Source organism: Scyliorhinus torazame, chromosome 5 (assembly GCF_047496885.1).
Source record: "Scyliorhinus torazame isolate Kashiwa2021f chromosome 5, sScyTor2.1, whole genome shotgun sequence".
Taxonomy (NCBI): domain Eukaryota; kingdom Metazoa; phylum Chordata; class Chondrichthyes; order Carcharhiniformes; family Scyliorhinidae; genus Scyliorhinus; species Scyliorhinus torazame.
In genome coordinates this window covers 138,385,831-138,457,433 of record NC_092711.1, presented here as the reverse complement: position 1 = coordinate 138,457,433, position 71,603 = coordinate 138,385,831, and the positions used below count along the sequence as shown (strand labels likewise).

The window sequence follows — 71,603 nt, the reverse complement described above, 5'->3', positions numbered from 1 at the left end:
AAAGCAGACTAAGGCAGGCCAGCAGCACGGTTCAATTCCCGTACCAGCCTCCCCGAACAGGCGCCGGAATCTGGCGACTAGAGGCTTTTCACAGTAGCTTCATTGAAGCCTACTCGTGACAATAAGCAATTTTCATTTCATTTCATTTTTTCATATAGACCACACACAATCGCTGTATTCCATCCGGTTTGGAGAGATTTCTGGTCATGAGTTGTTTCCACAGAAAATGTGTGCCAAATTTGAACAGTGGGTGTAGTTCCACTGACTAAAACTGTTTAAAAAGTACCGGAAATGTTACTGAACGTCAGAATGCCAGTAGGCATTTGGCAATCTTTTACTTTATTTTTCCAATTAAGGGGCAATTTAGAGTGCCCAATCCACCCATCCTGCATATCTTTGGGTTGTGGGGGTGAAACCCAGACACAGGGAGAGTATGCAAACTCCCACACGGGCAGTGACCCGGGGCTGCGATCGAACCTGGGTCCTCGGCGCCGTCAGGCAGCAGTGCTAACCACTGTGCCACCCTGGCATTTATAGAATTCATAGAATCTACAGTGCAGAAGGAGGCCATTCGGCCCATCGAGTCTGCACCTGCTCTTGGAAAGAGCACCCTACACAAGGTCAACACCTCCAGCCTATCCCCATAACCCAGTAACCCCACCCAACACTAAGGGCAATTTTTGACACTAAGGGCAATTTATCATGGCCAATCCACCTAACCTGCACATCTTTGGACTGTGGGAGGAAACCGGAACACCCGGAGGAAACCCACGCACACACGGGGAGGATGTGCAGACTCCGCACAACTAGTGACCCAAGCCGGAATCGAACCTGGGACCCTGGAGCTGTGAAGCAATTGTGCTATCCACAATGCTACCGTACTACTGTGTTAACCACCGCACTAGTTTTGGCGGCATCAAATTATGACAAGCAGTTTAAGGAGGCCATTGAAATGAGTGATGTAACCATTGGTGCTGTGCTGTTACGGGGAGGCAAAGACGGGGTAGAAAGGGCTGCTGGTTACTTTTTCAGAAAACGAAACATTCATCAAAAGAAGTGTTCGACCACCAAGAAGGAGACATTGCGTTGGGTATTGGCAACATTTTCACATTCATGTTGCTAACAATTCATCGGAGACAACTTCAATAATCCATTGAAGTTTCTGGAGAAGTTTAAAGATCGTAATGCAAGACTGTTTAGATGGAATTTATTGCTACAACCATTTTATTTGAAAAACATACACGCAGCAGGAAGAGAAAGCAAGATTGCAGATGCTTTATCGTGATTTTGAGAAGCAAGGAGAATGGAACTTTCAAAGTTGGGAGAGAAAGACTGAAATGGAATGTACTCATGTTAAATTTGTGCACATAAATATGACAAGTAATGTAGGCTGCAGAACAATGGTAATGTTTAGTAATGGGTCGTATTTAAAGTTTCAAAGGCTTTGGACAATGCAGACATCTTTTATTTTGCGGACTCATTTTCTTTTCGAGGGGAGGTGTGAAAATGTAAGAAATGATAGATTATATTTTATATCGGTAGCAGTTATGTTATTTTTTTAAAAACAGGTTTAAAATACGGACAAACAATGCATTTGATAAAGCTGTGATTAAGGGTCCATAAAAGGTGAGATAATCATTGATTCTAACCACTTCTGTTTAAAAATAGACGGCTGATGGAATATTGTTTGTAGAAAAGAGACTCCCTGGAGTGTAGATATTTTATGAGGGAGTGGTGTTTAGTCCCAGCTCAGCAGGTCATGGGACATCCTAGTTGGATACAGATGATGTAATTAATGGGAGGAGCCAGGCCTGTCTGTAGTTTTTGACAGTTTTGCCGTAGCATTTGAGTCTGACAAGATAGAGGGATTTTCAGATTGTTCCTGAAAGTGTCTCTCTCCAAAGGTCTGTACAGAGAACAGCTAGTTACCCTGATTTGCTAGTTTTATTTATGAGTGGATTTTGAACTGTATTAGTTTGCTTAGTTGGAAGTTTTCCTTCTTTCAATTAAGAACTGTTTAACTGTCAATTGTAAAGCTATTTCTTTGGTATGAATGCGGTCAATTCTGTGTTTAAATTAAAGTTTGTTTTAACATAAAAGATACCCACTGGTCAGAGTCATCATTCCTGGGGTGAAGTATCCTTTACTCACAGTTTTACAGATTCAAATTGTTTGGGGGTCTTATCCGGTATCCTCTCAAAAACTGGGGTCTGGTCCGGTATCCAAACAAAACACACACACAAACACATTGATCTCACACGCAGATCACAATCAGATATACACACTGATTTCACACACTGATCTCACATAGATCACAATCACATGTACACGGTCATGTGAGAGTCCCTTTAAGAAATGGGTGTTTTCATAGAATTTTTCATAGAATTTACAGTGCAGAAGGAGGCCATTCGGCCCATCGAGTCTGCACCGGCTCTTGGAAAGAGCACCCTACCCAAGGTCCACACCTCCACCCTATCCCCATAACCCAGTAACCCCACCCTACACTAAGGGCAATTTTGGACACTATGATGTGGAGATGCCAGCGTTGGACTGGGGTGAGCACAGTACGAAGTCTTACAACACCAGGTTAAAGTCCAACAGGTTTGTTTCGATGTCACTAGCTTTCGGAGCGCTGCTCCTTCCTCAGGTGAATGCAGAGGTCTGTTCCAGAAACACATATATAGACAAATTCAAAGATGCCAAACAATGCTAGGAATGCGAGCATTAGCAGGTGATTAAATCTTTACAGATCCAGAGATGGGGTAACTCCAGGTTAAAGAGGTGTGAATTGTATCAAGCCAGGACAGTTGGTAGGATTTTGCAGGCCAGATGGTGGGGGATGAATGTAATGCGACATGAATCCCAGGTCCCGGTTGAGGCCGCACTCATGTGTGCGGAACTTGGCTATAAGTTTCTGCTCGGCGATTCTGCGTTTTCGCGGGTCCTGAAGGCCGCCTTGGAGAACGCTTACCCGGAGATCAGAGGCTGAATGCCCTTGACTGCTGAAGTGTTCCCCGACTGGAAGGGAACATTCCTGCCTGGTGATTGTTGCGCAATGTCCGTTCATTCGTATTGGACACGATGGGCAATTTAGCATGGCCAATCCACCTAACCCGCACATCTTTGGACTGTGGGAGGAAACCGGAGCACCCGGAGGAAACCCACGCACACACGGGGAGGATGTGCAGACTCCGCACAGACAGTGACCCAAGCCGGAATCGAACCTGGGACCCTGGAGCTGTGAAGCATTTGTGCTATCCACAATGCTACCGTGCTGCCCTTGAACAGCTATGGTCTCTAGCTCAGGTACACCCTCAAGTTAGGGTAACCACAACAGGGATATGCAAAATTCCCTTGCACCAGCCAATTATCAGCTCCGTTCTACTGCCCTGTGCTGGATGCTTGTCTTCACATGAACAGCCAGGGTCTCTAGCTCAGGTACACCTTCAAGTTACGGTGACCACAACAGAGGTATGCAAATAAATGGGTGTATCTATAAGTATCAGTAGTGAGAGTACCTTTAAGAAATGGGTGTTTATTACTGCAGTGATGTCAGCGAGCGGGTGGAGCTGGGCTGTCTGTCAGCTTTTTACTTTTGTTTTAGGCTGTTTGCTACAAGGTGTGTTTTAGTTTCGTTTTCAGAGCTGGATAGCTGCAGTCACAGCCAGAAGGTGTATGAATCTCTCTCTGTAATCTAAAGACTGTAAATCGATCCTGGTGATTTAAAACTAATAACAGTAGTGACTTTAACCTGATGTGCTTCTGGTAAAAGGTGTTTTAAGTCTCATGGATGTTAAAAGGAAAGCTTAAAGGATTACTTAGTATTGTATTCTTTGGGGGTTGTATTTGAATTAATGGTTGCTAAGATGTTCACTGTATGTTTTAAAAAGGTTAACTTGAGTTCATAGAATAAACATTGTTTTGTTTAAAAAAAATACTTTTCCATTTCTGCTATACTACACCTGTAGAATGGGCCGTGTGCTCCCCATACCACAGTCTATTAAAAGTTGTGGGTCAGGTGAACTCCATGATACACTTTGGGGTTCTCTAAACCCGGGCCCATAACAAATTTGGGGCTCGTCCAGGATAAAAGTCTATCTATTGGATTGGCTTTGTGAACTTAAAGACAGTGAGGGGTGAGCATATCGTGGGTGCTTTTCAGATGTGGCATTTTAATTTAAGTAGGGAGTGTGTTGTGGACAATGGCTCTTTCAGAGGCTCTGAAGTTTTTATGGCTGGAAACTGTCACACGCAGTACCTTACGGACAGGGACTAAAAGCAGACTGTTAGATTTGGCAAAAATATTGCAGTTAACATTACCTGACAAAATGCGAAAAGATGAGGTCATTATGGCGGTGGTTAAGCATTTAAAGTTGCCTGGGATAGAGTTTAACTCATTGGAAATGGCAAAAATTCAGTTGCAAATTAAACAACTGGAACATGAGAAAGAATTAAAGCAGCTTGAATACGAAAGAGAGGGGGGAAAGAAAGAGAAAGAGAAAGAGAAAGAGAGAGAGAGAGGAAAAAGAAAGAGAAAGAGAAAGGAAAAAGAGGGAGAAGAAAGGAAAACAGAACAAATAGCCCTAGCAGAACAAAAAGAAAGAGAAAGGGAGATACAGATCAGGGAAAAAGATAAAGGGAGAGAGTTTGAACTTCAGAAAATGGACATGAAACATGACAAGTCAGTTAAAATTGGTAGGCGTAAAGGGAAAAGTACAGTTGGTGGATAGTGATGAGGACAGCAAGAAAGAGCGTCAAAGTCAAAGGCTTGGTGGGATCTATTTAAATATGTCCAAGCATCGCCAAGGTTTGATGAGAAGGAGGTAGAAGCCTTTTTCATTTCATTTGAGAAGGTGGCTGAACAATTGAAATGGCCACAGGACATATGGGTATTACTGAGTCAAACAAAGCTGCTGCTAGGGCTGGTGAAGTGTTTGCATCACTACCGGAGGAGGTTTCTGGGAGGAGGTGAAAAAATCCATCTTAGGGGCATATGAACTAGTGCCTCAAGCCTACAGACAAAGGTTTAGAAATTTAAGGAAAGAATTTGGTCAAACATACATGGAGTTTGAAAGGCTCAAACAGAGTAATTTTGATAGGTGATAGGGCTTTGAAAATAGACCAAACGTATGAAGCTCTCAGAGAAATTATACTTTTGAAGGAGTTTAAAAATTCAATTCCTGATGTAGTGAGAACTCATGTGGAAGAACAGAGGGTTAAAACTGCGAGGTTAGCAGCAGAAATGGCAGATGATTATGAATTAGTTCATAAATCAAACCTTGGTTTCCGACATCAGTTTCAGCCTGTGAGGGATAGAAACTGGGGACATGAGAAATACTCAAGTGGTAAAGGTAAGGGTGATCTGATGGGAGACAATAAAGAGAGTGTACCTCAGATTAAAAAAGAAATCCAGGAGGGTGGAAAATAAATGAAAAGTTTCAAATGTCTTCACTGTAATAAACTAGGCCATGTAAAGTCACAGTGTTGGTGGTTGAAGAAATGCACTGGGAAGGCTGATGTGATAAAACAGGATAAGACAGTGGGGTTTGTTAAAGTGGTAAAGGAAAGCCCAAGTGAAGCGAAGGAGGTGCAAAAGATTGTACAGCCTAATCAAGAGGTGATTGATAAGAAGGTGCCAGATGTCGTTAAAGAATTTACTTGTGTGGGTAAAGTTTACTCATGTGTATCAGGAGGAGCAGGTAAAGAAGTCACAATTTTCCGAGATACAGGGGCTAGTCAATCTTTAATGGTAAGAGACGAGGAGTTATGTAGTTTGGGAAGAATGTTGCCAGATAAGGTAGTAATATGTGGAATTCAGGGTGAGAGGAGTTGTGTTCAATTATATAAGGTAAGGTTGGAAAGTCCAGTGAAGAGTGGTGAAGTGGTAGTAGGAGTAATAGAGAAACTATCTTGTCCAGGAATATAGTTTATCTAGGGTAATGATATAGCTGGATCGCAGGTGGGAGTGATGCCTATTGTGGTTGATAAGCCAGTGGAAAATCAGACAACTGAAGTGTTGAAGGATGAGTATCCTGGGATTTTTCCGGATTGTGTAGTAACAAGGTCGCAAAGTCACAGTTAAGACAAGAGGAGAAATCAAAGAGTGAAGATGAAGTTGAAGTTCAATTATCAGAAACGATTTTTGATCAGATGGTTGAAAAAGAACCAGAACAGGTGGAGGATGAGGCAGATATTTTTAGTTCAGGAAAATTGGCGGAGTTATAACAAAAAGATATAGAAATAAAACGGATGTATCAGAAAGCATATACGGAAGAGGAATCTGAGTGTCTACCAGAATGTTATTAACATAAAAGTGATGTCTTGATGAGAAAATGGAGACCTTTACATATGCAGGCGGATGAAAAGTGGGCAGAAGTTCATCAAGTAGTATTGCCGGTCGGGTATAGAAAGAAGGTGTTGCGAGTTGCATATGAGGTACCAGTGGAAAAGGTTGCATATGAGGTACCAGAGGAAAATTCAAGTTAAAATCCAGAAACATTTTTATTTGCCTGGACTACATAACGATGTAGTTAAATTTTGTCAATCATGTCACACATGTCAAGTGATAGGGAAACCTCAAGCAGTGATAAAACCAGCGCCCTTAATACCCATTCCAGCATTTGAGGAACCTTTTACAAGGGTCCTAATTGATTACGTAGAACCGTTTCCTAAAACGAAAAGTGGGAATCAATATCTTTTGACGATAATGGATGTGTCTACTAGGTTTCCAGAGGGCATTCTAGTATGTAATATTACAGCTAAAAAGATTGTGGAGGAGTTACTTAAATTATTTACTAGATATGGACTACCCACAGAAATATAATCGGATCAAGGATCAAATTTTACCTCAAGGTTATTCAAAGTAGTTATGTATATCTTAGGAATAAAACAATTTAAATCAACTGCGTACCATCCAGAATCGCAGGGTGCGTTATAAAGGTGGCATCAGACATGAAAGACAATGTTGAGGGCTTATTGTCAAGATTATCCAGAGGATTGGGATAAAGGAATTCCATTCGTACTGTTTGCAATTAGGGATGCACCTAATGAGTCAACCAAATTTAGTCCTTTTGAACTAATATTTGGTCATGAGGTAAGAGGACCACTTAAATTGATTAAGGAAAAATTGGTGAGTGAGAAATCGGAAATTATATTATTGGATTACGTGTCAAATTTTAGGGAACGATTAAATAGAGCAGGTGAATTTGCTGGACAAAATTAAAAGTTGCCCAAAATGTGATGAAACGGGTGACGGACAAGAAATCCAAAGTTCGTAGTTTTGCCAGTGGAGATAACGTTTTAGTATTGTTACCAGTGGAAAGGTGGACCTTTAAAAGCTAGGTTTTGTGGACCTTATCAGATTGAAGGGAAATTAAGTGAGGTGAATTAGGTGGTAAAAACACCAGATAGAAGGAAAACTCACCAAGTGTGTCATGTGAATATGCTTAAAAGGTACTTTGAAAGGGAAGGAGAGAAAAAGGAGGTTTTAATGATTCTAACTCAAAGTGACGAACCAAATCCCGATGACTGTGAATTGGACATACCTCAAATTAAATTGGAAAACGAGGATGTTCTTAAAAATTGGGATAAATTGATGAGTTACCTTCCAGAGGAAAAACGGACTGACCTGAAAGAGTTATTGATATCACATGGGCAAGTTTGTGGAGATAAATTGGGAAGTACTAAAATGGCTATACATGATGTAGATGTGGGAAATGCTGTTCCAATCAAACAACATCCATAGAGACTTAACCCTTTAAAATTGGCACAGGTTAACAAAGAGATTGAGAATATGCTTCAAAATGGCATAATTGAAGTGGGTTGCAGCCAATGGAGCTCACCCATAGTGATGGTACCTGAACCAGACGGTACCCAACGGTGGTGTGTGGACTATAGAAAGGTTAATGCAGTTACAAGAACGGACTCTTATCCTATCCCACGTTTGGAGGATTGCATTGAGAAAGTGCGACAATCAGCTTTTATTTCTAAACTGGATTTACTTAAACGTTACTGGCAGGTACTTTTATCCGAAAGGGCGAAGGAGATTTCAGCTTTTGTGACTCCAGATGGTATATACCAATTCAAAGTTATGCCATTTGTCATGAAAAACGCCCCAGCACATTTCAATGGTTAATTAACAAAGTCATTTCAGGATTACCCAATTGTGAGGTATACATCGACGATCTGGTAATTTTCAGCCAGACATGGAAAGAACATTAAAAACATCTAATGGAGTTATTCGATCGACTTCAGGAGGCGCGTTTGGTGATAAACTTAGCCAAAAGTGAATTTGGAAATGCCCAAGTCACTTTCCTTGGCCATACAATTGGACAGGGTCGAATGGTCACACGGGATGTGAAACCAACAGTGATTGAGGAGTTTTCAATACCCTCAAGACGAAGGGAAATAATGCGATTTCTTGGCATGAGTGGATTTGATCGAACATTTGTGCAAATGTTTTGACACGTGGTTACTCCACTGATGGACTTGCTGAAGAAACTTCGAAAATTTCAATGGACAGCAGACTTTCAACAGGCATTTGGCTGCCTGAAAGCTGTGATCACCAATGCTCATGTATTGGAGAATTACAAGGGACTCTGTGATGAGATTGAACTAAAGTATCTGACTTTAAAGAGAAATGCCAAGGCGGAGAGAAATGGACGGATCATGCAGAGACCTTCTTGTTCAAAGAGACTGTCAATCAAGAAGGATTTCAGTTGGAGGAAGAAGAACGAAAAAAAAAGGACTATATTATTATACCCGTTTGCGTGTGTTGTTTTTTGAAACGAAAAAGTATATTTACTGTGTGCATTTATTAAACGATAGCGAAAAGGTGAAAAATGAAACCATCTTGAAGTTGATGGTTTATTTTTTTGGGGGTGGGGGGAGGTGTCATGTGAGAGTACCTTTACGAAATGGGTGTTTATAAATGGGTGTGTATATAAGTATCTGTAGTGAGAGTACCTTTAATAAATGGGTGTTTATTACTGCAGTGATGTCAGAGAGTGGGTGGAGCTGGGCTGTCTGTCAGCTTTTTACTTTCGTTTTGGGCTGTTTGCTGCAGGGCGTGTTTTAGTTTAGTTTTCAGAACTAGATAGCTACAGTCACAGCCAGAAGGTGTATGAATCTCTCTCTGTAATCTAAAGACTGTGAATCGATCCTGGTGATTTAAAACTAATAACAGTAGTGACTTTAACCTGATGTGCTTCTGGTAAAAGGTGGTTTACGTCTTATGGATGTTAAAAGGAAAGCTTAAAGGATTACTTAGTGTTGTATTCTTTGGGGTTGTATTTGAATTAATGGTTGCTAAGATGTTCACTGTATGTTTTAAAAAGGTTAGCTTGAGTTCATAGAATAAACATTGTTTTGTTTAAAAAAATATGTTTCCATTTCTGCTGTACCACACCTGTAGAGTGGGCCGTGTGCTCCCCGTACCACAATCTAGTAAAAGTTGTGGGTCAGGTGAACTCCATGATACACTTTGGGGTTCTCTAAACCCTGGCCCATCTCACACAGATCACAATCACATGTACACACTGATCTCACACAGATCACAATCGCATATACACACTGATTTCACACACTAATCCCACAGATCACAATTACATATACACACTGATTTCACACACTGATCTCACAGATCACAATCACATGTACACACTGATCTCACACAGATCACAATCACATGTACACTGATCTCACACAGTTCACAATCACATGTACACTGATCTCGCACAGATCACAATCACATATACACATTGATCTCACACAGATCACAATCACATATACATACTGATCTCACACACAGATCACAATCACATATACACACTCACAGATCACACATACTGATCACATATGCTGATCACTGATATAAGGTTTTAAAAAGGTTAGCTTGAGTTCATAGAATAAACATTGTTTTGTTTAAAAAAATATGTTTCCATTTCTGCTGTACCACACCTGTAGAGTGGGCCGTGTGCTCCCCATACCACAATCTAGTAAAAGTTGTGGGTCAGGTGAACTCCATGATACACTTTGGGGTTCTCTAAACCCTGGCCCATCTCACACAGATCACAATCACATGTACACACTGATCTCACACAGATCACAATCGCATATACACACTGATTTCACACACTAATCCCACAGAGATCACAATTACATATACACACTGATTTCACACACTGATCTCACAGATCACAATCACATGTACACACTGATCTCACACAGATCACAATCACATGTACACTGATCTCACACAGTTCACAATCACATGTACACTGATCTCGCACAGATCACAATCACATATACACATTGATCTCACACAGATCACAATCACATATACATACTGATCTCACACACAGATCACAATCACATATACACATTGATCTCACACAGATCACAATCACATATACATACTGATCTCACACACAGATCACAATCACATATACACACTCACAGATCACACATACTGATCACATATGCTGATCACTGATATAAGGGGTGGTGGATTTTACCTTCCCTGCGACGCCTCTTTCCTGGGGTTTTCCGCTCCGGGTGGCTTGGTTCTTCGGGGAATCTGAAATCCTCAGCCAGGAAATCCTCCAGTTCCCGGATGGTGGGCTCTGGGAGGTCCCTTTCCACCTCGAGAGGGAAGGGTTACTGGAATCGGTCGTAACGTGCGCCACCCATCGACAGCCCCACACTCCGCTCCCCAAAAACAACCGTGCCGCCGACCTGGATTCTCAGAGGAACCCCGCCTCATCACTCCAGAACTACCATTACCTTCCCCCCCCCCCCCCCCCCCCCACAATACCTGGGTAACCCCATCCTTCACCATCCCCCCCCAACCCCCACTCTCATACCCCACTCCCCGCCCAAGGGTGTGAACACGATGGTGGTGGTCAAGCTGTCATGACCCTCGGGACACACCAGCTCGGAGGAATCCCAGTTGATTTGCCCCAATCTCTTGAGATCACAGTTACCATCGGCTTCGCTTCCGTGGGCCTGATATTAAAATGTCACCCTTTGTCATAGAGGCACAGTGTTTTATAGCACAAGAGGCTCTTCGGCCCATCATGTCTGCGTGGGTCATCAAGCACCTCTCCTAATCTCATTGCCCAACACTTTCCCCGTAGCTCTTGTGGCAGTTCAAGTGCTTATCTAAATGCTTCTCAAATGTGTGAGGGTTCCCGCCTCCACCCCCCTTTCAGGCAGCGAGTTCCAGATTCCCACCACCCTCTGGGTGAAAAGGTTTTCCTCAAATCCCCTCGAAATCTTCAGCCACTTCCTGACCTTAAATCTAAATCTTCCTTACCTTAAAACTGGGGAAATTAGTGAATTTTTGATGGGAGCTTTGGGCAATGAGCTGTGGGTGGTAGGGGAGGGTGGGGGGGGGGGGGGGGGGGGGGGGCGGTGTGAGTGGTGGTCAGACAGACTGAGATCTTCAACAAACCTCCACTTCTGGCATCAGAATGGGCTCAACCTCACGGAGCGTAATCAGTTCTGGGGAGGTTGTGAGTACAGGAGCTGGCCCTGTGGAAAGATAAGCGTCATGTGGCATGTTTGTGTAAGAGGGAGGGAGAGGGAAAGAGAGAGGGAGTACGCAGACACACAGAGAATGGGTTTTCATCAGATCATAAGCGATAGGAGCGACAGCGGGTCACTCAGCCCCTTGCGCCTGCTACCAATCCCCCTACCCACCCCCCACCACCCTCATTCGATATGACCTTTCTTCCATCATAAGTTCAGAAGTGGGGATGTTCGCTGATGACTGCACAATATTCAGCACCATTCGCCACTCCTCAGAGACTGAAGCAGTATGGGTTCAAATCCCACCAATGGTAGCTGGTGGAATTTAAATTCAATTAATAGGATCTGGAATATGCGGCACTAATCCCGGCAATGATGACCATGACGGCTATCGTCGATTGTTGTAAAAAAAAAACATCTGGTTCACTAAGGTCCTCCTTTAGGGAAGGGGAAATGTGCCGTCCTTACCCGGTCCGGCGTACAGGTGACTCCAGACCTTTCCCCACACAGAGCAACGTGGTTGACTTTTAACTGCCCCCCCCCCTTCTCGGAAATGGTCGAGGGAGCCCACTCTCAGTTCGAGGGGGCAATTAGGGATGGGGGCATAACATTGAAAAAGAAAAATCTAATTACAACTTATCAATAAACTAGGTCGAGAAGTAACTAAACCCGAGGGCAGAGATCAGTATTTAGCATCTAATTTTACAGTAAAATTCTAGTGTCAGGGCCATATAGTTAATTGTAACTCTATCTAACAATAATTCAAGTTTAAATGTCATTCAGCGGGGTGCAGTGCTCCAACTGGGACATGTGGCAGATCTGTAACACTTCCAACGTTCCGGTCAACTACATCTGCAGCAAGTGTAACCAATGGCAGCTCTTCACAGACTCCGTGGTTCGGTTGGAGCAGCTGTTGGATGCACTTAGGAGCCTGCAGGTGGCGGAAAGCGTCATAGATAGGAGTTATAGAGACGTGGTCACACCCAAGGTGCGGGCAGACAGACTGGTGACCGCTAGAAAGGGCAGGCAGTCAGTACAGGAATCCCCTGTGGCTGTCCCCCTCTCTAACAGGTATACCGTTTTGGATACTGTTGAGGGCATAGCCGATCAGAGGAAAACAACAGCAGCCAGAACAGTGGCACCACGACTGGCTCTATTGCTCAGCATGGGAGGGCAAAGTGCAGGAGAGCGATAATTATAGGGGACTCTCTAGTAAGGGGAACAGATAGGCGCTTCTATGGACGTGAAAGAGACTCCAGGATGGTGTGTTGCCTCCCTGGTGCCAGGGTCAAGGATGTCTCTGAACGAACACAGGACATCCTGAAGTGGGAGGGTGAACAGCGATATAGGATCAGAAGGCATAGAATCTCTGTGGGTAGAATTAAGGAATCGCAAAGGTAAAAAGACCCTGATGGGAGTTATGTACAGGCCCCCTAACAGTAGTCAGGAGGTGGGGCAGAAAATAAGGGGGCGATTCACCGAGCCCTGTGCCAGGCTGGAGAATCGGAGCAACCGCACCACGACGCTCCGACGCCGGCGCGGGATTCTCCGAAGCGCGGAGAATCGGCACTATTTGCCCCGGCGCGGCGCCGGCCGCATGGAATCGGCAGGGCCGCTGATTCTCCGGCCCGGATGGGCCGAGCGGCCGCTCCAGCACGTCAGAGTCCCGCCGGCGCCGTTCACCCCTGGTCGCTGCTGGCAGGAACTCTGCGGGAACGCTCGGGGGGGCAGCCTGTGGGTGGGGGAGGGGGGATCCCTCACCGGGGGTGGGGGGGGGGCCCTTCCGATGGTGTCTGGCCCGCGATCGGGGCCCACCAATCGGCGGGCCAGCCTCTCTGTCGGCTGGCCTCCTTTCCTCCGCCGGCAATGTTATATCCCTGCGCCATTTATGTGCGGGGCGGCCTGGGGGAGGACGGCCACTGCGCATGCGCGGGACCCAAGGCGGTGCGTCTTTTACTCGGCGCCGGGTTTCCGACGCCGCGCCGAGGCCCCGATGCCGTGCCGAGGCCTGCCCCCGCAAATCGTGCCGCGCCCCTGCCAGCCCCACGGAGGCCCCAGAATGGGGTCTGGGAGCCGACGCCGGAGTAAAACACTCCGGTTTTTAACCGCCGTCGGCACTTAGACTCCCGTTGGGAGAATCCCGCCCTTCGTCAGGATATAGAAAAGGCATGTAAAAAAGGCAATGTCACAATAATCATGGGGGACTTCAATATGCAGGTGGACTGGGAAGATCAGGTTGGTAGTGGATCCCAAGTAATGGAATTTGTGGAATGTCTAAGAGATGGTTTTTTGGAGCAGCTTGTGACATAGCCTACTAGGGAACAGGCAATTCTGGATTTAATGATGTGTAATGAGGCAGGTTTGATTAGGGATCTTAAGGTGAAGGAACCCTTAGGGAGCAGTGACCACAACATGATAGAATTTACCCTGCAGTTTGAGAGGGAGAAGCTGGAATCAGGTGTAACAGTATTACAATTAAATAAGGGTAACTACAAAGACATGAGGGAGGAGCTGGCCAGTGTTGATTGGAAAAGGAGCCTCGCAGGGAAGACGGTGGAACAGCAATGGCAGGAGTTTATGGGGGTTATTCGGGAGGCACAACAGAAATTCATCCCAAGGAGCAGGAAACATGCTAAGGGGGGGGGGGGGGGGGGGGCAAGGCACCATGGCTGACAAGGGAAGTCAAGGAGAGCATAAAAGCTATTTTTTAAAAGCATACAAAGTGGCGAGGGTTAGTGGGAAGCCAGAGGATTGGGAAGCCTTTAAAAGCGAGCAGAGGACAACTAAAAAAAACAATAAGGAGGGAGAAGGTGAAATACGAGTGCAAGCTAGCTACTAATATAAGATAGGAAGAGTTTTTTTCAATATATAAAAGGTAAGAGAGAGGCAAAAATAGACATTGGGCCATTGGAAAATGTGGCTGGAGAAGTAATAATAGGAAACAAAGAAATAGCAAATGAACTGAATAGTTACTTTGCATCAGTCTTCACGGTGGAAGACACCAGTGGGATGCCTGAGCTCCAGGAGAACCAGGGGGCAGAGGTGAGTGCAGTGGCCATTATTAAGGAGAAGGTTCTGGGGAAACTGAAAGGTCTGAAGGTGGATAAATCACCTGGACCGGATGGACTACACCCCAGGGTTCTAAAAGAGATAGCTGAGGAGATTGTGGAGGCATTGGTCGTGATCTTTCAGGAATCACTGGAGGCAGGAAAGGTCCCAGAGGACTGGAAAGTGGCTAATGTAACACCACTGTTTAAGAAGGGGGGAGGCAGAAGATGGGAACTTATAGGCCGGTTAGCCTGACTTTGGTCATTGGCAAAAGTTTAGAGTCCATTATTAAAGATGAGATCGTGGAGTAAAATCCTGGCATGGATAGAGTATTGGCTGACTGGCAGAAGGCAGAGAGTGGGGATTAAGGGGTCTTTTTCAGGATGGCAGCCGGTGACTAGTGGTGTGCCTCAGGGGTCTGTGCTGGGACCACAACTTTTCACAATTTACATTAATGATCTGGAAGAAGGTACTGAAGGCATTGTTGCTAAGTTTGCAGATGATACAAAGATCTGTAGAGGGACAGGTAGTATTGAGGAAGCAAGGGGGCTGCAGGAGCACTTGGACAGGCTAGGAGAGTGGGCAAAGAAATGGCAAATTAAATACAATGTGGAAAAGTGTGAGGTTATGCACTTTAGAAGGAGAAATGGAGGCATCGACTATTTTCTAAATGGGGAGATGTTTAGGAAATCAGAAGCACAAAGGGACTTGGGAGTCCTTGTTCACGGTTCTCTTCAGGTTAACGTGCAGGTTCAGCCGGCAGTTAGGAAGGCAAATGCAATGTATTCATGTCGAGAGGGCTAGAATAAAAGACCAGGGATGTACTTCCGAGGTTGTATTAGGCTCTGGTCGGACCCCATTTGGAGTATTGAGAGCAGTTTTGGGCCCCATATCGACGGAAGGATGTGCTGGCCTTGGAAAGGGCCAGAGGAGGTTCACAAAACTGATCCCTGGAATGAAGAACTGTATAAGGAACGGTGAGGACTCTGGGTCTGTACTCATTGGAGTTTAGATGGATGAGTGGGGGATCTTTTGAAACTTCTGGGATACTGCGAGGCCTGGATAGAGTGGACGTGGAGAGGATGTTTCCACAAGTAGGAAAAACTAGAACTAGAGGACACCATCTCAGATTCAAGGGACGATCCTTTAAAACAGAGATGAAAAGGAATTTCTTCAGCCAGAGGGTGGTGAATCTGTGGAACTCTTTGCCGCAGAAGGCTGTGGAGGCCAATTAACTGAGTGTCTTTAAGGCAGAGATAGATAGGTTCTTGATTAATAAGGGGATCAGGGGTTATGGGGAGAAGGCAGGAGAATGGGGATGAGAAAAATATCAGCCATGATAGAATGGCGGAGCAGACTCGATGGGCCGAGTGGCCTAATTCTGCTCCTGTGTCTTATGGAAAACAAATGCCGGGGGCCTTGGCCAGTGACTCCCACATCCCGTGGAAGCATAAAGAAAAATGATCAGGATAGATCATCCAGGCTGGTACTCCCCTATATCACACCTGCCTCCCAACGCATTCCCAATTCACACAGAACATCCAGGTGAGATATGGCCACGTACTGACCCTTGATTTTAGACGAGACTTTGGGTAGGCCCTCCAGCTCTGGAGGCATCTCGAGAAGCTCCATCTGCAACCAGACGCAAAACACAATGTGCTTTAGTTCATATTTGTCCCTGCACTCCCTGTATCTAACCCCATGCTACGCGTGTTTGATGGGGACAGTGTAGAGGGAGCTTTACTCTGTATCTAACGCCGTGCTGTACCTGTCCTGGGAGTGTTTGATGGGGACAGTGTAGAGGGAGCTTTACTCTCTATCTAACCACGTGCTGTACCTGTCCTGGGAGTGTTTGATGGGGACAGTGTAGAGGGAGCTTTACTCTGTATCTAACCCCGTGCTGTACCTGTCCTGGGAGTGTTTGATGGGGACAGTCTAGAGGGAGCTTTACTCTGTATCTAACCCCGTGCTGTACCTGTCCTGGGAGTGTTTGATGGGGACAGTGTAGAGGGAGCTTTACTCTGTATCTAACCCCGTGCTGTACCTGTCCTGGGAGTGTTTGATGGGGACAGTGTGGAGGGAGCTTTACTCTGTATCTAACCCCGTGCTGTACCTGTACTGCGAGTGTGTGATGGGGACAGTGTAGAGGGAGCTTTACTCTGCATCTAACCCCGTGCTGTACCTGTCCTGGGAGTGTTTGAGGGGGACAGTGTCGAGGGAGCTTTACTCTGTATCTAACCCCGTGCTGTACCTGTACTGCGAGTGTGTGATGGGGACAGTGTAGAGGGAGCTTTACTCTGCATCTAACCCCGTGCTGTAACTGTCCTGGGAGCGTTTGAGGGGGACAGTGTCGAGGGAGCTTTACTCTGTATCTAACCCCGTGCTGTACCAACCCTGGGAGTGTTTGATGGGGACAGTGTAGAGGGAGCTTTACTCTGTGTCTAACCCCATGCTGTACCTGTCCTGGGAGTGTTTGATGGGGTCAGTGTAGAGGGAGCTTTACTCTGTATCTAACCCCGTGCTGTACCAACCCTGGGAGTGTTTGCTGGGGACAGTGTAGAGGGGGCTTTACTCTGTATGTAACCCTGTGCTGTACCTGTCCTGGGAGTGTTTGATGGGGACAGTGTCGAGGGGGCTTTACTCTGTATCTAACCCCGTGCTGTACCTGTCCTGGGAGTGTGTGATGGGGACAGTGTAGAGGGAGCTTTACTCTGTATCTAACCCCGTGCTGTACCAGCCCTGGGAGTGTTTGATGGGGACAGTGTAGAGGGGGCTTTATTCTGTATCTAACCCCGTGTGTACCTGTCCTGGGAGTGTTTGATGGGGACAGTGTAGAGGGAGCTTTACTCTGTATCTAACCCCGTGCTGTACCTGTCCTGGGAGTGTTTGATGGGGAGTGTAGAGGGAGCTTTACTCTGTATCTAACTCCGTGCTGTACCTGTCCTGGGAGTGTTTGATGGGGACAGTGTAGAGGGAGCTTTACTCTGTATCTAACCCCGTGCTGTACCTGTCCTGGGAGTGTTTGATGGGGACAGTGTAGAGGGAGCTTTACTCTGTATCTAACTCCGTGCTGTACCTGTCCTGGGAGTGTTTGATGGGGACTGTGTAGAGGGAGCTTTACTCTGTATCTAACCCCGTGCTGTACCTGTCCTGGGAATGTTTGATTGGGGACAGTGTTATGGGAGCAGGGGACAGACCGGAGGTGATCATAGAGTGCAGAGGACAAACTGGGGATTCATTGGAGAGCTTCGGAGACAAACAGGGGTGTGGGAGAATTTCTGGGAAACAGATTTGGGCAAGGGAGGGGTTGTAGGAGGCAGGAGGAGTATCTGGAGCGGAGGCGCCAGGCGATAAAGGATTCTTGCTCTTCACTTACCTGTGGGACGTGACCAGGACTGGGCAGCACAGGGCTAAACATCACCCCGAAGAAAGGATCAAATGCTCCTTCGTAGGTCTCCATCAGGGCAGCCATGTCAGGCATCAACAGCAGGTTCGGCCTGGAACAGAGAGCGACAGGGAGAGAGAGGTGGGCAGTTGTGACAGCGCAGAGTGGGACTCACACTCCACCGCCTCCCTCTCTTCCTTACCCCAGCCCACCCTCTCCACTCGTAACTCTCCCTCACACTGCGGCAAACCACGGTTGCACCTGTATTAGGTAATGTTCAGTCGGACCTGTTGAGGCACGATCAATTTGGTTGGAGACAAAGTTGAATTCAAACTGAGGCTTTATTAGTATCTGAAGTGTGGCCTCCTACAGCAGCTGGCGGAATGGCTGCGAGCTGGAGGACACGCATATTTATACCCCGCCTCCTGGGCGGAGCTAGCATGCAGGGGGCCAGGTGAACCTGTAGTGCAGGTTCTACCGTACAACCCTTAATATAGGAACACAGTGGTTTACCACATTCACCCCCTGTTAAAATTGAGTCCGGCGGGGGTGGTGGATAATTATATACAATTCTTAATCTTTAATATTTACAGAACAGTGAAAAAATATGTTTCTGGTCATCCGGTGGGCCGGTCAGAGGTTCAGCCGGTCCGGCGCCTTGATCGTCCTCTGGGGTCGACGGTGCTGTCGTGGTCGAAGTTGACTCCGGGAGCGTGCCAAAATCCTCTTCATCAATGGGGGTGGGCAGGGTGAGGACGGAAAATCGTACGGGGGGGGGGGGGGGGGTGATGGGGAGGGTGGCGCCGGGGGTGGTGTGGGGGTGGAACCTGCTGGTGCCAGGTTCCTGAGGGAGACGGTATCCTGGCGGCCGTCGGGGAACGCCACGTAGGCGTACTGTGGGTTTGCGCGGAGCAGGTGCACCCTTTCCACCAACGGATCCGCCTTGTGGAGCCGCACATGTTTATGGAGAAGCACGGTTCCCGGAGCTGTGAGCCAAGTCGGGAGCGATACCCCGGATGTGGAGATTTCTGGACCTTAGGGCCAGCTGGACTGCGTTCCATACCGTCCCATTCTCCCTTTCTACCTGTCCGTTTCCCTGGGGGTTGTAGCTCATCGTTCTGCTGGAGGCGATACCCCTGCTGAGCAGGAACTGGCATAGCTCATCACTCATGAATGAGGATCCCCTGTCACTGTGGATGTAGGCGGGGAAGCCGAACAGAGTGAAGATAGAATTAAGGGCTTTAATGACGGTGGCAGACGTCATGTCGGGACATGGGATGGCGAAGGGAAAACGGGAGTATTCATCAATCACACTGAGGAAATACGTGTGTCGGTCAGAGGAGGGGAGGGGGCCTTTGTAATCCACGCTGAGGCATTCAAAGGGGCGGGAGGCCTTCACCAAGCGCGCGCAGTCCGGCCGGTAGAAGTGCGGTTTGCACTCCCCACAGACCTGGCAGTCCTTGGTGATCGTCCTGACTTCCTCGACGGAGTAGGGCAAATTGTGTGCCTTAATGAAGTGGTACAACCGAGTGACCCCTGGGTGACAAAGGCTGTTGTGCAGGGCCCGGAGTCGGTCTACCTGTGCGCTGGCACATGTACCTCTGGATAGGGCGTCTGGGGGCTCATTGAGTTTGCCAGGGCGATACTTAATCTCGTAATTATAGGTGGAGAGCTCGATTCTCCACCGCAAGATTTTATCGTTTTTGATCTTGCCCCGCTGTGTGTTGTTAAACATGAAGGCTACCGACCGTTGGTCAGTGAGGAGAGTGAATCTCCTGCCGGCCAGGTAATGCCTCCAATGTTGCACAGCCTCAACGATAGCTTGGGCCTCCTTTTCGACGGATGAGTAACGAATTTCGGAGGCATGGAGGGTGCGGGAAAAGAATGCCACGGGCCTGCCTGCCTGGTTGAGGGTGGCGGCAAGGGCGACGTCCGATGCGTCGCTTTCTACTTGGAAAGGAAGTGTTTCGTCTACAGCGTGCATTCCAGCTTTGCCAATATCAGCTCTGATCCGGGCGAAAGCCTGTTGGGCCTCGGCCGTCAGGGGGAAATGAGTGGACTGTATGAGTGGGCGGGCCTTGTCCGCATAGTTTGGGACCCACTGTGCGTAAGACGAGAAGAACCCCAGGCAGCGTTTGAGGGCCTTGGGGCAGTGGGGGAGGGGAAGCTCCATGAGGGGGCGCATGCGGTCTGGATTGGGCCCCAGAACTCCATTCTGGACCACGTAGCCGAGGATGGCTCGGCGGTTTGTACGGAACACACACTTCTTGTTATACGTGAGGTTGAGGAGAGTGGCGGTGCGGAGAAATTTAGCAAGGTTGGAGTCGTGGTCCTGCTGATCATGGCCGCAGATGGTCACATTGTCTAGGTACAGAAACGTGACCCGCAAGCCATACCGGTCGACCATTCGGTCCATCTCCCTTTGGAAGACCGAAACCCCATTGGTGACGCCGAAGGGGACCCTAAGGAAGTGATATAGACGGCCGTCTGCCTCGAAGGCGGTGTATGGCCGGTCCGATTTACGGATAGGGAGCTGGTGGTAAGCGGATTTCAGGTCCACCATTGAGAAGACCCGGTACTGTGCAATCTGGTTAACCATGTGAGATATGCGTGGGAGGGGGTACGCGTCGAGCTGCGTGTACCTGTTGATGGTCTGGCTGTAGTCCACGACCATTTCATTTTTCTCCCCAGACTTAACCACTACCACTTCAGCTCTCCAGGGGCTGTTGCTGGCCTCGATGACTCCCTCCTGAAGCAACCGCTGGTCCTCGGACCTGATGAAGGCCTTATCCTGGGTGTTGTACCGTCTGCTCCTGGTGGCGACGGGTTTGCAATCTGGAGTTAGATTGGCAAAGAGGGAAGGAGGATCGACCTTTAGGGTCGTGAGGCCGCACACAGTGAGGGGTGTTACGGGTCCGCCGAATTTAAGGGTCAGGCTCTGGAGGCTGCACTGAAAATCCAGGCCAAGGATAAGTGCAGCGCAGAGGTTAAGGAGGACGTAGAGGCGAAAACCGTGGAACTCTACGCCTTGGACTGTGAGCGTGGCCATGCAGTACCCCTGGATCGCTACGTGATGGGATCCGGAGGCCAGGGAGATACTTTGATTGGTAGGGTGTACCTTAAGGGAGCAGCGCCTTACCGTATTTGGATGTACAAAGCTCTCGGTGCTCCCGGAGTCCAGTAGGCAGGAGGTCACATGGCCATTGACTTTCACGCTGGTGGATGCGTTGGTCATGTGGTCGGGACTGGTCGATTGCCATGGATGCGAGTCGTGGTTGATCGTCGGGTAGCGAGGCGGCCGCTGCGTCGGGGTCCTGAAGCGCCGTTGGTCTCCATGTGCTGCGGAGTGGAGGGGGTAGGACTGTACATTGCGCAGGGCGACAGTCATGGAAAGCGCTAGTGTTTTAGTCTCTGCGAGGTCGCGCGTGGCCCCTTCTAGGAGCCGCTGCCTGATAACATCGGACCCAATCCCAGTTACAAAAACGTCCCGCATAAGGAGATCTGAGTGCTCCTTAGCTGTAACGTCCTGGCAGTCACAGTCCCGAACTAGTGGGATCAGGGCCCTCCAGACGTCCTCGATTGACTCACCAGGTAGTTGAGCACGCGTTGCGAGCGTGTGTCTGGCGTGTTCGTCTTCTGCTCATAATTCTCTTTGAGTCGAGTCATAGCATCAGCGTAATTGGGCGCATCCTGGATCAGCGGGAAGACTTTGGAGCTGAGTCTGGAGTACAATATTTGAATCTTCTGAGCCTCTGGAACAGGGGTCGGCGCCGCGTTGATATACGCTTCAAAACAAGGTAGCCAGTGCTGGAAGTCCTTTCTGGCGTCGCTTGCGTGTGGATCCAGCTGCAGGCGATCTGGTTTAATCCGGAGGTCCATCTTCTGAATCAGATACTAATAAATTGAGGCACGATCAATTTGGCTGGAGACAAAGTTGAATTCAAACTGAGGCTTTATTAGTACCTGAAGTGTGGCCTCCTACAGCAGCTGGCGGAATGGCTGTGAGCTGGAGGCCACGCATATTTATACCCCACCTCCTGGGCGGAGCTAGCATGCAGGGGGCCCAGGTGAACCTGTAGTGTAGGTTCTACCGTACAACCCTTAATATAGGAACACAGTGATTTACCACACCTGTATTACAGGTTCGCCGGTAGTCCCTGCCTGTATAAATATGCGCGTCCTCCAGCCAGCAGCCATTTTGCCAGATGCTGTGGGAGGCCACACATCTGATTGCAAAAAAGCCTCAGTTGGATTCAACTATCGTCTTTGTCCAATTGATCGTGCCTCACACACGCTCTCAAAACCTTCCCTCTCTCTCCCTGACACCCCCACTCTCCTCTACACACCTCCAGTCTTTCTCTCTCTCTCACATCCCTCACTCTGATGCTCCAGTCTCTCTCTCTCCCACATCCCTCTCTCCCCTCCACAAACCCCACACTTGTCCACACACACTTCACTGTCTCCCACCCCACAACTCTCCTCCACAACCCCCTCTTCCTGACACTCACCACTCGCTGCCACACACAGTACCCCCCTGTCCCCCACTCGCCCTTCTCTCCCCCACACACACACTTCTCCCCCCCAACACTTCCCCCTCTCCCCCACACCCCCCCTTTCGCCACTCCCACTCCCCTTCTCTCCCTCACACCTCCTCTTCTCTCCCCCACACCTCCCTCTCTCCCCCCACACCTCCCTCTCTCCCCCACTCCTCTTGCCCCGCCCCCCAGCTCCCTCTCTCCCCCACCCCTCCCCCGTCGCTCTCCCCTCCCCCGCATGGCCACTCCCAGCGTGCCAGAACCTCTCTCTCTCTCTCTCTCTGCCAGAGTTGCTCGCCCCAGGGCTCGGGGGCACTCACTGCTGCAGGTCCACCACGTTGATTCGAGCTTGGGCCTCCACACGATGCAAGCGATCCAGAATCTGCTGGATCTCGTCTGGAAGTGAATTGAGAGAATGGGAGATGGCAAGAAGAAATAAAGAGAGACCAGAAGATTAGAGGATGCAGGCGTGGCTGTGCGCGTCTGCAGGATCTCCCGATATCATCTTCCACGAACTGCATTAAGTCGAGCCTCCATGGAGAGTCACTCGCCCAGTCTCTACGGAGAGTCACTCGCCCAGTCTATACAGAGAGTCACTCGCCCAGTCTCTACGGAGAGTCACTCGCCCAGTCTCTACCGAGAGTCACTCGCCCAGTCTCTACAGAGAGTCACTCGCCCAGTCTCTACGGAGAGTCACTCGCCCAGTCTCTACCGAGAGTCACTCGCCCAGTCTCTACCGAGAGTCACTCGCCCAGTCTCTACCGAGAGTCACTCGCCCAGTCTCTACAGAGAGTCACTCGCCCAGTCTCTACAGAGAGTCACTCGCCCAGTCTCGACGGAGAGTCACTCGCCCAGTCTCGACGGAGAGTCACTCGCCCAGTCTCTACGGAGAGTCACTCGCCCAGTCTCTACGGAGAGTCACTCGCCCAGTCTCTACAGAGAGTCACTCGCCCAGTCTCTACGGAGAGTCACTCGCCCAGTCTCTACCGAGAGTCACTCGCCCAGTCTCGACGGAGAGTCACTCGCCCAGTCTATACAGAGAGTCACTCGCCCAGTCTCTACAGAGAGTCACTCGCCCAGTCTCTACGGAGAGTCACTCGCCCAGTCTCTACCGGTCTCTACAGAGAGTCACTCGCCCAGTCTCTACGGAGAGTCACTCGCCCAGTCTCTACCGAGAGTCACTCGCCCAGTCTCTACCGAGAGTCACTCGCCCAGTCTCTACCGAGAGTCACTCGCCCAGTCTCGACGGAGAGTCACTCGCCCAGTCTATACAGAGAGTCACTCGCCCAGTCTCGACGGAGAGTCACTCGCCCTGTCTCTACAGAGAGTCACTCGCCCAGTCTCTACCGGTCTCTACAGAGAGTCACTCGCCCAGTCTCTACAGAGAGTCACTCGCCCAGTCTCTACAGAGAGTCACTCGCCCAGTCTCTACAGAGAGTCACTCGCCCAGTCTCTACAGAGAGTCACTCGCCCAGTCTCTACAGAGAGTCACTCGCCCAGTCTCTACAGAGAGTCACTCGCCCAGTCTCTACAGAGAGTCACTCGCCCAGTCTCTACAGAGAGTCACTCGCCCAGTCTCTACAGAGAGTCACTCGCCCAGTCTCTACAGAGAGTCACTCGCCCAGTCTCTACGGAGAGTCACTCGCCCAGTCTCTACAGAGAGTCACTCGCCCAGTCTCTACAGAGAGTCACTCGCCCAGTCTCTACAGAGAGTCACTCGCCCAGTCTCTACAGAGAGTCACTCGCCCAGTCTCTACGGAGAGTCACTCGCCCAGTCTCTACAGAGAGTCACTCGCCCAGTCTCTACGGAGAGTCACTCGCCCAGTCTCTACAGAGAGTCACTCGCCCAGTCTCTACAGAGAGTCACTCGCCCAGTCTCTACAGAGAGTCACTCGCCCAGTCTCTACCGAGAGTCACTCGCCCAGTCTCTACCGAGAGTCACTCGCCCAGTCTCTACCGAGAGTCACTCGCCCAGTCTCTACCGAGAGTCACTCGCCCAGTCTCTACAGAGAGTCACTCGCCCAGTCTCTACCGAGAGTCACTCGCCCAGTCTCTACCGAGAGTCACTCGCCCAGTCTCTACCGAGAGTCACTCGCCTAGTCTCTACAGAGAGTCACTCGCCCAGTCTCTACCGAGAGTCACTCGCCCAGTCTCTACCGAGAGTCACTCGCCCAGTCTCTACCGAGAGTCACTCGCCCAGTCTCTACCGAGAGTCACTCGCCCAGTCTCTACGGAGAGTCACTCGCCCAGTCTCTACGGAGAGTCACTCGCCCAGTCTCTACAGAGAGTCACTCGCCCAGTCTCTACCGAGAGTCACTCGCCCAGTCTCTACCGAGAGTCACTCGCCCAGACTCTACCGAGAGTCACTCGCCCAGTCTCTACCGAGAGTCACTCGCCCAGTCTCTACCGAGAGTCACTCGCCCAGTCTCTACCGAGAGTCACTCGCCCAGTCTCTACCGAGAGTCACTCGCCCAGTCTCTACCGAGAGTCACTCGCCCAGTCTCTACCGAGAGTCACTCGCCCAGTCTCTACCGAGAGTCACTCGCCCAGTCTCTACCGGGAGTCACTCGCCCAGTCTCTACCGAGAGTCACTCGCCCAGTCTCTACCGAGAGTCACTCGCCCAGTCTCTACCGAGAGTCACTCGCCCAGTCTCTACCGAGAGTCACTCGCCCAGTCTCTACAGAGAGTCACTCGCCCAGTCTCTACCGAGAGTCACTCGCCCAGTCTCTACCGAGAGTCACTCGCCCAGTCTCTACCGAGAGTCACTCGCCCAGTCTCTACCGAGAGTCACTCGCCCAGTCTCTACCGAGAGTCACTCGCCCAGTCTCTACCGAGAGTCACTCGCCCAGTCTCTACCGAGAGTCACTCGCCCAGTCTCTACCGAGAGTCACTCGCCCAGTCTCTACCGAGAGTCACTCGCCCAGTCTCTACCGAGAGTCACTCGCCCAGTCTCTACCGAGAGTCACTCGCCCAGTCTCTACGGAGAGTCACTCGCCCAGTCTCTACGGAGAGTCACTCGCCCAGTCTCTACCGAGAGTCACTCGCCCAGTCTCTACCGAGAGTCACTCGCCCAGTCTCTACCGAGAGTCACTCGCCCAGTCTCTACGGAGAGTCACTCGCCCAGTCTCTACGGAGAGTCACTCGCCCAGTCTCTACGGAGAGTCACTCGCCCAGTCTCTACCGAGAGTCACTCGCCCAGTCTCTACCGAGAGTCACTCGCCCAGTCTCTACGGAGAGTTACTCGCCCAGACTCTACCGAGAGTCACTCGCCCAGTCTCTACCGAGAGTCACTCGCCCAGTCTCTACAGAGTCACTCGCCCAGTCTCTACCGAGAGTCACTCGCCCAGTCTCTACCGAGAGTCACTCGCCCAGTCTCTACGGACAGTCACTCGCCCAGTCTCTACCGAGAGTCACTCGCCCAGTCTCTTCGGAGAGTCACTCGCACAGTCTCTACGGAGAGTCACTCGCCCAGTCTCTACCGAGAGTCACTCGCCCAGTCTCTACCGAGAGTCACTCGCCCAGTCTCTACCGAGAGTCACTCGCCCAGTCTCTACCGAGAGTCACTCGCCCAGTCTCTACCGAGAGTCACTCGCCCAGTCTCTACGGAGAGTCACTCGCCCAGTCTCTACGGAGAGTCACTCGCCCAGTCTCTACCGAGAGTCACTCGCCCAGTCTCTACGGAGAGTCACTCGCCCAGTCTCTACGGAGAGTCACTCGCCCAGTCTCTACGGAGAGTCACTCGCCCAGTCTCTACAGAGAGTCACTCGCTCAGTCTCTACGGAGAGTCACTCGCCCAGTCTCTACCGAGAGTCACTCGCCCAGTCTCTACGGAGAGTCACTCGCCCAGTCTCTACGGAGAGTCACTCGCCCAGTCTCTACGGAGAGTCACTCGCCCAGTCTCTACGGAGAGTCACTCGCCCAGTCTCTACAGAGAGTCACTCGCCCAGTCTCTACGGAGAGTCACTCGCCCAGTCTCTACGGAGTTAGACTTCAGACGCTCCCCCCCCCCACAAACAACTCCACCTCCCCCGCCATCAGACCCCCCTGACACTCACCGATCAGGTACAGACATTGTCTGTGGTAGACTCGCACAACGCCGACTTCGAGCTGGGCCGAGAGGTAGAGGGAAAAGCGTGGGCGCGATGTACCCGGGTAGAGAGGGCGGACCTGCACCAGAATGTACCGAATGATGTCTTCACTGCAGGGGAGAAGGGAGAAGAGAAATGTCACAGGCACCGTGCCAGGGTGTGAGAGTGAGACAGAGCAGAGAAAGGGGGAGCTGGTGAGAGAAAGACAGAGAGAGGCAGAGAGACAAACAGAGGGAACGAAACAGAGACACAGTGAGACAGATATGCCAGTGGAGACAAAACAAAGTGAGAAAGAGAGATTGAGGCGGACAGATGGACAGAGACACAGCGAATGAGAGTGACAGCGAGTGAGAGTGAAAGATGGATTGAAGGAGAGAGGCAGATAGAGGGTGGAGAGACAGATAGAGGAGGATAGAGAGAGAGAGAGGAGGATAGAGAGAGAGAGATAGAGGAGGAGGGACAGATAGAGAAGGAGAGACAGATCGAGGGGGAGAAACAGATAGAGGGGGAGAGACAGATAGAGGAGGAAAGACAGATAGAGGGGGAGAGACAGATAGAGGGGGAGAGACAGATAGAGGGGGGGACAGATAGAGGGGGAGAGACACGGATAGAGGAGGAGCAACAGAGAGAGGAGGACAGACAGATAGAGGAGGACAGACAGAGAGAGGAGGGGAGACAGATAGAGGTGAACAGGCAGATAGAGGGGGAGAGACAAATAGAGGGGGAGAGACAAATAGAGGGGGAGAGACAGATAGAGGGGGAGAGACAGATAGAGGGGGAGAAACAGATAGAGGGGGAGAGACAGATAGAGGGAGAGAGACAGATGGAGGGGGAGAGACAGATAGAGGGGGAGAGACAGATAGGGGACGAGAGACAGATAGAGGGGGGAGACAGATAGAGGGGGGTGACAGATAGAAGGGGGGGACAGATAGAAGGGGGGGACAAATAGAAGGGGGGGACAGATAGAAGGGGGGGACAGATAGAAGGGGGGGACAGATAGAAGGGGGGGACAGATAGAAGGGGGGACAGATAGAAGGGGGGACAGATAGAAGGGGGGGGACAGATAGAAGGCGGGGACAGATAGAAGGCGGGGAGAGAGATAGAGACGGAGAGACAGATAGACGGGGAGAGACAGATAGAGGGGGAGAGACAGATAGAGGGGGAGAACAGATAGAGGGGGTGAGTCAGATAGAGGAGAGACAGATAGAGGCAGAGAGACAGAAAGAGGGGGAGAGACAGATAGAGGAGAGACACGGATATAGAGAGAGACAGATTGAGTGAGGGGGAGAGACAGATAGAGGAGGAGAGACAGACAGAGGGGGAGAGACAGATAGAGGGGGAGCGACAGATAGAGGGGGAGAGACAGATAGAGGGGGAGAGACAGATAGAGGGGGAGAGACAGATAGAGGGGGAGAGACAGATAGAGGGGGAGAGACAGATAGAGGGGGAGAGACAGATAGAGGGGGAGAGACAGTGTAGCGCACAATGACTTACGAGAGAGACGAGTAGTGATGATGTCGATGAGGCTTTATTAAGCGAGACGAGACTTGTCCCCAGCATTATATAGAGGGGGTGAGTCAGATAGAGGAGAGACAGATAGAGGCAGAGAGACAGAAAGAGGGGGAGAGACAGATAGAGGAGAGACACGGATATAGAGAGAGACAGATTGAGTGAGGGGGAGAGACAGATAGAGGAGGAGAGACAGACAGAGGGGGAGAGACAGATAGAGGGGGAGCGACAGATAGAGGGGGAGAGACAGATAGAGGGGGAGAGACAGATAGAGGGGGAGAGACAGATAGAGGGGGAGAGACAGATAGAGGGGGAGAGACAGATAGAGGGGGAGAGACAGTGTAGCGCACAATGACTTACGAGAGAGACGAGTAGTGATGATGTCGATGAGGCTTTATTAAGCGAGACGAGACAGATAGAGGGGGAGAGACAGATAGAGGGGGAGAGACAGATAGAGGGGGAGAGACAGATAGAGGAGAGACACGGATATAGAGAGAGACAGATTGAGTGAGGGGGAGAGACAGATAGAGGAGGAGAGACAGACAGAGGGAGGAGAGACAGACAGATGCCCCCTCATTCAGCAACAGAATGAAGCGGCGGGGAGAAGCTCGGGTTCTTATACTCCGCCTTCAGGGCGGAGCCAGGAGTCAACAGCCAACCAGGACCCGGGATCTGTCAGCCAATAGCATCACGGCTTCACAGTCCCACATGACCCCTAATACATACCACCACATTCACCCCTTGTTAAAAAGGAACCCGGCGGGGTGGTGGTTCGCATGGTGGTAGGGGTTTACAAGGCTGGTCCTGGGAGGAACATTTTGGGCATGTTACTACAGTTTTAGCCCTACACTGGGCTATGTACAAAGTTTGTGAAACTATTTACAATATTAGTAAGAGAAAAAAAATATTTTTTTTTTGTTACAATCCAACAACATTCTTGGTGTCACGCCGATGCCACGAGTCAATCAAGCATGATGTCTCGTGTCCGTTGATCAGCACCGTGGTTGTCGTCGTCTGGAGCGTCCGGGGCCGTGATTGATCCAGAGTCACCGAAGCCAGTCGTGGTCGTAGTCTCGCGGCGTCTTCTTCGGACCCCGTGGAGCCGTCGGTGCTGGGGTCCTTTGTTGTCATCCAAGATGGCGGCGTCCATGAATCGCACGCGGCCGGGGGTGGACAAAATGGCCGCCCCCATGGATCGCACATGGTCGGGGGTGGACAAAATGGCCACCCCCATGAATCGCACGTGGCTGGGGGGTCACAAGATGGCGGCGCCCATCCTCCCCTCGTGGTGCCCGGGACCCAAAATGGCAGCGCCCGCGGGTCGCACATGGGGCGCTGGGGGGGTTGGGGAGCGCTTGGGCTATGCTGGGCTCGTTCTTCTCCGGGGATTGCGGCGACCCCCCGGGATCGGCACACAGCCGCGTAATGGCCCTTCCTGCCGCAGCTTTTACAAATAGCTGCGCGGGCCGGGCAGCTCTGCCGGGGGTGTTTCGCTTGCCCTCAGAAATAGCAGCGGGCCCCCCCGGGATGGTCTGGCGCTTTAACCGCGCAAGCCTGTGAGGGGGGGGGGGGGTTTGTCGCGACGGGGGTCCATGGAGCCCAAGGGGCTGCCGCGCGGTCGGGGCCGTAGGCGTGGGCGTTTTGCGAGGCCACATCTAGGGAAGCTGCAATGGCCCGTGCCTCAGAGAGTCCTAACGACTCTCTTTCTAAAAGTCTTTGGCGGATTTGGGGAGAGTTCATACCTGCCACAAACGCATCGCGAATTAGCATGTCCGTGTGTTCAATCGCGTTCACCGGCGGGCAGCTGCAGCCCCGTCCCAAAATTAGCAGCGTGGGGTAGAATTCTTCTTGCGTTTCTCCGGGACTTTGCCGTCTCGTTGCGAGTTGGTAGTGCGCGTAGACCTGGTTCACGGGGCGAACGTAGAATCTCTTCAGTAATGCGAGCGCCTTCGGGAAATCCTCTGCGTCTTCTATGAGAGGGTAAATTTCCGGGCTTACCCTCGAATGCAGGACCTGCATTTTCTGGTCTTCTGTGATCCGGCCGGGGGCCGTTTGAAGGTAGCCTTCAAAACATGCTTGCCAGTGTTTAAATACTGCTGCCGAGTTCGCTGCGTGGGGGCTGATCCGCAGGCATTCCGGGGCGATCCGGAGCTCCATAGTCCTTTAAGCTCGCTTAATAAATTGTAGCGCACAACGACTTACGAGAGAGACGAGCAGTGATGAAGTTGATTCAGGCTTTATTAAGCGAGACTTGTCCCCAGCAGTTCAGCAACAGAATGAAGCGGCGGGGAGAAACTCGGGTTCTTATACTCTGCCTTCAGGGCGGAGCCAGGAGTCAACAGCCAACCAGGACCCGGGATCTGTCAGCCAATAGCATCACGGCTAGACAGTCCCACATGACCCCGAATACATACCACCACAGACAGATAGTGGGGGAGCGACAGATAGAGGAGGAGAGACAGATAGAGGGGGAGAGACAGATAGAGGGGGAGAGACAGATAGAGGAGGAGAGACAGATAGAGGGGGAGAGACAGATAGAGGGGGAGAGACAGATAGAGGGGGAGAGACAGATAGAGGAGGAGAGACAGATAGAGGGGGAGAGACAGATAGAGGGGGAGAGACAGATAGAGGGGGAGAGACAGATAGAGGGGGAGAGACAGATAGAGGAGGAGAGACAGATAGAGGGGGAGAGACAGATAGAGGAGGAGAGACAGATAGAGGGGGAGAGACAGATAGAGGGGGAGAGACAGAAAGAGGGGGAGAGACAGAAAGAGGGGGAGAGACAGAAAGAGGGGGAGCGACAGATAGAGGGGGAGGGGCAGACAGGGGGGGAGAGACAGATAGAGGGGGAGCGACAGATAGAGTGGGAGAGACAGACAGAGGGGGAGAGACAGACAGAGGGGGAGAGACAGACAGAGAGAGAGAGACAGACAGAGGGAGGGAGACAGATAGAGGGGGAGAGACAGACAGAGAGAGAGAGACAGAAAGAGGGGGAGCGACAGATAGAGGGGGAGGGGCAGACAGGGGGGGAGAGACAGATAGAGGGGGGAGACAGATAGAGGGGGAGAGACAGATAGAGGGGGAGAGACAGATAGAGGGGGAGAGACAGATAGAGGGGGAGAGACAGATAGAGTGGGAGAGACAGACAGAGGGGGAGAGACAGACAGAGGGGGAGAGACAGACAGAGAGAGAGAGACAGACAGAGGGAGGGAGACAGATAGAGGGGGAGAGACAGACAGAGAGAGAGAGACAGATAGAGGGGGAGAGACAGATAGAGTGGGAGAGACAGACAGAGGGGGAGAGACAGACAGAGGGGGAGAGACAGACAGAGAGAGAGAGACAGACAGAAGGAGGGAGACAGATAGAGGTGAACAGACAGATAGAGGGGGAGAGACAAATAGAGGGGGAGAGACAAATAGAGGGGGAGAGACAGATAGAGGGGGAGAGACAGATAGAGGAGAGACACGGATATAGAGAGAGACAGATTGAGGGGGAGAGACAGATAAAGGAGGAGAGACAGATAGAGGAGGAGAGACAGATAGAGGAGGAGAGACAGATAGAGGGGGAGAGACAGATAGAGGGGGAGAGACAGAAAGAGGGGGAGAGACAGAAAGAGGGGGAGAGACAGAAAGAGGGGGAGAGACAGAAAGAGGGGGAGCGACAGATAGAGGGGGAGGGGCAGACAGGGGGGGAGAGACAGATAGAGGGGGAGCGACAGATAGAGTGGGAGAGACAGACAGAGGGGGAGAGACAGACAGAGGGGGAGAGACAGACAGAGAGAGAGAGACAGATAGAGGGGGAGAGACAGACAGAGGGGGAGAGACAGACAGAGGGAGGGAGACAGATAGAGGGGGAGAGACAGACAGAGAGAGAGAGACAGAAAGAGGGGGAGCGACAGATAGAGGGGGAGGGGCAGACAGGGGGGGAGAGACAGATAGAGTGGGAGAGACAGACAGAGGGGGAGAGACAGACAGAGGGGGAGAGACAGACAGAGAGAGAGAGACAGACAGAGGGAGGGAGACAGATAGAGGGGGAGAGACAGACAGAGAGAGAGAGACAGATAGAGGGGGAGAGACAGATAGAGTGGGAGAGACAGACAGAGGGGGAGAGACAGACAGAGGGGGAGAGACAGACAGAGAGAGAGAGACAGACAGAGAGAGAGAGACAGACAGAAGGAGGGAGACAGATAGAGGTGAACAGACAGATAGAGGGGGAGAGACAAATAGAGGGGGAGAGACAAATAGAGGGGGAGAGACAGATAGAGGGGGAGAGACAGATAGAGGGGGAGAGACAGATAGAGGGGAGAGACAGATAGAGGGGACGAGAGACAGATAGGGGACGAGAGACAGATAGAGGGAGAGAGACAGATAGAGGGAGAGAGACAGATAGGGGACGAGAGATCAGATCAAGGGAGAGATCAGATAGAGGGAGAGAGACAGATAGAGGGGGAGACACAGATAGAGGGGGAGAGACAGATCGAGGGGGAGACACAGATCGAGGGGGAGACACAGATCGAGGGGGAGACACAGATCGAGGGGGAGACACAGATCGAGGGGGAGACACAGATCGAGGGGGAGACACAGATAGAGGGGGAGACACAGATAGAGGGGGAGACACAGATAGAGGGGGAGACACAGGTAGAGGGGGAGACACAGATAGAGGGGGAGACACAGATAGAGGGGGAGACACAGATAGAGGGGGAGACACAGATAGAGGGGGAGACACAGATAGAGGGGGAGACACAGATAGAGGGGGAGACACAGATAGAGGGGGAGACACAGATCGAGGGGGAGACACAGATAGAGGGGGCGAGACAGATAGAGGGGGCGAGACAGATAGAGGGGGCGAGACAGATAGAGGGGGCGAGACAGATAGAGGGGGCGAGACAGATAGAGGGGGCGAGACAGATAGAGGGGGCGAGACAGATAGAGGGGGCGAGACAGATAGAGGGGGCGAGACAGATAGAGGGAGAGAGACAGATAGAGGGAGAGAGACAGATAGAGGGAGAGAGACAGAGGACGAGAGACAGATCAAGGGAGAGATCAGATAGAGGGAGAGAGACAGATAGAGGGGGAGACACGGATAGAGGGGGAGAGACAGGTAGTGGGGGAGAGACAGATAGAGGTGGAGAGACAGATAGAGGTGGAGAGACAGATAGAGGGGGAGAGACAGATAGAGGGGGAGAGACAGATAGAGGGGGAGAGACAGATAGAGGGGGAGAGACAGATAGAGGGAGAGAGACAGAGGACGAGAGACAGATCAAGGGAGAGATCAGATAGAGGGAGAGAGACAGATAGAGGGGGAGACACGGATAGAGGGGGAGAGACAGATAGTGGGGGAGAGACAGATAGAGGGGGAGAGACAGATAGAGGGGGAGAGACAGATAGAGGGGGAGAGACAGATAGAGGGGGAGAGACAGATAGAGAGGGAGAGACAGATAGAGGGGGAGAGACAGGTAGAGAGGGAGAGACAGATAGAGGGAGAGAGACAGATAGAGGGGGAGAGACAGGTAGAGAGGGAGAGACAGATAGAGGGGGAGAGACAGATAGAGGGGGGAGAGATCAGATAGAGGGAGAGAGACAGATAGAGGGGGAGACACAGATAGAGGGGGAGAGACAGATAGTGAGGGAGAGACAGATAGAGGTGGAGAGACAGATAGAGGGGGAGAGACAGATAGAGGGGGAGAGACAGATAGAGGGGGAGAGACAGATAGAGAGGGAGAGACAGATAGAGGGGGAGAGACAGATAGAGATGGAGAGACAGATAGAGGGGGAGAAACAGATAGAGGGGGAGTGACAGATAGAGGGGGAGAGACAGATAGAGGGGGAGAGACAGATAGAGGGGGAGAGACAGATAGAGAGGGAGAGACAGATAGAGGGGGAGAGACAGGTAGAGAGGGAGAGACAGATAGAGGGAGAGAGACAGATAGAGGGGGAGAGACAGATAGAGGAGGAGAGACAGAGGGGGAGAGACAGATTGAGGAGGATAGACAGATAGAGGGGGAGAGACAGATAGAGGGGGAGAGACAGATAGAGGGGGATAGACAGATAGAGGGGGAGAGACAGATAGAGGGGGAGAGACAGATAGAGGGGGAGAGACAGATAGAGGGAGAGAGGCAGATAGAGGGGGAGAGACAGATAGAGGAGGAGAGACAGATTGAGGGGGAGGGACAGATTGAAGGGGAGAGACAGATAGAGGGGGAGAGACAGATAGAGGGAGAGACAGTTTGAGGGGGGAGGCAGATAGAGGGGGAGAGACAGATAGAGGTATGAACGGCTGCAATGGCAAATGAAGGCTGCAGAAGTAGGGAGATCCCCAGTTGGGCAGCATGGTAGCACAGTGGTTAGCACTGTTGCTTCACAGCACCAGTGTCCCAGGTTCGATACCCGGCTTGGGTCATTGTCTGTGCGGAGTTTGCACGTTCTCCCCGTGTCTGCGTGGGTTTCCTCCGGGTTCTCCGGTTTCCTCCCACAAGTCCCGAAAGACGTGCTGTGAGGTGAATTGGACATTCTGAATTCTCCCTCTGTGACCCGGACAGGCTCCGGAATGTGGCGACTGGGGGATTTTCACAGTAACTTCATTGCAGTGTTAATGTAAGCCTACTTGTGGCAATAGTAAATAGTTCTGCATGCTGGACACCATACTCTCCAACATTCCTTTTTTGTTTAAATTTCGAGTACCCAATTATTTTTTTATCCATTTAAGGGGCAATTTAGCGTGGCCAATCCGCCTAGCCTGCACATCTTTGGGTTGTGGGGGTGAAACCCACGCAGACACGGGGAGAATGTGCAAACTCCACACAGACCAGTGATCCGGGGCTGGGATCGAACCTGGGACCTCGGCGCCGCAGGACTCTCCAACATTCCTAAGGAAGATAAGATCATCCTCCTTTGGACACCCAAATCTGGAAAGGAACCATCTGAAAGGAAAGAGTTGGGAATTGCAACTCCAACGGGATTCTCCTGCGCGCCACGTGCGCGGAAAACTAGTTTGTCATCGCTCACACACCGTTCCACCAAAAAGACAAGTTTAAGACTTCCTGGGGACATCCACGATCAAAGCATTGGTACATGATCGACTTTTGTCATTGTCCGAATCGGAGACCAAAAGGTTGCCCTCAACGCCAAAGCGATGACCAGTGCAGATGACTGCTGGGCCGACCACCGGCTCGCCCGCTCCTCCCTGTCCATCAAACGCCATCAGAGGCAACGGAAGATGGAGAAACAGTTCAGAAATACGTTCAACGTTGAGAGATTGCAAGAGCCCAGTATGCTCGTGAACCTCCAACAATGTCTTCACCAGAACCTCCAATCCAATAGGGTGGAGGAAAACTGGAAAGATCTGAAGACAGCCATCATCGCAAGCTGTGAAGAAACCATCGGCTGCAAGACCAGGGAACATCCAAGACTGGTTCGACGAGAACGGCCACACCATCCATGAGCTCATCAACAAGAAGAAGCAAGACGGAGATACAAAGAAGAACTTGGGGAACCAAGAACCAACAATGGACTGAGAAAGCTAAGGAGCTGCAACTCCTCGCTGATGGTCATGCCACCCAGGGCTTCCTCAGTGCCACAAAGGCAATAGGTGGACCCAATACCCTAGGCCTCAAACCGGTGCGGAGTAAGGACCGAACCCTCTTCAGAGAGAGGAAATATCAGCCTTCGCTGGAGTAAACACTTCAAAGAACTCCCAACCCGCTCCAGGGCAAGGTAGGGGGCTGGATTCTCCGCCCCGCCACTTTTCTGCCCCGACCCGCCGGCGGGATTCCCCGTTACGCCGGCTGGTCAATGGGGTTTCCCATCGTGGGGCAGCCCCGCGCCGTCGGGAAACCCCCGGGCGCCGGCAATGCGGAGCATCCCGCCAGGCGGAGAATCCCGCCCCTGGTCTCTTCCTCCGTCAGGATGAATGGAGAAACCCTACCAACCCACACCTGGGGAGCCATCTCTCCGACAACGATGCGGAGATCCAACATCGTATCCAATCCGTGAGCACCTCTCCTTCGGACGCCGAAGGACGAGCGTCTTTGATGATCATGACATTCGTGCTGACACCAAGATCGCCGTGTACAAGGCGGACGTCCTCTCAACCTCTGTACGGCTCTGAAACTAGGATTGCATACAGGCACCACCTCGAGGTCCTGGAGAGGTACCATTAATGCTGTCTGAGATGGATTCTCTACATTGGCTGGGAGGACAGAGGTACTAACATCAGTGTCTTTGTAGGAGCCAAGAGTGCCAGCATCGAGGCCATCATCATCCAAAACCAGGTCCGCTGGGCCGGCCATGTGCTTAGAATCATGGACTTTACATTGCAGGAGGCCATTCAGCCCATCAAGTCTGGACCGGCCCTTGGAAACCCCATTTAAGCCCCACTCCTCCACCCTATCCCCTTTATCCCCGTAACCCAACCTCACCTTTTTGGACACTAAGGGCAATTTAGCATAGCCAATCCACCTAATCTGCATATCTTTGGACTGTGGGAGGAAACCGGAGCACCCGGAGGAAACCCACGCACACACGGGGAGAACGTGCAGACTCCACACAGACAGTGACCCAAGCCGGGAATCGAACCTGGGACCCTGGAGCTGTGAAGCCACAGTGCTTTTAAAAAAAAAAAAATTTAGAGTAGCCAATTATTTTTCTTTTCCAATTAAGGGGCAATTTAGCGTGGCCAATCCACCTACCCTGCACATCTTTGGGTTGTGGGGGCGAAACCCACGCAGACACGGGGAGCATGTGCAAACTGCACACGGACAGTGACCCAGGGCAGGGATTCGAACCCGGGTCCTCAGCGCCACAGTCCCAGTGCTAACCACTGCGCCCCATGCCGCCCTGTGAAGCAACTGTGCTAACCACTATGCTACCATGCTGCCCGTGTCAGAGTCCTGACTACCAAAGGAAAACTTATTCGCTCAGCTCAAGGAAGGCGCCCGAGCAAGAGGGGGACAAAGGCACCCTGAAGGCTTATCTCAAAGACATCAACGCCTGGGAAACCCTTTCTCAGAAGAGACTTACTTTGATGAACCTCCTGATTGAAGGGACGCAATTCTTCCAGGATACCGGACGGCAAGAGGGGGCCCCGAATAGCAGCCTGATAAAGGAATACCAGGGATCTAGAGTCCAAGGACCGATCCCACCTCCCGGAAACAACAGCCAAGTGTGCGGTCAAAGATGCGGCTCCAGGATCGGGCTGGTTTAGCACACTGGGCTAAATCGCTGGCTTTTAAAGCAGACCAAGGCAGGCCAGCAGCACGGTTCAATTCCCGTACCAGCCTCTCCGAACAGGCTGAGTGGAATGTGGTGACTAGGAGCTTTTCACAGTCACTTCATTTGAAGCCTACTTGTGACAATAAGCCATTTCCATTTCATTTTTCATTTTCATCAACCGTGCAAGAACCCACAGAACTCATGAACTCACAGAACCTACGACCATTAACACACAGTTTCTTAGGTGGACAATCAAATTCGTTGGCGAGTGATCGCCGAAGAAGAGTACAAGAGCAAGGAGGTTATACTGAGCTGATACCAGACACCAGTCAGACCTCGGCTGGAATATTGTGCACAGTTCTGGGGGCCACACGAGAGGAAGGATGTGAACACATTGGAGAGAGAGCACAGAAGAGGTTTACAAGGAGAAACTTCAGTTCTGGGAATAGACTGGTTTGTAATGCAGAACAATGTCAGCAGCGTGGGTTCAATTCCCGTACCGGCCTCCCCGAACAGGCGCCAGAATGTGGCGACTAGGGGCTTTTCACAGTAACTTCATTGAAGCCATTATGACAATAAGCGATTATTAATAATTATTATTATTAGATTGGAGAGGTTGGGACTGTTCTCCTTGGAGAGAAGGAGGCCGAGAGGGGATTTGATAGAGATGTTCAAAATCATGTGGGGGGGGGGGTCTGGACAGAGTGGATGGGGAGAAACTGTTCCGGCTTCGTGATAGGATCGAGAACGAGAGGGCCCAGATTTCGAGGTTTTTAAAATTTAGAATACCCAATTCATTTTTTCCAATTAAGGGGCAATTTACCGTGGCGAATCCACCTACCCTGCACATCTTCGGGTTGTGGGGGCGAAACCCACGCAGACACGGGGAGAATGTGCAAACTCCACACGGACAGTGACCCAGAGCCGGTATCGATCCTGGGACCTCGGCGCCGTGAGGCATCAGTGCTAACTCACTGCTCCACCGTGCTGCCCCCCAGATGTAAAGTGATTTGCAAAAGAAGCAAATGTAATGTGCGGAAAACCCGTTTTCACACAGCGAGTGGCTGGGGTCTGGAATGCACTGTCTGGAAGTGTGGTGGAGGCAGGTTCAATCCAGGCGTTAGAGGGGATCAGATGATTATCGGAATAGAAACAATGCGCAGGGGGGAAAGGGCAGGAGAAGGGCACTAAGTCACGATGCTCGTTTGGAGAGACGTCGCAGACAGGATGGGCCGAATGGCCTCCTTCTGCCTCTTAACAGTTCTGTGATTCTGTTAACACTCCCGTGAAGGGCCTGGGGAGGCTTGAGGTGTGAATATTAGGTCCTTGGACAATGGACACGCTTGCGGCAAGGAGTGTCAAAACTGGACGTGTCACAGTATGCCCCATCCCAGTAGGAGCTTCAGTTACTCACCAAGTTCTCACTACGTTCACCCTCAGGTAGTCTCGCTTGGTCACCTTCCCGGCCCTGGTTGCCACCAACCTAACAGAGAGAGAGAGAGAGGTGGGAATTAATCTATTAGATCATGAGACCATAAGTTGTGGGACCCATCAGGTTTGCTCCGCGCATTCAATGAGATTGTGACTGATCCGATGTGATAATCCTCAACTCCAATCTCCCGCCTTATCCCCATAAACCCTCGATTCCCTCACCGATTAAAAATCTGTCTGTCTCGGCCTTGAACGTACTTAACGGCCCAGCCTCTACAGCTCCCTGCGGGAAAGAATTCCACACATTCACCCCCCTCTGAGAGGGGAAATTCCTCCTCATCTCTGTCTGAAATGGGGCGGCCCCCTTACTCTGAGATTCTGCCCTCTGGTCCTGGACTCTCCCACAGGAGGAAACATCCTCTCAGCATCGACCCTGTCGAGCCCCCTGAGAATCCTGTCTGCCTCAATAAGGTCGCCTCTCATTCTTCTAAACTCCAATGAGGACAGGCCCAAATAAGAGGCGACAAAATAACCCTTCTTCCTGGAGGGGGATGTGGGATCTTTGACATTCCCCTAAGAGGTGGCATGGCAGCTAGCCTCCCCCCCCCCCCCCCCCTCCCCACCATGACAGGACTGGTCCCCAAGGAGTGTGTGGACCCTAGATTACAGGCCTAAGGCTCTGGAGAGGGGAGCTCGATCCGGCCACCTTTCCCCTTACAGGGCATCAATAAGATTCTTAATGCGAATGATGCTCAGGTCCTACAGACACAATGCCACCCCTGACCATGGACCAACACCCACCCCCACCCCAGAACCCCCCACACACACACCCACCCACAGATGAAAGCCCACCACCGTACACCCCCACTCTCACCAGATTGTGCTAAATTTGCCAGTATTTCTCTGTAATACATCGGGGAAATAGAACATTCTGCAGTGTCGGTCCTCTCACACCGTCTGAACTCTCTCTAGCCCCGTCACTCTCGCTATCTATTTCTCTGTCTGCCCCTCTGTCTTTTTCTGTGCCTGTTATTTCTCTCTTTTTCTCTTTCTGTTTCTACTTCACCGTCTGTCACTCTGTGTCTGTCTCTCTTTCTCCGTCTATCTCTCTATCTCCGTCTATCTATCTCCCTGAATACCTCTCTCTGTGTCTATCTCTCTATCTTCCTCTGAGTATCTCTCGCTCACTCTCCATCTGTCTCTCTCTGTGTATCTGTCTATCTCTCTCTATCTCTCACTCTCGAGTATCTCTGTCTATCTCTCACTCTCTGATTATCTCTATCTGTCTCTCCAAGTATCTCTGTCTATCTATCTCTATCTGAGTAACTGTCTATCACTTTCTCTCTATCTCTCACTCGGAGTATCTCTCTCTCTCACTATCTCTGTCTATCTGACTCTTTCTCACTCTCTGAGTATCTCTGTCTATCTCTCACTCTCAAAGTACCTGTCTCTCACTCTGAGTATCTGTCCCTCCCTCTCTGAGTATCTGTCTCTCACTCTCAGTCTATTGCTCTATCTTAGTCTGTCTCTCTCTGAGCATCTTTCTGTCTCTATCTCTCTGTCTGAGTATATCCCTCTCTAATCCCCCTTTCTATCTATCTCTGTCAATCTATCTCTCTATCGCCCTCTCTATCTGTCTTTCTCTGTCGCCCTCTCTCTAAGTATCTCTCAATTTCTCTCCGTCTATCTCCTCTCTATCGCCCTCTGAGTATCTGTCTATCTCCCTCTCTATCTTATTCTCTATCTATCTCTGTATCTATCTCCCTCTCTATCTCAGTCTCTATCTATCACTCTATCTTCCTCTCTATCTCTCTCAGTTTCTATCTCTCTGTCTATCTCTGTATCTCGCTCCCTCTCGATCTATCTCAGTTTCTATCTCCCTCTCTAACTCTCTGTCTGTCTCTGTATCTCTCTCTCCCTCTATCTCTCTGTTTCTATCTCCCTCTCTATCTCTGTCTGTCTATCTCTCACTCTCTATCTCCCTCTCTAGCTCCCTCTCTATCTATCTCTCACTCTCTGTCTGTCTCTGTATCTCCCTCTCTATCTATCTCTCACTCTCTATCTCTCTCTCTATCTCCCTCTCTATCTCCCTCTCTATCACTCTATCTCTCTGTCTATCTCACTCAGTCTCTATCTATCTCTCAGTCTCTATCTCCCTCTCTGTCTCTCTCAGTCTGTCTCTCTCTATCTCCCTCTCTATCTCTCTCTCAGTCTCTATCTCCCTCTCTATCTCCCTCTCTATCTATCTCCCTCTCTATCACTCTATCTCTCTGTCTATCTCACTCAGTCTCTATCCATCTCTCAGTCTCTCTCTCTCGGTCTCTATCTCCCTCTCTGTCTATCTCACTCAGTCTCTATCCATCTCTCAGTCTCTCGGTCTCTGTCTCTCTCAGTCTGTCTCTCTCTATCTCCCTCTCTATCTCTCTCTCAGTCTCTATCTCCCTCTCTATCTATCTCCCTCTCTATCTCTCTGTCTATCTCACTCAGTCTCTATCCATCTCTCGGTCTCTATCTCCCTCTCTGTCTCTCTCAGTCTGTCTCTCTCAGTCTCCTCTGTCTATCTCTCTCTGAGTCTCTTTACCAGTGGTTTTTGCAACATTCTCCTGCTCACACAAAGCTCCAGCCAATCAGCTGAGAGCGAACAAGGGACCTGCCGCTGATTGGACAGTGAACAAACGGGCCCTGCCCTCGCCCGGCCAATCCCTGGCGAGAACAGCAAGCCCCGCCCACAGCCCTCGCGTGGGTCGGCAGGGCAGCCAATGGGAAGAGGGGGGCGGGGCGGGGCAGGGGGGGGGAGAATGGCACGTGGCCCAGCAACAGCCGACTCCACCAATCAAGCGTCGCGGCTCCTCAGGCAGCCCAGCAGCAGGAGCTCACATTCCCGCCAAACACAAAGGCGGGCGAGTACAGCCCTTGAAGGGCAGCAACTGAGCCTGAGGGATAAAGATGTGGATAAATCCCAAATCTCACCCAGTGAATCCCAAATATCACCCACTGAATCCCAAAATATTATCCTGCTGAATCCCAATTCTCATCCCACTGAATCACAAATATATCGCAAGGAATGTCATGGGCAGCACGGTAGCTCAAGTGGCTAGCACTGTGGCTTCACAGCTCCAGGGTCCCAGGTTCGATTCCCCGCTGGGTCACTGTGGGGAGTCTTCACGTCCTCCCCGTGTGTGCGTGGGTTTCCTCCGGGTGCTCCGGTTTCCTCCCACAAGTCCCGAAAGACGTGCAGGACAGGTGGATTGGCCGTGATAAATTGCCCTTAGTGTTAGAAGGGGTTACGGGGAGTGGGTAGAAGGGAGGGCTTAAGTGGGTCGGTGTAGACTCGATGGGCCGAATGGCCTGCACTGTGTGCTCTATGTCTCATCCCATTGAATCCCAAATATCATCCCCTGAGTCCCAAAATAGTATTAAATATTATGGGCTGGTTTAGCACAGTGGGCTAAATAGCTGATTTGTAATGCAGCAGCGCGGTTTCAATTCCCGAACAGGTGCCGGAATGTGGCGACTAGGGGCTTTTCACAGTAACTTCATGTGAAGCCTACTTGTGACAATAAGCAATTATTATTATTATTATCCCACTGAATCCCAAATATAATTCCACTGCCCGGCTTCGATCTCATACTCTCTGCCCATCACCCTGTATCAATCCCAAACTAACCCGACTGCCCCACTCTCTCCCCATAGCCCTGCATCATTCCCAAATTAATCCCACTGCCCCACACTCTCCCCATAGCCCTGCATCAATCCCAAACTAATCCCACTGCCCCACTCTCTCCCAATAGCCCTGTATCAATCTCAAACTAATCCCACTGCCCCACTCTCTCCCCATAGCCCTGCATCTATCCCAAACTAATCCCACTACCCCACTCTCTGCCCATCGCCCTGTATCAATCCCAAACTAATCCCACTGCCCCACTCTCTCCCCATAGCCCTGCATCTTTCCCAAATTTATCCCACTGCCCCACACTCTCCCCATAGCCCTGCATCAATCCCAAACTAATCCCACTGCCCCACTGTCTCCCCATAGCCCTGCATCAATCCCAAACTAATCCCACTGCCCCGCTCTCTCCCCACAGCCCTGCATCAACCCCAAATTAATCCCACTGCCCCGCTCTCCCCATAGCACTGCATCAATCACAAACTAATCCCACTGCCCCGCGCTCTCCCCATAGCCCTGCAGCAATCCCAAACTAATCCCACTGCCCCACTCACCCCATAGCCCTGCATCAATCCCAAAGTAATCCCACTGCCCCGCTCTCTCACCACAGCCCTGTATCAATCCCAAACTAATCCCACTGCCCCGCTCTCTCCCAACAGCCCTGCATCAATCCCAAACTAATCCCATTGCCCCGCACTCCCTCTATAGCGCTGCATTAATCCCAAACTAATCACACTGCCCCACACTCTCCCCATAGCCTTGTATCAATCCCAAACAAATCCCACTGTCCCACTCTCTCCCCATTGCCTGTATCAATCCCAAACTAATCCCACTGCCCCACACTCTCCCCATAGGCCTGTATCAATCCCAAACTATTCCCACTGCCCCACTCTCTCCCCAGAGCCCTGTATCAATCCCAAACTAATCCCACTGCCCCACTCTCTCCCCACAGCCCTGAATCAATCCCAAACTAATCCCACTGACCCGCTCTCTCCCATAGCCCTGTATCAATCTCAAACTAATCCCACTGCCCCGCTCTCTCCCCATAGCCCTGTCTCAGACCCAAACTAATCCCACTGCCCCGCTTTCTCCCCATAGCCCAGTATCATTGCCAAACTAATCCCACTGCCCCACGCTCTCCCCTTAGCCCTGTAACAATCCCAAACTAATCCCACTGCCCCACTCTCTCCCCATAGCCCTGTATCAATCCCACACTAATCCCACTGCCCCGCTCCCTCCCCATAGCCCTGTGTCAATCCCAAACTAATCCCACTGCCCCACTCTCTCCCCTTAGCCCTGTATCAATCCCAAACTAATCCCACTGCCCCGCTCGCTCCCCATAGCCCCGCATCAATCCCAAACTAATCCCACTGCCCCGCTCTCTCCCCATAGCCCTGTATCAATCCCAAACAAATCCCACTGCCCCGCTTTCTCTCCCCATCGCCCTGTATCAATCCCAAACTAATCCCACTGCCCCACATTCTCCCCATAGCCCTGTATCAATCCCAAACTAATCCCACTGCCCCACTCCCTCCCTATAGCCCTGTATTAATCCCAAACTAATCCCACTGCCCCGCTCTCTCCCCATTGCCCTGTATCAATCACAAACTAATCCCACTGCCCCTCTTTCTCCCCATAGCCCTGTATCAATCCCAAACTTATCCCACTGCCCCACTCCCTCCCCATAGCCCTGTATCAATCCCAAACTAATCCCAATGCTCCGCTCTCTCCCCATAGCCCTGTATCAATCCCAAACTAATCCCACTGCCCTGCTCTCTCCCCATAGCCCTGTATCAGTCCCAAACTAATCCCACTGTCCCGCTCTCTCCCCATTGCCCTGTATCAATCCCAAACTAATCCCACTGCCCCGCTCTCTCCCCATAGTCCTGTATCAATCCCAAACTAATCCCACTGCCCCGCTCTCTCTCCCCACAGCCCTGTATCAATCCCAAACTAATCCCACTGCGCCGCTCTCTCCCCATAGCCCTGTATCAATCCCAAACTAATCCCACTGTCCCACTCTCTCCCCATTGCCTGTATCAATCCCAAACTAATCCCACTGCCCCACACTCTCCCCATAGGCCTGTATCAATCCCAAACTAATCCCACTGCCCCACTCTCTCCCCACAGCCCTGAATCAATCCCAAACTAATCCCACTGACCCGCTCTCTCCCCATAGCCCTGTATCAATCTCAAACTAATCCCACTGCCCCACTCTCTCCCCATAGCCCTGTATCAGACCCAAACTAATCCCACTGCCCCGCTTTCTCCCCATAGCCCAGTATCATTGCCAAACTAATCCCACTGCCCCACGCTCTCCCCTTAGCCCTGTAATAATCCCAAACTAATCCCACTGCCCCACTCTCTCCCCATAGCCCTGTATCAATCCCACACTAATCCCACTGCCCCGCTCCTTCCCCATAACCCTGTGTCAATCCCAAACTAATCCCACTGCCCCGCTTTCTCTCCCCATCGCCCTGTATCAATCCCAACCTAATCCCACTGCCCCGCTCTCTCCCCACAGCCCTGTATCAATCCCAAACTAATCCCACTGCCCCGCTTTCTCCCCATAGCCCTGTATCAATCCCAAACTTATCCCACTGCCCCACTCACTCCCCATAGTCCTGTATCAATCCCAAACTAATCCCACTGCCCCGCTCTCTCCCCATTGCCCTGTATCAATCCCAAACTAATCCCACTGCCCCGCTCTCTCCCAATAGCTCTGTATCAATTCCAAACTAATCCCACTGCCCTGCTCTCTCCCCATAGCCCTGTATCAATCCCAAACTAATCCCACTGTCCCGCTCTCTCCCCATTGCCCTGTATCAATCCCAAACTAATCCCACTGCCCCGCTTTCTCCCCAGAGCCCAGTATCATTGCCAAACTAATCCCACTGCCCCACGCTCTCCCCTTAGCCCTGTAACAATCCCAAACTAATCCCACTGCCCCACTCTCTCCCCATAGCCCTGTATCAATCCCACACTAATCCCACTGCCCCGCTCTCTCCCCATAGCCCTGTGTCAATCCCAAACTAATCCCACTGCCCCACTCTCTCCCCTTAGCCCTGTATCAATCCCAAACTAATCCCACTGCCCCGCTCGCTCCCCATAGCCCTGTATCAATCCCAAACTAATCCCACTGCCCCACTCTTTCCCCATAGCCCTGCATCAATCCCAAACTAATCGCAGTGCCCCGCTCTCTCCCCATTGCCCTGTATCAATCACAAACTAATCCCACTGCCCCTCTTTCTCCCCATAGCCCTGTATCAATCCCAAACTAATCCCATTGCCCCGCTCTCTCCCCATAGACCTGAATCAATCCCAAACTAATCCCAATGCTCCGCTCTCTCCCCATAGCCCTGTATCAATCCCAAACTAATCCCACTGCCCTGCTCTCTCCCCATAGCCCTGTATCAATCCCAAACTAATCCCACTGTCCCGCTCTCTCCCCATTGCCCTGTATCAATCCCAAACTAATCCCACTGCCCCGCTCTCTCCCCACAGTCCTGTATCAATCCCAAACTAATCCCACTGACCCGATCTCTCTCCCCATAGCCCTGTATCAATCCCAAACTAATCCCACTGTCCCACTCTCTCCCCATAGCCCTGTATCAATCCCAAACTAATCCCATTGCCCCGCTCTCTCCCCATAGACCTGAATCAATCCCAACCTAATCCCACTGCCCCGCTCTCTCCACACAGCCCTGTATCAATCCCAAACTAATCCCACTGCCCCGCTTTCTCCCCATAGCCCTGTATCAATCCCAAACTTATCCCACTGCCCCACTCACTCCCCATAGTCCTGTATCAATCCCAAACTAATCCCACTGCCCCGCTCTCTCCCCATTGCCCTGTATCAATTCCAAACTAATCCCACTGCCCCGCTCTCTCCCCATAGCCTTGTATCAACCCCAAACTAATCCCACTGCCCCACTCACTCCCCATAGCACTGTGTCTATCCCAAACTAATCCCACTGCCCCGCTTTCTCTCCCCATAGCCCCGTATAAATCCCAAATTAATCCCACTGCCCCACTCTCTCCCCATAGCCCTGTATCAATCCCAAACTAATCTAACTGCCCCACTCCCTCCCCATAGCCCTGTATCAATCCCAAACTAATCCCACTGCCCCGCTCTCTCCCCATAGCCCTGTATCAATCCCAAACTAATCCCACTGCCACGCTCTCTCCCCATAGCCATGTATCAATCCTAAACTAATCCCACTGTCCTGCTCTCTCCCCATAGACCTGTATCAATCCCAAACTAATCCCAATGTCCCGCTCTCTCCCCATAGCCCTGTATCAATCCCACACTAATCCCACTGCCCCGCTCTCTCCCCACAGCCCTGCATCAATCCCAAACTAATCCCACTGCCCCGCTCTCTCCCCATAGCCCTGTATCAATCTCAAACTAATCCCACTGCCTCTCTCTCTCCCCATAGCCCTGCATCAATCCCAAACTTATCCCACTACCCCGCTCTCTCCCCATTGCCCTTTATCAATCCCAAACTAATCCCACTGCCCCGCTCTCTCCCAATAGCTCTGTATCAATTCCAAACTAATCCCACTGCAGTGCTCTCTCCCCATAGCCCTGTGTCAATCCCAAACTAATCCCACTGACCCGCTCTCTCCTCATAGCCTTGTATCAATTCCAAACTAATCCCACTGCCCCGCTCTCTCCCCATAGCCCTGTATCAATCCCAAACTAATCCCACTGCCCCACTCTCTCCCCATAGCCTTGTATCAACCCCAAACTAATCCCACTGTCACACTCTCCCCCCATAGCCCTGTATCAATCCCAAACTAATCCCACTGCCCCGCTCTCTCCCCATAGCCCTGTATCTATCCCAAACTAATCCCACTGCCCCACTCTCTCCCCATAGCCCTGCATCAATCCCAAACTAATCCCACTGCCCCGCTCTCTCCCCATAGCCCTGTATCAATCCCAAACTAATTTAACTGCCCCGCTCTCTCCCCATAGCCCTGTGTCAATCCCAAACTAATCCCACTGCCCCACCCTCTCCCCATATCCCTGTATCAATCCCAAACTACTCCCACTGCCCCACTCTCTCCCCATAGCCCTGCAACAATCCCAAACTAATCCCACTGCCCTGTTTTCTCTCCCCATAGCCCTGTATCAATCCCAAACTAATCCCACTGCCCCGCTTTCTCTCCCCATAGCCCTGTATCAATCCCAAACTAATCCCACTGCCCCAGTCTCTCCCCATAGCCCTGTATCAATCCCAAACTAATCCCATTGCCCCGCACTCTCCCCATCGCCCTGTATCAATCCCAACCTAATCCCACTGCCCCGCTCTCTCCCCACAGCCCTGTATCAATCCCAAACTAATCCCACAGCCCCGCTCTCTCCCCATTGCCCTGTATCAATCCCAAACTAATTCCACTGCCCCGCTCTCTCCCAATAGCTCTGTATCATTTCCAAACTAATCTCACTGCCCTGCTCTCTCCCCATAGCCCTATATCAATCCCAAACTAATCCCACTGTCCCGCTCTCTCCCCATTGCCCTGTATCAATCCCAAACTAATCCCACTGCCCCGCTCTCTCCCCATTGCCCTGTATCAATCCCAAACTAATCCCACTGCCCCACTCTCTCCCCATAGCCCTGTATCAATCCCAAACTAATCCCACTGCCCCGCTCGCTCCCCATTGCCCTGTATCAATCCCAAACTAATCCCACTGCCCCGCTCTCTCCCAATAGCTCTGTATCAATTCCAAACTAATCCCACTGCCCTGCTCTCTCCCCATAGCCCTGTATCAATCCCAAACTAATCCCACTGTCCCGCTCTCTCCCCATTGCCCTGTATCAATCCCAAACTAATCCCACTGCCCCGCTCTCACCCCATAGCCCTGTATCAATCCCAAACTAATCCCACTGTCCCGCTCTCTCCCCATTGCCCTGTATCAATCCCAAACTAATCCCACTGCCCCGCTCTCTCCCCTTAGCCCTGTATCAATCCCAAGCTAATCCCACTGCCCCACTCAGTCCCCATAGCCCTGTGTCAATCCCAAACTAATCCCACTGCCCCGCTCTCTCCTCATAGCCTTGTATCAATTCCAAACAAATCCCACTGCCCCGCTCTCTCCCCATAGCTCTGTATCAATCCCAAACTAATCCCACTGCCCCACTCTCTCCCCATAGCCCTGTGTCAATCCCAAACTAATCCCACTGCCCCGCTTTCTCTCCCCATAGCCCTGTATCAATCCCAAATTAATCCCACTGCCCCACTCTCTCCCCACAGCCCTGTATCAATCCCAAACTAATTTAACTGCCCCACTCTCTCCCCATAGCCCTGTATCAATCCCAAACTAATCCCACTGCCCCGCTTTCTCCCCATACCCTGTATCAATCCCAAACTTATCCCACTGCCCCACTCCCTCCCCATAGCCCTGTATCAATCCCAAATTAATCCCACTGCCCCACTCTCTCCCCATAGCCCTGTATCAATCCCAAACTAATCCCACTGCCCCGCTCTCTCCCCATAGCCATGTATCAATCCCAAACTAATCCCACTGTCCTGCTCTCTCCCCATAGACCTGTATCAATCCCAAACTAATCCCAATGTCCCGCTCTCTCCCCATAGCCCTGTATCAATCCCAAACTAATCCCACTGTCCCGCTCTCTCCCCATTGCCCTCTATCAATCCCAAACTAATCCCACTGCCCCACTCTCTCCCCACAGCCCTGCATCAATCCCAAACTAATCCCACTGCCCTACTCTCTCTCCCCATAGCCCTGTATCAATCCCAAACTAATCCCACTGCCCCGCTCTCTCTCCCCACAGCCCTGTATCAATCCCAAACTAAACCCACTGCCCCGCTCTCTCCCCATAGCCCTGTATCAATCCCAAACTAATCCCACTGTCCCGCTCTCTCCCCATAGCCCTGTATCAATCCCAAACTAATCACACTGCCCCGCTCTCTCCCCATAGCCCTGTATCAATCCCAACCTAATCCCACTGCCCCGCTCTCTCCCCACAGCCCTGTATCAATCCCAAACTAATCTAACTGCCCCACTCTCTCCCCATAGCCTTGTATCAATCCCAAACTAATCGCACAGTCCCACTCTCTCCCCATAGCCCTGTATCAATCCCAAACTAATCCCACTGCCCTGCTCTCTCCCCATAGCCCTGTATCAATCCCAAACTAATCCCACTGCTCCGCTTTCTCCCCATAGCCCTGTATCAATCCCAAACTTATCCCACTGCCCCACTCCCTCCACATAGTCCTGTATCAATCCCAAACTAATCCCACTGCTCCGCGCTCTCCCCATAGCCCTGTATCAATCCCAAACTAATCCCACTGCCCCGCTCTCTCCCAATAGCTCTGTATCAATTCCAAACTAATCCCACTGCAGTGCTCTCTCCCCATAGCCCTGTGTCAATCCCAAACTAATCCCACTGACCCGCTCTCCCCTCATAGCCTTGTATCAATTCCAAACTAATCCCACTGCCCCGCTCTCTCCCCATAGCCCTGTATCAATCCCAAACTAATCCCACTGCCCCACTCTCTCCCCATAGCCTTGTATCAACCCCAAACTAATCCCACTGTCAGACTCTCCCCCCATAGCCCTGTATCAATCCCAAACTAATCCCACTGCCCCGCTCTCCCCATAGCCCTGTATCTATCCCAAACTAATCCCACTGCCCCACTCTCTCCCCATAGCCCTGCATCAATCCCAAGCTAATCCCACTGCCCCGCTCTCTCCCCATAGCCCTGTATCAATCTCAAACTAATCCCACTGCCCCACTCTCTCCCCATAGCCCTGCATCAATCCCAAACTAATCCCACTACCCCGCTCTCCCACCATAGCCCTTTATCAATCCCAAACTAATCCCACTGCCCAACTCTCTCCCCATAGCCCTGAGTCAATCCCAAACTAATCCCACTACCCCACTCTCTCCCCATAGCCCTGAATCAATCCCAAACTAATCCCACTGCCCCACTCTCTCCCCATAGCCCTGTATCAATCCCAAACTAATCCCACTGCCCCACTCTCTCCCCATAGCCCTGTGTCAATCCCAAACTAATCCCACTGCCCCACTCTCTCCCCATAGCCCTGTATCAATCCCAAACTAATCCCACTGCCCCGCTTTCTCTCCCCATAGCCCTGTATCAATCCCAAACTAATCACACTGCCCCACTCTCTCCCCATATCCCTGTATCAATCCCAAACTAATCCCACTGCCCCACTCTCTCCCCACAGCCCTGTATCACTCCCAAACTAATCCCACTGCCCCGCTTTCTCTCCCCATAGCCCGGTATCAATCCCAAACTAATCCCACTGCCCCGCTTTCTCTCCCCATAGCCCTGTATCAATCCCAAACTAATCCCACTGCCCCAGTCTCTCCCCATAGCCCTGTATCAATCCGAAACTAATTCCACTGCGCCGCTTTCTCTCCCCATAGCACTGTATCAATCCCAAACTAATCCCACTGCCCCACTCTATCCCCATAGCCCTGTATCAATCCCAACCTAATCCCACTGCCCCGCTCTCTCCCCCAGCCCTGTATCAATCCCAAACTAATCTAACTGCCCCACTCTCTCCGCATAGCCTTGTTCCAATCCCAAACTTATCCCACTGCCCCACTCCCTCCCCATAGCCGTGTATCAATCCCAAACTAATCCCACTGCCCCGCTCTCTCCCCATAGCCCTGTATGAATCCCAAACTAATCCCACTGCCCGCTCTCTCCCCATAGCCCTGTATCAATCCCAAACTAATCCCACTGCCCTGCTCTCTCCCCATAGCCCTGTATCAATCCCAAACTTATCCCACTGTCCCGCTCTCTCCCCATTGCCCTGTATCAATCCCTAACTAATCCCACTGCCCCGCTCTCTCCCCGTAGCCCTGTATCAATCCCAAACTAATCCCACTGCCCCACTCTCTCCCCACAGCCCTGCATCAATCCCAAACTAATCCCACTGCCCTACTCTCTCTCCCCATAGCCCTGTATCAATCCCAAACTAATCCCACTGCCCCGCTTTCTCTCCCCACAGCCCTGTATCAATCCCAAACTAATCCCACTGTCCCACTCTCTCCCCATAACCCTGTATCAATCCCAAACTAATCCCACTGCCCGGCTCTCTCCCCATAGCCCTGTATCAATCCCAAACTAATCCCACTGCCCCGCTTTCTACCCATAGCCCTGTATCAATCCCAAATTTATCCCACTGCCCCACTCCCTCCCCAGAGTCCTGTATCAATCCCAAACTAATCCCACTGCCCCGCTCTCTCCCCATAGCCCTGTATCAATCCCAAACTAATCCCACTGCCCCGCTCTCTCCCCATGGCCCTGTATCAATCCCAAACTAATCCCACTGCCCTGCTCTCTCCCCATAGCCCTGTATCAATCCCAAACTAATCCCACTGTCCCACTCTCCCCATAGCCCTGTATCAATCCCAAACTAATCCCACTGTCCCGCTCTCTCCCCATTGCCCTGTATCAATCCCAAACTAATCCCACTGCCCCGCTCTCTCCCCATAGCCCTGTATCAATCCCAAACTAATCCCACTGCCCCACTCTCTCCCCATAGCCGTGTCAATCCCAAACTAATCCCACTGCCCCGCTCTCTCCTCATAGCCTTGTATCAATTCCAAACTAATCCCACTGTCCCGCTCTCTCCCCGTAGCCCTGTATCAATCCCAAACTAATCCCACTGCCCCACTCTCTCCCCATAGCCTTGTAGCAACCACAAAGTAATCCCACTGTCCCACTCTCCCCCCATAGCCCTGTATCAATCCCAAACTAATCCCACTGCCCCGCTCTCTCCCCATAGCCCTGTATCAATCCCAAACTAATCCCACTGCCCCACTCTCTCCCCATAGCCCTGCATCAATCCCAAACTAATCCCACTGCCCCGCTCTCTCTCCATAGCCCTGTATCAATCTCAAACTAATCCCACTGCCCCACTCTCTCCCCATAGCCCTGCATCAATCCCAAACTAATCCCACTTCCCCACTCTCTCCCCATAGCCCTGTATCAATCCCACTGCCCCACTCTCTCCCCATAGCCCTGCGTCAATCCCAAACTAATCGCACTGCCCCACTCTCTCCCCATAGCCTTGTATCAATCTCAAACTAATCCCACTTCCCCACTCTCTCCCCATAGCCCTGCGTCAATCCCAAACTAATCCCACTACCCCACACTCTCCCCATAGCCCTGTATCAATCCCAAACTAATCCCACTGCCCCACTCTCCCCCCATAGCCCTGTATCCATCCCAAACTAATCGAGTTCCTAAATGTAGGAGGAGGTCATTCAGCCCAGTGGGGCTGCACCAACCCTCTGAAAGTGCAGAATACCTAAGCTCACTCCTCCGGCATTTCCTCGTAACCATGCCTAACCTGCACATCTTTCATAGAATCCCTCCAGTGCAGAAGGAGGCCTTCCAGCCCATTGAGTCGGCACCAACCTCTGGAAGTGCACCCTACCACGGCCCATTCCCCTGCCTCATCTCCGTAACTCCACCTGACCGTTGGACACTAAGGAGTAATGTAACGTGGCCAATCCACCTACCCTGCACATTTTTGGACTGTTGGAGGAAACCGGAGCACCCAAAGGCAATCTTTTTTACAATTTATTTTATTACAAACATGTATCAAAACAGGTTACAGAAAATAAATACCCCCGGAAACATACTTCCCAGTAATCAACTATATAGTCTGGACAAATGTTTTCCCTCCCCCCCCCCCCCCACCCTGCGACGAACAGCTCCTCAAATACGGTCACAAACATCCCTCACCTTTTCTCAAAACCCTCTGCAGAGCCGCTTAACTCATACTTTATCTTCTCCAACCGCAGGAAGTCGTACAGGTCACCCAACCAAGCCACTACCCCCGATGGCGATGCCGACTGCCACTCCAGTAAAATTTGCCGCTGTGCAATCAGAGAGGCGAAGACCACGACATCGTCTTTCCTCCTCTCCATGAGCTCCGGCTTCTCTGAAACCCCAAATATCGCCACCAAAGGGTCCGGGTCCACCTCCTCATCCATTATCCTGGCTAAGACCGCAAACACTCCCGCCCAGCATCTTCCCAATTTTACACAACCTCAAAACATGTGCCCGTGATTCGCTGGCCCCCGCCCACACCTCTCACACTCAACTGCTACCCACTGGAAGAACCCACTCATTCTCGCCCAAGTCATATGCACCCACCACCTTAAACTGTATCAGGCTCATCCTTGCACAAGAGGAGGTCCCGTTTGCCCTTTGCAGTGCCTCACTCCATACTCCCCAATTGATCTCCAGTCCCAACTCCCCTTCCCATTTCTCCTTGATCTTCACCACCAGCTCGCCTCCCTGTTCCCCCAGCCACTTGTATATATCCCCAATTCTTCCCTCACCTTCCACATCCGGAAACAGCAGTCGCCCAGGGTGTATCCCGGCAACCTAGGGAACCCCCGACAGACCTTTTGTGCAAAGTCCCTAACCTGCAGATACCCAAACTCACTCCCCCTCGGCAGCTCTACCCTCTCCCTTAGCTCCTCCAGACTGGCGAACCCTTCCTCCAAACACAGATCTCTCACCTTGACCAGTCCCACTTCCCTCCACCTCCTGTATGCACTATCCATCCCCCTCGGCACAAACCCATTAGTCTCGCACAGCGGCGATAACACCGACATCCCTTCCACCCTAAAATGCCTCCTCAACTGATTTTTTATCTTTACCGTGGACTCCACCACCGGGCCCCCTGAATACCTACTCAGAGCCATTGGCAACGTTGCCATCACCATAGCCCTCAAACTGGACCCCTTACAAGGGGCGTCATTCTCCGCCGGCGGGAGTCTCCGTTTTGCCGGCGCCCGGGGGTTTCCCGACGGCGTGGGGCTGCCCCACGATGGGAAACCCCATTGACCGGCCGGCGTAACGGAGCATCCCGCCGGCGGGTCGGGGCAGAAATGTGGCGGGGCGGGATGGAGAATTTCGCTCAAGGTTCCTCCTCCACCCTAACCCACTCTACCCCTTCTCCTTCCCACCTTGTCCACATTTGCCGCCCAGTAATACTGAAGCAGCTTCAGCAACGCCACCCCCCCCCCCCCCCAGCTGCCTCTGCAGCAGGGTCCCCCCCCCCCCCCCCACCCTCGGCACCTTCCCCGCCCATACAAGTCCCCGTGTCCAATTTCCGTAAAAAGCTGTTTGATATAAAGATCGGGAGAGCCTGAAAAATAAACAAGATCCTCGGCAGAATATTCATTTTCACCACTTGGACCCTCCCCGCCAACGTCAAGTGCAGTGCATCCCACCTCTTAACATCCTCCCTGGCTTCCTCCACCAGCTTCGTTAAGTTCCACTTCACCTAAAGGAAACCTACGCAGGCACAGGAAGAATGTGCAAACTCCACACAGTCAAGGCCCAAACTGAACTGTGAAACAGCAATGCTTACCACTGTGCCACCATGCTGTCCCACTCTCTCCCCAAATCCCTGTAACAATCGCAAACTAATCCCTCTGGCTCACTCTCTATCCATAGCCCTGTATCAAACCCAAACTAATACCACTGCCCCGCTCTCTCTGCATAGCCCTGTTTCAATCCCCAGCTCGCTCCCCAAGGTTCTGGGGCATTGGGAGCAATTCCTGGGGCATTATGTCCGGTTCTGGGGAGGGGGTGTCGGACCAGTACAAACTGGACGGGTTACGGGCGGCACTGCGGTCTCATGGCGCCAGGGACCCGGGTCCGATCCCGGCCCTGGGTCACTGATCATGTGGAGTTTGCAAATTCTCCCTGGTCTGCGTGTGCCTGAGCCCCACAACCCAAAGAAGTGCAGGGTAGGTGGATTGGACACGCTAAACTGCCCCTAATTGGAAAAAAAATCTTGCAAAAAACTGGATGGGTTACACCTGGGCAGACTGGGACTGATGTCCTACGGCGAGAATTTGATCGAGTAGTTGAGGAGGTCTTAAGCTAAGGGAACCTATGCAAGGAGTCAGAGTAGGGGGAACCAAGGACAAAACAAAAGGCAGAAACAGGAATAAGAAAAGTGATAGGCAGAGAGACCAAGGGCCAGATTCAAACAGGGCCACAGTGAACAATAGTGGGAACGGGACAGGTAATGTTAAAAAGTCAAGCCTTCAGGCTTTGTGTCCTAACGCATAGAGGATTTGCAATAAAGTGGATTAATTAATTGCGCAAATTGATGTAAATGAGTGTGATATAGTCGGGATTACGGAGACCATGCTGCAGGTTGACCAGGGATGGGAATTGAACATTCTGAGGTATTCAGTATTTAGGAAGTCAGACAAAAAGGAAAAGGAGATGGGGTTGCATTGCTGGTTAAAGAGGAGATTAATGCAATAGAGAGGCAAGATATTAGCTCAGACAATGTGAAATGAGCTCAGACAATGTGCAGCACAGAGCTTCACAGCTCTGGGGTCCCAGGCTCGATTCCCGGCTTGGGTCACTGTCTGTGCGGAGTCTGCACGTTCTCCCCGTGTGTGCGTGGGTTTCCTCCGGGTGCTCCGGTTTCCTCCCACAGTCCAAAGATGTGCAGGTTAGGTAGATTGGCCATGATAAATTGCCCTTAGTGTCCAAAATTGCCCTTAGTGTTGGGTAGGGTTGCTGGGTTGTGGGTATGGGGTGGAGGTGTGGGCTTGGGTAGGATGCTCTTTCCAAGAGCCGGTGCAGACTCGATGGGCCGAATGGCCTCCTTCTGCACTGTAAATTCTATGATCCTATGAAATCAGCATGGGTCAAGTTGAGAAACACCAAGGGACAAGAAACCTGAATGGGCGTTGTATACAGACCCCCAAACTGTGCTGGTGAAGTTGGGAATGTATGTGATAAAGGGATTCTGTAATTATGGGTGACCTTAATCTGCATATAGATTGGGCAAATCAAATTAGTCACTATACTGTCGAGGAGGAATTCTGGAGTATATACGGAATGGTTTTCTGGATCAATACATTGAGGAAGCAACCAAACAGGCTTTCCTAGACTGGATATTGTGTAATGAGAAAGGGATAATTGGTAATCTTGTTGTGCGAGGCCCCTTGGGAATGAGCAACCATAATATGAGACTTTTTCACCAAGATGGAGAAGTAGTTGATTCTGACACTGGGGTCCTGAATCTAAATGAAGGAAATTACGATGATACGAGACATGGACATCCGGTGGCAACACATAGGTGGAGGTCGCATGTTGGCTGGCTCCTGCCAGAGCTTTTGTTTTTTGCCCTGCGCGCCCATGTTTTGGGGAGAATTTGGTAGGATTATTTGTGGGGAAACCAAAAGATGTTGAATAGGCAGCAAAAGAATCAAGGGAAAAAGAGGACGAGCTGAAGTCCACCGGGAGTTCGGTGGGGAGTCCAGTGGGAGGAACGATGGCGGACGCAGGCTTGTCGAGTGGGGCCGCGCCCATTACGGTCGAGAAACTGGCCGAAGTGGTGATGGAGGGGGAGTTTGAGCGTTTGTTTTCTCAGCACTTTGACAATCATCGCAAGGCGATGACGGCCTCGCTCGAGGAGTCAGACTCTTTCCCCGACGAAGGAGGCAAGGAGAGGTGTTGAAGGGGGTGGAGGAGGCATTGCCGCAGTACAGCCACCAGTTCGCCTCGATGGGAGAAGAGCTGTGAAGGGTGGTGGAGAGTAACAAAGGACTGAGGGCCAAAGTGAAGGACGTGGCAAACAGATCACAAAGGCAGAATCTAAGGATCGTGGGACTGCCTGAGGGGCTGGAGGGCAACGGACGGAGTATTTTGTGGAGATGTTCACCAGGTTGATGGAGGAGGACCCCTCCCCCCTCCCTCTACAAGTTGTCGCTCCAGCTGAAACCAATAAATGAGTGAGCCACTAAGAGCTGTGATAGTATGCTTCCACAGCTACCAGGTGGGGGAAAAGGTGCCGAGAGGACCACCCCAATGCCCGGCCCCCGCAGAACTAGTCCAGGCAGCCTCCTCCGCAGGAAGCGCAGGGAAGGCTTCACGTTAAGAGAATAGAGTTGGCCAGACAAGGGTCAGCCCGTCCAGCCCTGGGATTTTGCCCCGGACAGGCTGTCGAGGGCGCCGGTGAGCTCCTGCAGGTTTATAGGGGCATCAAGCCTCACGGTGCCCTCCGGGCTGACCTGCAGCGGGTCCTCCCACAAAACTCTGCAAGGATCCTCGCTGGGCGGATCCAGGAAGGCAAGGGCGCTGTAGAATCTTCGGATTTGGGCCCTGACCTCCTCCAGATCCAGATCCGAGACAAGTGACCCGTCGTCGGCCAGCAGCGTGAGGAGCTGGTGGCGGACCCTCCCCTTTTTTTTCCCAAGTGCGTAGTAGGGGGAGCTGCGGTCCATGGATGTGAGGATCTGGATCCGTGACCTCACATATGCGCCGCAGGACCCTGGATTCTGACCAGAGCCTTATACAGCCTCGGAAGTACATCCCTGCTTTAGTATTCTAGCCCTCTCGACCTGAATGGAAACATTGCATTTGCCTTCCTGACTGCCGACTGAACCTGCCACGTCAACCACACACTCTTGTCCTTCTCTCCTTCCTTCCTCCAAGCGGTCAGAAGCAACCAGCATTGGAAACAAGCAGCAAACTGAGGAACACCAACAACAGCAGCAACAGAGAGAGCAGCAGCCACTCTCCACCACAGCAACACCCTCACAAATCTGCACTGGGAATGCCGGCTTCGGATTGGCCACATGAAATTGTCCCTCGACTGGAAATTTAAAAAAAAAAATTAATCTGAAACAAATCCACGGACCACTCTCCCCATATCAACCCCAAACTAATCCATTATGGGCAGCACAAGTGGCTAGCACTGTGGCTTCACAGCGCCAGAGTCCCAGGTTCGATTCCCAGCTTGGGTCACTGTCTGTGCGGAGGCTGCACATCCTCCCAGTGTGTGCGTGGGTTTCCTCCGGGTGCTCCGGTTTCCTCCCACAGTCCAAAGATGTGCAGGTTAGGTGGATTGGCCATGATAAATTGCCCTTAGTGTCCAAAATTGCCCTTAGTGTTGGGTGGGTGTTATAACCTGCCTACTTACGATTGGCTGGGGACTAATGACTATCCCACAATCCTATGGGAGTATGAACTTCCCCAATGAGGGGGGCGGAGAAACTCCTAGTATAAATAAGCTGGCCAGTTCAGGAAACAGCAGGAAGGAGAAGGTAGCAAGGGAAGTTACTGTTATGTGTATATATTGTTATAGTAAATAAACGTTATTATTTTGTATCCTTAAAACTCGTGCAGGATTCTTCGTGGCCCTTACAAAAGTGGGGTTACTGGGTTATGTGGATAGGGTGGAGGTGTTGATCTTGGGTAGGGTGCTCTTTCCAAGAGCCGGTGCAGACTTGATGGGCCGAATGGCCTCCTTCTGCACTGTAAATTCTATGTTCATTCGGTGAAAGATCAGAGTTTGGGATCACTGTCAGAGCCAGGGTCTAACGCGCAGGCGCAGCGGCACGGCCGGCAGCCTGGAGAGAGCGCACGCGCGGTGCCGGCGGTCGGTGCGGGCACCGCGCCTGCGCACTGCCAAGCGGACGGAGACGCTGCAGCCGCCATTGGAGTCGCAGGGAAGTGGGAGAGAGGCGAGGTAAGCCCCGAAAGCGGCGACCCCACATCAGCACGGGATCTTTCTAGTCGCTGGCCGCCGATGCAGGCCCGGGTTCGTGAGGGGTGGAGCTGCAAAGGTGCCGAGGGAGGGTGCTGGCGGTGGAGGAGGTCCGGGGGACGGCGAGGGTCGGTTGGGTTTCGGCCGCCATGTTGTCTCTCCCTTCAGCTTCTGGCTCAACCGCTCAAAATGGCGGCGCCAGGCTGCGCGACGGCATCACTGCCCCGCCCCCTTCCCTCGCCCCGCCCTTTCACGTTCCCTCTCCCCGCCCCCTTCACGTTCCCTCTCCCCCACCCGTGGCTAATCGATGGAGGGCTTTCTGGAGCGCGGGGCATTGTGGGCGATGCCGCCTGCCATTACGCCTGCTCTCCGTAAGGTTTGTGTTTGTTTTTCTCTACCTCCCAGCCACGCTCAGGCCAATGTGGATTTGGTTTTCCCGACCACTTAAGTACAATAAAATACAAATTAGCAGCGAAAGGGATTTTAGCAGTTTAGCAAACACCTCTCGGTCTCAACATCCCCCAGTGGTAAAATGAGGTAGCCTGAGCCTCTGACTTGTTCCATGTCCTCGACAGCCGCAAGTTGAAAAGAATCATGACCAAAGATGACTTCAGGAATGCTGGTGCAGATTTCATAGAATCTCTGCAGTGCAGAAAGCAGCCTTCGAGCTTACACCGATCCTCTGAAAGGACACCCGACCTAGATCCATAACCCCAACTAAGCTGCGCATCCCTGGACATTAAGGGGATATTTTAGCAAGGCTGATCCACCTAACCTGCACTTCTTTCGACTGTGAGAGGAAACCCATGCAGACACGGGGAGAACGTGCAAACTGTTCCAAGGCTGGAAGTGAACCGAGTCCCTGGCGCTGCGAGGCAACAGTGCTAACCACTGTGCCACCATTTGTTGGTCGATGTTTGTGTTCATCAAGCTTGCTTGGGAGTTTGGTTTTTTTCGAAGAGGGAACAAAGAGGGCTGATGCACATGACGGGTTGTAATGCGTTGTTCCAAGTAAGGTGTTTGAGAAAGCGACGCACAATAGACCTGCCAGAAAAATAGTTGGGATCCCAGTGAATAAAAGGGGCAGTGGCAGATGGATAAGGAATTGGTCAATTGACAGAGTGCTGGTGAAAGATTGTATTTCAGGCTTTTGGTGGGGGACGGGGATGTGCACTGTGACGTTGTTCAGGGCCCACCTAACTACCTAGACCTTGATCAATTTTGGTGATCTTGACCATGGTGTGCAGGACAGCATTTGAAATTCGCAGGTGGCACAAAACGCGCAGGTCGGGTTACCATTATCCGAAATTCCATAGAATTGCTACAGTGCGGAAGGAGGCCATTCAGCCCATCGAATCTCTACTGACCCTACCTAGGCCCACTCTCCTGGCCTATCCCTGTAACCCCATAACCCCACCTAACCTGCGTAACTCTTGGACAATGGGAGGAAACCGGAGCACCCGGAGGAAACCCACGCAGACACGGAGAACTTGCAGACTCCGCACAGAGTTACCCAAGTCGGGATTCGAACCTGGGACCCTGGGGCTGTGAGGCAGTGGTGCTAACCACCGTGCAGCCCTTATTCCCTGCGGCTCGTCACGTTTGGAGTCTCCGACAATTTTGTTTTTTGATGACCGCGTATCAACTGCCATTACAATGGCCTACCCCTGGGCTAACATTGATGGGCAATCTCAGCTAGTGAGTGGGCCACGTGAATGGCCCCTCCTTCACCTCAGTGGGTCGCACAATTGAAATCGGGCTTTGTTCAGAACCATGACGCTGTGTATAAGATTAAATACATTTAATACACGCCAACTATTTCATAATGAGTTATAGGAAATGCTTAATCATTCATATATTAATAGAACCGTCATCAACGTTAAATGGAATGTTGACAAAATTCGTACATGCGCTTTGGATGCAGAGAGAACTCACGATCGATGTTGTACGTAATCAGCACTCGCCTCTCACTTCACTTGCCCTCGATTTATGTGCGTATCACGTCAGTCATACCGGCAGGAAAAATAACTGTGGATGGAAACCAGCGGAATGTGGCGTCCCTGCCCGGGAGCAGCTGACGACAAAAATGTCTCGTGGGGGGCCGCCAGTCAGAACCCATTTGGGCCGCGTGTGAATCGCCGCAGGGTGCCCACCACTGAGCTATACGTGAAATGTCAGATGTGTCACTAAATCATAAACACAGGACACCCGTATTCAGGTTCTTTTTGGCCTGCTTCCCACAAAATAAGCAACGCAGACTAACAACTGAGACTTCCCAAACCCAAGATACTGATGAGGTTTCAATAAACGGTGCCGTTTTTGGATGGGTTCGGTTTTCGAATTTACAGATAAAGGCTACTCGATCTGTATGGTGAATTGTGAGGAGGATAGTGATAGAAAACAGAGAAAAGAGCAGCAGGTGTCGACCCATCAAACCTACTCCGCCATTCAAAATGATCGTGGTTGATCCTCTATCTCAACGTTCACATGCCTGCGCTCCCTCCCCATACCCCGTGACATCTTTAGTGTCTCGAAATCTATCTTTCGTTTTTTTGATTTCTTAAAATAAATTTAGAGTACCCAATTCATTTTTTCCAATTAAGGGGCAATTTAGCGTGGCCAATCCACCTAGCCTGCACATCTTTGGGTTGTGGGGGTGAGACCCACGCAGACACGGGGAGAATGTGCAAACTCCGCACGGACAGTGACCCAGAGCCAAGATCGAACCTGGGACCTCGGCGCATGAGGCAGCAGTGCTAACCACTGTGCTGCCCTCTGTTTCCTTCTTAAACATAATAATAATCGCTTATTGTCACAAGTAGGCTTCAATGAAGTTACTGTGAAAAGCCCCTAGTCGCCACATTCCGGCGCCTGTTCGGGGAGACTGGCAAATTCCCTTGCCGTCCACGACTTTTCTGTAGTAGAGAATTCTGCAGGATCACTACCCTCCGAGTGAAGAGGTTTCTCCTCATCTCAGTCCAAAATGGCTGACCCCAGTGTCCTGTGACCATAACCCCCCCTCCCTCCCCTTGTTCTCGTACCAGCCTCCCCGAACAGGCGTCGGAATGTGGCGACTAGGGGCTTTTCACAGTAACTTCATTTGAAGCCTACTTGTGACAATAAGCAATTTTCATTTAATTTCACCGCCCCCCCCACCCCCAAGCCAGATGTTAAGCTAACCAGTCTGTATGTAGTTCCCTGTTTGCTCCCTCCTTTTTCTAAATAAGGGGTTACATTTGCCATCCTCCAATTTTCCGGGACTAATCTTCAGAAGTTTGGAAGATGATAGCTGACCCATCCTTTATTCCCATGACCGCCTCCTGTTGTGCCTTGGGATAACGATTATCAGGCACTGAGGATTTATCGGCTTTCAGTCCCATTAATTTCTCCACTTTTAGTAATTCTAATTTCCTTTAATTCCTTCTTCTCGCTAGATCCTTGGCTCCTGAGCATTTCTGGGAAGTGATTTGTGTCTTCCTCTTCGAAGACAGACCTAAAGCCGTTGCTTAATTGCTCTGCCATTTCCTTGTTCTCTATTAGTAACTTTCCCGTTTTGGACTATAAGGGACCTACATTTGTCTTCACTTTTCTTTTCTTTTTATCTACTTGTGGGAACTCTTACAATCTGCTTTTTTTCTCAGTGCACGTTTACTCTTCCCGCTTTATTTTCCCTGCTTGATAAATCTCTCGGTCCTCCTTTTCTGAATTCTAAACTGCTCCCGATCCTCTGGCTTGCTATTTTCCAGCCACTTTGTATGACTCCCCTTTGGATCTAAAATGTAAAAGCCGCCACGATCCCAGGAGACCACAGGCTGCTCTCCCATCTGAGGGGGAGAGAGAGAGCTGACTGGTGGTGATTTAACCCGAGGGCCACCGCAGCCCAAGGCGAGGGGCAAAGTTGAGAAGTTGCCCCCCCCCCCGCTCTCATCCCAGAGTCCATCTAGTGGATCTTGGCTCTGCTGCCTCAGATGCAAGTCTGCCCTTTCTTAAACGTGGAGACCAAAAAAACGCACGCTGTAGTCCAGGTGTGGTCTCACCAGAACCCTGTTGCAAGGCTTCTTTTATTCCTGTATTAGGCCCTCTCGCCATGAAGGCCAAGGTGCCATTTGGTTTCCCATTCCCACCTGCAGATTAACTATCCGCTATCCTCGTATATGTGCCACATAACATGAAGGAGGATATTGTTAGTAATACAAAAGTAGTTTTAAGGGATTTATTGGTAAACATTATAAATATGGTACAGTTTTAAGTATGTTTAATTTAATGTTTATTTGCCTGGAAGGGTAAAATCTACAGTTAGACTCATGCTGGACTACAGGGTTTGCATGTGTGTGGATTGGTTTCAATTCCAACTGTGATTCTATTGTGTTTCGAGAGGGTTACGGTGTGAAGAGTGATCGTTTGTAGCAGTGGTTGCTTAGCAACTGGAAGCCCTTGTAATGTAGGAAAACTTTTAAAGTTTTAGTTGGATATATTGCAGTTGGAGACAGGACACTGGGAATGAATATCTCTCAGCTCAGGTTGAGAGGGTTGTTAAGAAGGCGTACGGTGTGTTAGCTTTTATTGATAGAGGGATTGAGTTTCAGCGCCATGAGGCTGTACAAAACTCTGGTGCGGCCGCATTTGGAGTATTGCGTGCAATTCTGGTCTCCGCATTATAGGAAGGATGTGGAAGCATTGGAAAGGGTGCAGAGGAGATTTACCAGAATGTTGCCTGGTATGGAAGGAAGATCTTATGAGGAAAGGCTGAGGGACTTGAGGCTGTTTTCGTTAGAGAGAAGAAGGTTAAGAGGTGACTTAATTGAGGCATACAAGATGATCAGAGGATTGGATAGGGTGGACAGTGAAAGCCTTTTTCCTCGGATGGTGATGTCTAGCACGAGGGGACATAGCTTTAAATTGAGGGGAAATAGATATAGGACAGATGTCAGAGGTAGGTTCTTTACTCCGAGAGTAGTAAGGGCGTGGAATGCCCTGCCTGCAACAGTAGTGGACTCACCAACACTAAGGGCATTCAAATGGTCATTGGATAGACATATGGACGATAAGGGAATAGTGTAGATGGGCTTTAGAGTGGTTTCACAGGTCGGCGCAACATCGAGGGCCGAAGGGCCTGTACTGCGCCATAATGTTCTATGTATCAGCTCACCCTAAGACTCATTGATCATCAACACTTTCAAGCTCCACCCACACAGACACTGTCGACCTGGTGCTACATTCTCCCATTCTGGAACCCCTGTGTCTCGCACGGAGTTTGGGAAGGGGAGGAACTGTACTCCAGTGTGACTCTGCAGAATCAAGGGAGGTAGCACAGAGAACCTCTCAAACCAACCAAAACCATTGGGAGGATATGGGGTGAATCTCAATTGCGCTGAGGGAGGGAGAAGATGTGGGATGGGGATCTACAGTTTAGGAGGGGCTGGGCTGGTCAGATGGGCTGATCAGTGGCAAATGGAATTCAATCCGGATCAGTGCGAGGTGATGTACTTGGTTGGACAGACAAGGCAAGGGAATACATGATAAACGGCAGGGTCCTGGGAAGCTCCGCTGATCAGACGGACCTTGGTGTGGATGTACACCGGTCCCTTAAGGTAGCAGAGCAGGTGGATACAGTGGTTAAAAAAGGCATACGGTATACTGGGCCTTTATTAGCCGAAGGGTTTAAGAGCAGGGAGGTTATGTTGGAACTGTATAAACGTTGGTTAGGTCACAGTTTTAGAGTATTGTGTGCAGCCCTGGAATCCACATTATCGGAGGGTGCAGAAGAGATTTACCAGGATGTTGCCTGTGCTAGCGAGGTTTAGCTATGAAGAGAGACTAGATAGACTGGGGTTGTTTTCCTTAGAGCAGACTGAGGGGGGACATGATTGAGATGTATAAAATTATGAGGGGCATAGATAGAGTAGACAGGAAGAAACCTTTCCCCTTGGTGGAGGGATCAGTGACCACGGTTTAGATTTAAGGTAATAGGATGCGAGGAAAAATGTTTTCAAAGAACAACAAAGTACAGCACAGGAACAGGCCTGTAAGAGAGGTTTCAAGGCCTGTGTATTGAGTCAGCCTCCACGTGGGCTTTTCTCCTGTGGCTTAACTCAGTACAAAGAGCAGCAGACACATCAACAATCTGAAGACGGTTTAATATTCTACAAGCTTGATTTCATGTGCATGAGAGATAAGACCTGGAAAGCTGCCACGGTCCTTCTACAGAACAATGACACAAACTCAGCACATGTGCAACATTCAAAAATCAGTAGCCTGCCCCAGTTGAATGTGATCCAATCCCTGAAGCTGCTATGTTTAAACTCACCCAATAGAATCACAAGCAATGTTTAAACTTCACCCAATCGAATTGCAAACAACCCATGATTGATGCCAGGATCCTCACCCTGACAGCTATGTACAATCACAACATCCTGTGCTGTTTGTCTGTGAGAAACAGAACAACAGAACCAGCACCCTGGATTGTTTCACTATCGATTACTTATTATGCTGTGTCTTAAAAATACATGTTTAATGGTTAATAATGATTACTCGGTACTCTTCCTATAATTCATCCCAATCCTTAATAAAGTAACTAATGTAAAACTGATCTAGTGGATGCTAACTATTTAGTGTTTAAAAGGTATCCTCGTTGAACCCCTCCTTCAAGGCCCTTCGGCCCTCCAAGCCTGTGCCGACCATGCTGCCCGTCTAAACTAAAATCTTCTACACTTCCTGGGTCCGCATCCCTCTATTCCCATCCTATTCATGTATTTGTCAAGATGCCCCTTAAATGTCACTATCGTCCCTGCTTCCACCACCTCCTCCGGTAGCGAGTTCCAGGCACCCACTACCCTGAAGGAGATGGTAGTTTGGAACTCGCTGCCTGAAAGGGTGGTGAAGGCAGAGTCTCTCATAACATTTAAGAAGTATTTAGATGTGCACTTGGATCCCAGGGCATACAAGGACTATGGGCCAAGTGCTGGAAAATGGGATTAGAATAGTTAGGTTGTGGTTTTTGACCAGCGCAGATTCAATGGTCCAAAGGATCTTTTCTGTTCTGTTTGACTCTAAGGATACTCCTCAGAAACTCAACTTGCAGGTTCTGAATTTCTATCCTGGACTGACAGTGATGATTTTGTAAACTCCTTTCACAGGATGTCAGAAGGTGAGGATTTACAGACAGAAATCTCAAAGCAAACTTCACGCCTCGATCTGACTGAATCACCCAATCCACCGGACCTGAATATCATCGGCCTTTAAATCTCGCAGGAGAAATGTTTGTCTGTTCTGTCTGCTTCAGAATGCTTTAAACATCAGTGTGACTGGAAAAGCACCGAGACACACACACCCGAGTGAGAGTGTTCCAGAGCACTGACTGTGGAAAGAGCTTTAACCAGTTACACAGCCTGAAAACACATCACACCATTCACAGCGGGGAGAGACCGTACACGTGTTCTGATTGTTTGACCTGGAGAGACACAAGGACACCCGCACCAGGGAGGAACGCTGCGTGACTTTGTGCGTGAACAGACAGTGCTGCTGATGATAAAACAGCTCGACTGCGCTGACCGGGAGTCCCTGGCGTGTACTGACTGTGGGGGGAGACTCGGGGAAGACCCCAGGCTGCAGGCTGACCAAGGGGCTAGTGGCGATCGGCAGCGGCCCTTCACCTGTGCCATGTGCGGTAAGGGGTTCAGTCGGTCTTCCACGCTGCAGACCCACCGGCGGGTCCACGCGGCCGAGCGCCCCTACACCTGCCCGGAGTGCGGGGAGACATTCACCCGTTTGTCCAGCCTGCGCACCCACCAGCGGGTCCACACCGGCGAGCGCCCGTTCGCCTGCCCCACTTGCGGCGAGCGCTTCACCCGCTCATCCAGCCTGCGCACCCACCGTCGGGTCCACACCGGGGAGAGGCCCTTCGCCTGTGCCGAGTGCGGCAAGGGCTTCACCCGCTCGTCGCACCGGCGGGTCCACACCGGGGAGAGGCCCTTCACCTGGGCTGAGTGCGGCAAGGGCTTCAGCCAGTCCTCCAACCTGACCACGCACCGCTACGTGCACGCGGCGGAACGGCCCTTCACCTGCGCCGCCTGCGGCAAGGGCTTCACCCGCTCCTCCCACCTGCTGACCCACCGGCGGCTCCACGCCGATGAGCGGCCCTTCGTCTGCCCGGTGTGCGGCAAGGGATTCACCCAGCCCTCAGCCCTGCAGACCCACCAGCGCACGCACACCGGGGAGAGGCCATTCACCTGCCCCGTGTGCGGACGGGGGTTCTCCCGCTCGTCCAACCTGCTAACCCACCGGCGGGTCCACACCGGGGAGAGGCCGTTCCCCTGCACCGTCTGCGGCAAGCGCTTCACTCGCTCATCCTACCTGCTGAATCACCGGTGTGTTCACACGTGACCGGGGGGGGGGGGGGGAGAGGACGGGTGTTTGCTTCTGCTGTTATCGCTGCTGTTAATCATAACCCATGACTAATACCCTCGCCGTCACTGACTCGGGGGTTGAATGAGCTGGATACCCGGTAAACAAAATCAGCTCTCTTTCAAACGCACAATGCGCCGAGTTCCTCGATGCCTCCCGACAAGAGGCGACTTGGTCATAAGATCATAAGCAACAGGAGCAGGAGTCGGCCACTCGGCCCATCAAGCCTGTTCCGCCATCCGATAAGATCGCGGCTGATTTGATTGTAACCTCAACTCCACTTTGCTGCCTGACTTCCCCATAACCCTTGACTCTCTCTAACTAGGGCCTTGAATATATTCAGTGACCCGCAGCCTCCGCTGCTTCTCTGGGGGAGAGGATTCCACAGACTGAGCTCCCTCTGAGTGAATAAATTCCTCCTCATCCCTGACTTCAATAGGAGACCCCCTCATTTTCAAACTGTGCCCCCCCCCCCCCACTACCACAAGGGGGAAACATCCTCCCAGCATCCACCCTGTCATTCTCTCTCTCTCTCTCTCTCTCTCCCCCCCCCCCCCCGTCACAATCTGATCCGTTTCAATAAGATCTCCTCTGGTTCTTTCTAAACTCCAATGGGTACAGGCCCCGACCGGCTCAACCTTTCCCCATCGGACAAACCCCCTTCATCCACACCAAGGCAGGGTCGTTCCCCTGCACTGCCTATGGCAAGAGGTACATTTGCTCGTCCTACCTGCTGAGCCACCGGTGTGCCCTCACGTGACAGGGGTGGGGTAACAACTCTTGTCTCTCCCGAGAGTCCCTGAGAAGGGGGGGCACAGTGGTTAGCACTGCTGCCTCACAGCGCCAGGGACCCGGGTTCGATTCCAACCTCGGGTGACTGTCTGTGCGGAGTTTGCACGTTCTCCTCTTGTCTGCGTAGGTTTCCTCCGGGCGCTCCGGTTTCCTCCCACTGTCCGAAGATGTACAAGGTTAGATGGGGTCACGGAGATAGGGTTGGGGAGTGGGCCTAGGTCGGGTGCTCTTTCAGAGGGTGGGTGCAGACTTGACGGGCCGAATGGCCTCCTTCTGCATTGTAGAGATTCTAGGATCCTTTTTTCCCCTTTTAAAAAATAAATTTAGAGTACCCAATTCATTTTTTCCAATTAAGGGGCAATTTAGCGTGGCCAATCCACCTACCCTGCACATCTTTGGGCTGTGGGGGTGAAACCCACGCAGATACGGGGAGAATGTGCAAACTCCACACGGACAGTGACCCACGGCCGGGATTCGAACCCATGTCTTCAGCGCCGTGACGCAGCAATGCTTACCACTGCGCCACCGTGCTACCCCTGAGATTCTATGGTCCTAAGTATCAGCGCTGCATTAGACACCCAAAAATCGCACCCAAAACCTGCTGTTTCTTCGACTGTGGGGCAAACAAATGAGCTCCCGAAACTCAAGTCTTACAGTAGCATCTCTGCAAAACTTTACTGAGTCCCCTAACTGATTATTCAGTTAACTACTGTCCCAAAAGAAGGGGCAGCACGGTGGCGCAGCGGTTAGCCCTGCTGCCTCACGGTGCCGAGGTCCCAGGTTTGATCCCGGCTCTGGGTCACTGTCTGTGTGGAGTTTGCACATTCTCCCCGTGTCTGCGTGGGTTTCGCCCCCACAACCCAAAGATGTGCAGGGTAGGTGGATTGGCCACGCTAAATTGCCCCTTAATTAGGTTTAAAAAAAAGAATTGGGCACTCTAAATTTAAAAAAAACTACTGTCCCAAACGTCTTGCAGTGATTCCTTCACGGAGAGCTTAAAATCCCTGCCTCACATGCAAACCCACTGAACCCCCCCCCCCCAAACTGGTGCTGCACCTTGTACGGGACTGTACGTAGAAAGCAATCTGGCGCATGTAACAGCTTAAAGTGATGAATAAGGCAAGGAATGATCTTTGGCCAGGGGAAATAATGTCTCTGGAGTGATGTCCGTGCATTTCTGCACACACGCAGACAGGTATCGGTGCCCATGTTGAGTTGGCAGGAGACGCCATGTTAATTAACAGATAACGGCCACCGCTTTTTGATTTTTCATTCATGGGCCGGGCCCAGCATTTACTGCCCATCCCTAATTGCCCCTTGAGAAGGTGGTGGGTGAGCCGCCTTCTCGAACCGGCTGCAGTCCCTGTGTGGTGTGGGTAACACCCACAGTGCTGTCAGGGAGGGAGGTCCAGGATTGTGACCCGGCGACAGTGAAGGAACGGCCGATATATTTCCCAGTCAGGGTGGTGAGTGTGGGGCTCGGAGGGGAACTTGCAGGTGGTGGAGTTCCCCGTGTGTCTGCTGCACCTTGTCCTTCTCGATGGTAGAGGTGGTGGGTTTGGAAGGTGCTGTCGAAGGAGCCTTGGTGAGTCGCTGCGGTGCATCTTGTCGATGGTACACACGCTGCTGTCACTGTGCGTCGGTGGTGGAGGGAGTGAATGTTTGTGGATGGGGTGCCGATCAAAGCGGGGCTGCTTTGTCCTGGATGGTGTCGAGCTTCTCGAGTGTTGTCGGAGCCGCACTCACCCAGGTGAGCGGCGAGTGTTAGAACAGAGGGAGGCTGAGGGCTGACCTAACAAGATTAAGAGGGGTCTGGAGAGGTTAGACAGGAAACACCTGTTTCGCTAGCTGAGGGGAGGGGTGCAATTACCAGGGGATACAGGCCATTGGTAGAAGGTTTAGGGGACATAAGGAAAAATGTCTTTACCCAGAGGGTGGTGGGCGTCTGGAATTTGCTGCTGGTTTGATAGTGGAGATGGAAACTAGCAACTCATTCAACAGGTACCCAGATCTGCACATATACAGGGCAATATTCACTCTGTCTGGGCCCCCTCAGAATTACACACAGCTCAATTCAATCTCCCCTCGGCCTCCTCGATTCCAATGAGAACAACCCCGGCCTCTCCTGTCTTTCATAGAATCTTTACAGTACTGCAGGCGGCCATTTGGCCCATCGAGCCTGCACCGGCCCTCTGAAAGAGCAGCCCACCCAGGCCCAAGCCCCCACCCTATCCCCATGACCCCACCTATGGGGCAATATAACATGACCAATCCACCAGACCTGCACAGCTTTGGATTGTGGGAGGAAACCGGAGCACCCGGAGGTAACCCAGGCCGACACGGGGAGACACAGACAATCACCCGAGGTCGGAATCAAACCGGGGTCTCTGACGCTGTGAGGCAGCAGTGCTACCCACTGTGCCACCGTGCCGCCCTCAGAGTTAAAATTCTCCATCCTGCGTAAATCTCCTCTGCAGCCTCTCTCGTGTGATCACATCCTTCCTGTAATGTGGTGACCAGAACTGTCCACAGTGCTCCGGCTGTGGTCTAACTGGTGTTTGATCCAGTTCCAGCTTAACGTCCCTGCTCTTATATTCTAGGCCCTCGGCTAACGAAGGAAACTATCCCACCTGCCTTCCTAACCACCTTATCTACCTGTGCTGCTACCTTCAGGATTCTGTAGACAGACCATAAGACGTAAGTAGGCCCATTCGGCCCATCGAGTCGCTCCACCATTCAATGAGATTGTGACTGATCTGATGTGATAATCCTCAACTCCACTTTCCCGCCTTATTCCCATAAACCCTCGATTCCCTCATGCATTAAAAATCTGTCTGTCTCGGCCTTGAACATAGAATCCCTACAATGCAGCAGCAGGCCATTCGGCCCATCGAGTCTTCACCAACCCTTTGAAATACCACCTTACCTAGGCCCAATTCCCCCACCCTATTCCTGCAACCCTACCCTAAGGGACAATTTATCATGGCCAATCCACCTAACCTGCACATCTTTGGACTGTGGGAGGAAACCAGAGCACCCGGAGGAAACCCACGCAGACACTGGGAGAACGTGCAAACTGCACACAGTCACCAGAGGTCAGAATCGAACCCGGGTCCCTGGCACTGTGAGTTGCAGTGCTAGACGATATGCCATACTTACATACTACTTAACATACTTAAGGAGCCAGCCTTTACAGCTCTCTGCGGGAAAGAATTCCACACATTCACCACCCTCCGAGAGGGGAAATTCCTCCTCATCTCTGTCTGAAATGGGGCGACCCCCTTACTCTGAGATTATGCCCTCTGGTCCTAGACTCTCCCACAAGAGGAAACATCCTCTCAGCATCGACCCTGTCGAGCCCCCTGAGAATCCTCTCTGTCTCAATACGGTCGCCTCTCATTCTTCTAAATCCCAATGAGGACAGGCCCCAACCTACTCCACCTCTCGTCCTAAGAAA

The 71,603-nt window shown here is 51.5% G+C and overlaps 2 protein-coding genes and 1 long non-coding RNA gene across 3 annotated transcripts in view; 2 read left to right on the top strand and 1 right to left on the bottom strand.

The window, feature by feature from the left end:
* Window positions 1–22,786: 22,786 nt before the first annotated feature.
* On the bottom strand, window positions 22,787–40,588 carry rec8b (REC8 meiotic recombination protein b). The gene is made up of 4 exons (XM_072507661.1): window positions 39,610–40,588; window positions 38,719–38,787; window positions 26,554–26,696; window positions 22,787–22,893 (listed from the first exon to the last, which is right to left on the bottom strand). Exons 1-4 carry the CDS (start codon window positions 39,663–39,665, stop codon window positions 22,814–22,816), a joined length of 348 nt encoding a protein of 115 aa, XP_072363762.1. The 5' UTR covers window positions 39,666–40,588; the 3' UTR covers window positions 22,787–22,813.
* An 18,272-nt stretch (window positions 40,589–58,860) lies between these two features.
* Window positions 58,861–71,603, top strand: part of LOC140419838 (uncharacterized) — a 35,277-nt gene continuing 22,534 nt past the window's right edge. The window contains exons 1-3 of the long non-coding RNA XR_011946035.1: window positions 58,861–58,933; window positions 66,088–66,617; window positions 70,747–70,843. This is a non-coding gene — a long non-coding RNA (uncharacterized lncRNA). The remainder of the gene's footprint in view (window positions 58,934–66,087; window positions 66,618–70,746; window positions 70,844–71,603) is intronic.
* Window positions 66,623–68,541, top strand: LOC140421371 (uncharacterized; the record flags this gene model as incomplete). Its single annotated transcript, XM_072506036.1, has 1 exon — window positions 66,623–68,541. A coding segment is annotated over one exon (711 nt), but the record flags the coding sequence as incomplete, so codon positions are not given.

What these genes read in the sequence shown, in the direction of transcription:
- rec8b (XM_072507661.1), bottom strand. Translation starts at nt 39,665, where the DNA reads ATGTTCTATTTCCCCGATGTATTACAGAGAAATACTGGCAAATTTAGC. An exon ending in GTGAACGTAGTGAGAACTTG is followed by an intron (nt 26,697 to 38,718) that starts GTGAGTAACTGA and finishes TCTCCCCTGCAG; the next exon opens with TGAAGACATCATTCGGTACA. An exon ending in ACAATGTCTGTACCTGATCG is followed by an intron (nt 22,894 to 26,553) that starts GTGAGTGTCAGG and finishes ATTCACTTCCAG; the next exon opens with ACGAGATCCAGCAGATTCTG.